The 72,089-nt window shown below is 43.7% G+C and overlaps 2 protein-coding genes across 3 annotated transcripts in view; one reads left to right on the forward strand and one right to left on the reverse strand.

Moving 5' to 3' along the window:
* The first annotated feature begins 8,048 nt into the window (after positions 1 to 8,048).
* Positions 8,049 to 51,013, forward strand: tnmd (tenomodulin). Its single transcript, XM_083651624.1, has 7 exons — positions 8,049 to 8,129; positions 12,333 to 12,467; positions 35,416 to 35,556; positions 38,191 to 38,298; positions 44,160 to 44,319; positions 45,031 to 45,137; positions 49,872 to 51,013. Exons 1-7 carry the CDS (start codon positions 8,079 to 8,081, stop codon positions 50,079 to 50,081), a joined length of 912 nt encoding a protein of 303 aa, XP_083507750.1. The 5' UTR covers positions 8,049 to 8,078; the 3' UTR covers positions 50,082 to 51,013.
* A 14,252-nt stretch (positions 51,014 to 65,265) lies between these two features.
* Positions 65,266 to 72,089, reverse strand: part of elf1 (E74-like ETS transcription factor 1) — a 38,640-nt gene continuing 31,816 nt past the window's right edge. Inside the window, exons 4-9 of one of the 2 annotated variants that reach the window (XM_083652033.1) lie at positions 71,707 to 71,811; positions 71,375 to 71,536; positions 71,112 to 71,195; positions 69,848 to 70,040; positions 69,179 to 69,529; positions 65,266 to 68,408 (exon numbers count right to left, since the gene is read on the reverse strand). In XM_083652033.1, the coding sequence (XP_083508159.1) occupies positions 67,628 to 68,408; positions 69,179 to 69,529; positions 69,848 to 70,040; positions 71,112 to 71,195; positions 71,375 to 71,536; positions 71,707 to 71,811 (1,676 nt within the window). In that variant the 3' untranslated portion in view covers positions 65,266 to 67,627. Of the gene's footprint in view, positions 68,409 to 69,178; positions 69,530 to 69,847; positions 70,041 to 71,111; positions 71,196 to 71,374; positions 71,537 to 71,706; positions 71,815 to 72,089 lie in introns of both variants that reach the window. The other variant, XM_083652032.1, reaches the window with a different exon arrangement.

The raw sequence follows: 72,089 nt of genomic DNA on the forward strand, positions 1-72,089 counted from the left end.
TGGTTTGTTGACTCCTGTTTTGAAGCCTTTTGCCATTTTCACTGTCGCTGACTCCATCTTGGTTATTTGGAGACAGAAGTGATGTAAATTGGTATGAGAAGAGGCGCAGCTCTGTCTGCTATTGGCCTGCGATCGGCAAGTCGCGCGATTACTGGACAGGCGACCTGTCAATCACGCCCCAAAGCATAGTCTACTTTGTCTATTTTATTCAAAATGGGACCACCATTTACTAAATGAAAGTCATGCTGTATTGGAGACTTGAAACTAGCAATTGAGACCACTAGCAATTGAGATCATAAACTCATTAGGAAAGTGTTTACTGAGGTCATAAATCAAGTGAGAAGTACAGTAGGTGTCGCTATCCAATCTGCTCAACTGGCTACAGTGCATGCACGAGCGAGGCTACCATCTTGCACAGCTACGTACGTACGACGACTTCACTGGGACAAACGTCACTGCCCGATTTGGGGCACCGTGCATGCATGGATGTCAGATAGATACTGTAGATAGATAGATCGTTTTATTTGTCCCCGTGGGGAAATTGGTTTCCAGCACAAGGCATTTCATCATGACAACATCACAAAGTGACCAGTACCTGCTAACAGTAATGTCAGCAGCTAGTGTGCTAGTTAGTGTTAGCGATCTGTAGCTAACATTAGCAACTAACTTAGCGATCTAATGATAGCGTTATGTTAACTATGCTTGTCGGTTGTGCATGTGATGATTTGAATAGCGATTGATTGTAGCAAGTGAAAAGCAATGCGCTCGCTCGCCCCCCCCCTTCCCCACACACACACACACACACACACCGCCGCTTACGGTGGGGTGGGGGGATCTTTGAAACGGCAAAGTCTGTCAACTATATACACACATTCGCTAGCTAGCTCATTAGCCAGCAAACAAACATTTTGTTTGCTTTATGTTTCATAGAACTACCACTATGTAAACCAACCAACCGGGATGCAAATCTGGTATCAAACTCAATGCTAATTTTGTTTGTCCAAGTGGGAAAGCCGTACATTGTTATCCAAGATGGCGGACCTGCTCGTGCATGCGCTGTGGCCAGTTGAGTAGATCGGGTAGTCGAGCAGATCTGGTAGTGACAGTAGGGTCATTTTCCCATTGGCTTCTATACAACCAGACTTCTTTTTGCAGCCTGTGGAGTCGCACCCTGCTGGCCATTAGATACAATGCAGGTTTAAGGCACTCCCGCATTGGCTTCACTTTTCACGGAACAGCACCACCCCCTTGGGCTCCACGCAGAAGTTTGCTCTCAACAGAGGAAAATGCAGGAAGTAATCAGAGTCAAGTGACTCCTGGGAAACAGAGTCCTGTTTACTGTACGTTTCCTGTGCTGGACTACACTTCCTTCCTGCTGTCACTGAAGAATGGGGAGAATCCTGAAAGATATTGGGGGGGAGGGGGGGGGATCTTTCCTCCAGACCAAGTCAGTTTCCATGACTGCCTCTTCACAAGGAAACAAATCCCCGGCCCCTTCCGCCCCACCTCTGTAATGACAGACTGAGGTTGTTTAGCCACATCAAGGCAGGAGGCGGATCATTCACAACACACAAGATAATACATGTATACCACATGTGGCTTGATCCAGCCTGTCTCAAAAGTTTGATTCTATCCATGAGGAGATCTGTGTGTGTTTACGAAAGAAAGAGAAAGAGTTTAATTTAATTTAATTTATTCCCCATCTTTCTGTCCATTGGTCTCTCTGCATCTTTCTCTCGTTGTTTCTCAGCGACAGCCTTCCTTTCATGTGGGAAGGGACTGGGGAGATGTGTGGGTTTCCTCCGGAGCCCTTGTTTCTGAGTGACAGGAACTTGACGAGGCATTAGAGGCTTGCTTACGAGTTAAAGAAACAATTAAACAAGGATGGCTTTTTCCAGATGGTACGGCCACTGCAAAAATATGACCAAATAATGCTCAGCAGGTTTGTGGAGTGGAGGCAACGAATGCCTGGAGAAGCACACGTTGCTTTGAACGCCGTTATTGCGGCCTGCTGGAAAAACGCTTCATTCATTAGAAAAACAACAGTTGCAGCATGACGCCTGTAACTCTTGGTATGTTGGCTTTGTAATGGGCCTCACTCTGGGTTATAGCACTCCATTTGTAAAGGTGCTAAATACAAAATCCTACCAATGCTATCGGGCCTGAAGCTTGAAGAGGATAGAGTAAATGTTTATTTTCTGATTCTACCTGGTTTGCTTGGGCTGCTCCCATCACCCTTTGCTGTAATCGGTGAGTATCTGGTATGCACTCCAAACTAAATTGCTGTTTATTCTATTCTGTGGGTGTCAAAGCCCCAGCCTGGCTCTGAATGCTATCGGGGGAATGAGGGTCCCGGGATGCTCAAGTCGGGTGCTGACACAACACTATTCCTGAAAGACCTGCTGCTTGATTTAGCCAAGCAAAATGTCAGAGTAATTGTCAAGATTGATATCAATGGGAAACAGCTGACGAGGTCCCACAGCTATCAGATCTGACAGGCTTAATATGTGCTCAAATGTTGCCTGCCACACTAAAGGCTTGCAGCTTGACCAATTTCACCCAGAATGCTCCTCCTCAGATGGTATTGACCCAGGCTTCATTTTTCCTTCTGTAAATCAAGTGCGATGTGGAACTTTTAGGTTGTTGCATTTTGCGTATAATAAACTGGAATGAGTTCAGATCGGTTTATCAGTATTTAGCTTTTCCTATGTACTGCCAAAAAAGCAAGAGAGAGAGAGAGAGCTGGGAGATGAGTGGATTGCATGTTTATGATTGACAGCTACAGTTGGATTTGTACATACTTGATGTGTTTTCTTATATCCTTCACCCCCCCCCCCCCCCCCCCCCCCCGTCACAAGATGTTAAAGCAGGACTAAACCCCAAAACACTTTTTTTTCCAGCTTTTAACCAATAGCTTTTGGGGTGGTATGTGAAGGATTCTGGTCAAAATCTTCACATTTTGAGACCAATCTGTTACAATTTTACAAACCCCTATCATTTCAGCAGCATAAGTTCCCTCTATGGGTTCAAACCTGCTTTTTTTGTGTCCTCAAATGAATGAGCGATTTGGTACATCGTGACGTCACGGTGGTATTTGCGCGTGCCCCACTCATGTGAAAAAAGATTTTTTCCCCCATGTGATTATTACTGTAGTTCACGCGGCGCAAGCCCTTTAAGAGCAATGCATCATGTGTAATGCCTACTGTGGCTAATGTTAGCAGCTAGCTAGTTATGTTACTGTACATGGCAGTAAAACGCAACTGAATGACCAAATTGATATAACTTTTAACCATTTCGAGTAACACTGTTTCCATACGGATCACCAGCATTAGTTTGTTGTTTATAACGTGGCTATATTCATAACGTTCAAAGCAGACTAGCTGGGGAGCTATCAGCTAGCACACTCACCAGATAAAAAAGTTTTAGGTGCAAGGCACAGGAGTTTCAATGGAGTAGAGAGAAAGAGCCAGCACTCAAAAATGTCCTTTGAAGCTTTATTCCGTTTCACCAGTACAACGTACGCGTTTCAGCAAGAAGCCTTCGTCAGCGCGTTCTCTATGATATCTATCTCTGATACACTGAAAATACTGGGAGGCGGGCCATAGCGTCTCTGTCGATGATTTGATTGGACAGTTCTGGGCACTGGCGTTGGCGTTGGCCAATCCTGGCGTGTTCCACCCCCAAATCGATTGTGTTCTAGTGCAAAGCGAGTGGGTTCCAGGACGAAACAGCCTCGAGCCAACTACGTTATTTTAGAGCAGCGCAGTAAATACAATATTCCTGGAATGCGAGTTTAACTAAATAGTTACATGCCCTCTGCATTCTACAACAAATAAAGACATTACAATTTGTTTTATTTTGTATCTTACATACTTATTGGCCAAGTTATGATAGTTTATGAGATAGGAATTCTGCAAGGGTACAGAAGGGAGTATATCTCCATCTTGCCTGCAGAGTTTTCAAATCAAGTAGAATACCCTTTTGACAGAAATCTGGGGGGTTTAGTCCTGCTTTAAGATACAATTCACTGTGTATTCTTTTTTGTATCTTTCATGTCAAGAAAGGCTAGCAGACAAAAATGTCATACAGTAAAGATATGCTGTCAATAAAATTTTTCGTCTCAACTATTATTTATTTATTTTATTATTATCACTAGAAATTTTGCGCACTTCACGTGCTAATTTGTAGGGTGGGGACTCTGGAGACGATGCGCCATGGGCACACTTTTATTTTCCAAAGCTTGCCTTCTTTCTTTTCTTGCAGCAGCGTGTTCCTTGAGGTGGTCTGGAAGTAGCCTGGGTAAACCCATCCCCCACGTGACCTGCTCTCAGACCTGTTCTCAGTCACTGATAGTGACTGGGAACTGAGAGAGCAGGTCACGTGGTGGCTGGGTTTACCTAGGCTAGTCTGGAAGTGGCTCCAGAGTGCAGTTTTCTCTCCCAATGGGTGCTGGTCCAGGTCTTCCGTCGTCTGGTCGTCTGGAAGTGGCTCGAGCTGGTCCATGCTGTTGTCACAGGTTTAGGCTTGATTGGCTGGGCTGTGAGCAAGATTTGGCTCCAAAATCGTGACTGACAGACAGACAGACAGTCACCGCCCAGTGCGTCCACCCACCTAGGCGTCATCGTGCAACTGTGTGCCATCGGCTCATACTACATCACAGTTGCTCGAGTGACATCACAATTGCTTGAGTGATCACTGATGACATCATCACAATCGTGAAACAACACCATTCACAGACACCACCCAGCACCCACATAGCCAATTTTAACTTAAGATAAGATCACAGTTGCTCAAATGGCATCACTGACATCACAACTGCCCAAGTGACATCACAGGTGAGCAATTCACAGTAGCAACTTTTTCCCCGTGTAACTGTGCCTATCCTGTAACTGTGTGCTAACTATTGATAGTATTGTTACATCACCACATGGCCATGTTGGTAGGCAAATAACAGGTGATTGTAATCAATTAGCAGGTGATTACAATCAAATGACAATAACAGCCAATGAGTAGCGTCATATTGGTAGGAAGATGCTTGTGACATCATGGGAATACAACTGCGCTACCAGATCTCCAATATTATTATTATTATTATGACATTGTTATTGTGACCTTTTGGGATGGTATGCAGGGTATGGTGAAGCACTGGTTGATAAAACGACTCAAAACGCAATATTCTATGCGTATAAGGAGACGGATGTTGACATCTGGTACAACTGGTAGCCAGCAGACATCAACAAAATAAAGTGAAGTGGACCTGCAGCCTTGACTGATGTTCATATTCAGCTATTTCTTCATGTGCTCTAGCAGGTATGAACAGCAGTGAAGGTAAATTACAGAAAAGGTCACAGATTACTGCCTCATGCTTAGCTAAAATTGACAGGGACTGGAGTTGCAAGCTACATGTGAGTCCATGTGACTTCTGCTTACGAGCCCTGATTTGCTTATATTTGGACACGACAAAACTAAATGCATAAAGTGCAACGAAATAAACTTTTCAACTAAGGTTGAGAGCAGAAAAAGAGAGAAAACTGTAGGTTATGATGGCACCCTGAGTCAGAAGGTTTCAAAGTACTCTGCACTATATGGATGAAAAAGAATTTGGATCTCATTGGATGACATTAGTAAGCATGCCCGGAGCTGTATACATTTTTACACAGCAGCCTCTAAGGGTGTCAGTGTAAAAGGAGCTTCAGTTGCTGGCTGTTATTTAAGCCCTCCCTTGTGGGCCCCTAAAACTGGTTCAGTGCTAATTGCATTCAAACAAAACAACCGAGAGGCTTCCTGCAATGAAGTCTCAACTTGCACAACTCAAAACATAAACAATGACAAACATGTATAGCAGAGTATGACTTTGTCTCTAACATTTGAGTTCCTTAATGAGCAACTTAAAATAAAGTCTTGTTTTCCCCTTGAAAATGCCTTTACTGCAGAGACGATAGTATTATCAAACCATTTTAGAGCAGCAGCATGTGATAGGCGACAGCTCCTCAGACTACCACTAGATGCATCTTTAAATCCTGTCCTCCGGCTATAAAAGAAGACAACAGATTACAGTCTTTGCTTCATTCCTATTTTACTTACTTATGGTATGTGCACAACTGCTAATTTTGTGCTATAATGTTAGCTTTCCCTTAATGGTGCTATACGAGGAATCTGCGTGATGTCACGACACCGCAAATCCCCCAGAACCGCGGCAGTTAACTAGTATGAGTTGTGCCAAACAAACGTTAATATCTCAAAAACTATACATGACATTACTTATATTTTGACTTTTTTGAGTGAGAGCAGAAGTAGCCCAAGAGTCTGATGTATAATATATGCATGTCGTGTTAAGGTTGTGTGAACTCTCACAGTTTTTAAAATGTAAAACAGCACAGTCGGAGCTAGCGTGAGCACTCAAGCCTGGCTCCATAAGGCCCCATTGCCGTTTTCCCCCAGTGACGCCGTTTGTTTACCAAAATGCTGCTCCCCTGATCCCTCATATTCAGTCACCACGCATCACCTATCATCCCATTTTGTGTTAAAGAATGCACCCAGAGATTATTGTACCTCTGCTGCTGTTTTTTGTTAGTTTTTGTTCTATATTTTTCCCCATTTTCTCCCCAATTATACTTAGCCAATTTACAGTACCCCTATGCTGCTCCACCCTCTGTCGACCTGGGGAGAGCCGAGAGCACCATGCTTCCTCCAACACATGTGCAGTAGCCAGCCGCTTCTTTACACCTGACAGTGGGAGCTTCACCGGTAGGACATAGCACGTGGGAGGATCACGCTATTCCCACCAGTTCCCTTCCAACCCGACCAGGTGCCCCGACCGACCAGAAGAGGCGCTAGTGCAGCGATCAGGACACATACCCCCAATCCAGCTTCCCAACCACAGGCACAGCCAATCATGCCTGTATGGACGCCCAACCAAGCCAGAGGTAACACATGGATACGAACCTGCGACCCTCGTGTTGGTAGGCAGGGAATCTACCCTTACGCTACCCGGACGCCCACCTACTGCTGCTGTTGAACATGTGGAGTGAGGAACAAACGCAGATAAGTGTATAATATATGTATTATTATGTATAAAATATTTTTATTTATTTATATATACTTCATAAAATATGACATATACATACATATACAGTAGTCTATGTATGTAGGAATATAGACAGTCAAAAGTTAGGAAACACCTGATTGAATGCACTGTTTTCCATGATCTTAAAGCCATTTGATCTAAACGCTTGAAATGTGTTTTTTAGATGAATATAAATAGTGAAGTTGAACTATGTGTAACCCGCGTTGTGCAGTCCCGCAGCAACTGGGGATAGAACCGGGAACCTCAGGTGTGGGAGGGAGGTGGAGGTTATAGCAAGGAGACTGTAAGCCTTTGAGCGCTAGCATCTCTTGAGGTGTCAGAGAGTGAGGTTTACTCACTGCACAGCACGACCTGCTGGCCACCGTTACATACTGTATGTAATATGTATGAATTTATTTCCAAAGCTTTAGCCTTTCCATCAAGGCAAAGGGTAGCCCCTTTAAAGAATCTAAAGCATAGTTTTGATTTGTTTAACACTTTTCTGGTCGCAGCACAATTCCATTTGTGTTATTTTATACTTTTGATGTCTTTATTATTCTAAAAAGTGGAAAATAGTACAAACAAAGAGAGATGTGGTGTGTCTAAACTTTTTGACTGCAGTATATGTATTTTTCCCCATGCTTTCTTTCATACTCAAAACTCAGTTTCAAGTTGGAATATTTTGAAAGTCGTGAACCAATATTTTCATTCAAGTACAGTGTTTGTTATTGTTTGTTTGTTTTTTCTTTTCAACAGAAAGTTTGTCTTTCAGCCTGAATCCAAAATATGGTTTTCCACCTTTGAAATGAGAGCAGGCTAGTGCGGGAGACATCTGCCTGGCTTATTATGGGTATCTCAAATGTTTCGGTAATTCCACTCCATCTGAAACTTCCCTCCCCTTCAGTGCACTCCCAAATTACCAATGGAAAGAAGTGGGACTCTCTGCCTCGTGCGGGGTTAGTATTTTCCCCAGCTGAGAAGAGTGGAGAGGATCCTTCTGTGGGCTTGCATCATGGAAGCCATCAGCTCTCAGTCCAGCAGCCAGCAGGTCCTGTGGAAAGATGTGAGTCAACAATGGTTTTTGTGGCTTTCTTTTCCATTGCTGTTCTTTTAATGTGTTTATATTTGTTTTACTGGCACTTAACATACTAATTTGACACACGGCATTGTCATTTAAGATCAATTCCATCATCAGTTGTCATACTGTGTTGGATTTTACTTTAGTTCAATAAAGCGAACACTTAATTGCCGTTTAAATTATATTGTGGTTGGAGGCAGTTGGCAGTAGTGGTTTAAAATAGAAAAAAGACAAATAGGCTTATTATGTCTTTCTTTTCTTATTGTGGCACATTTTCATTCCTGTGGTATTTGAATCTAAGCTTTGAATAAAATCAGATATCTGCATGGTTAATCATAAAGGAATGGGGCTTGGTCTCTTGCTGAGTGATCCTGCTATAGTATTTAGCTAAGCTAAGTGTTCTCAGTCATTTTTCCATCTGATCCCTTGTGGCTTTTCTCCTTGGCCCCCTTTCTCTTTCTTTTTTCTTTCTTACTTTTCCCTCTCTTATATTCAACTCCACCTGTGCCACTGCATTTACTTTATTCTACAATACCCCCACTTCTCACATGCAACCAGCTCTCAAATATACCTCGACCTTTCTTTATTTCTCACACTTCATTATTAAGTAGGAGAGGGGCAAATCTTTCCCTCTGAGATCTTTATTTTTCCCCTCATATTTCATTCGTTGCAGATCTGGTGGGCAATAGGGACTTGCCAGAACCTTTCCAGCACAGGAGTATTATTTCTTATGATAAAGTAGACTCTTTAACTGTCCATTACATTCCTCTCGCAAAGCAATGCCAATTGCTCCAGTGAAGGAGGAAAAAAAAAGTGGATTCAGAAATCGTCTGAGGCTTCATATTTCAGAATACCTTTCAAAGGATTATCAGATGCATTCCAGTGAATTTCACATTGACCGTCCTAATTATCATGCAGACCAAACCAGCAGACCATATCCATAGCTTGATTATCCTGCTCTCACACAAGTGGGCTGATATGCGACAGGGAGTGCGATGCTCATCCACTTTGCATCAACCTGCCCCACTGTGTTAAATAACTGCCTCTGCATGTTGGTTATGTAGGCTAGTGCTTCTTTTCTGTTGTTTTTCTTGAGGATCCTTCTTTCCACGATAACAGCAGGGGGCTCCAGGCACTCTTCATCCCAAAGGCTACAGAGCAATTGCCTGGCTGATTTTGAACTCCTGAACCCTTAAACACTAGTTGGCTAGCGCTCCACACTCTGACTCTCCATCTCTGCGCCTCTCTTTCTCTCTCTCTCTCTCTCTCACTCTCTCCATCCCACCTTCCTCTGTGATCATTCTCACAGCACAGGCAGAGGTTTGTCCTTAAGTTTCCACTGCTCATGCAACGTGCCAAGGGAGTGCAGAAGATCTCAGCCAGTTTTTTTTCCCCTCCTCTCGCCGGGGGAAATTCTTTATGTAAGGAATTTCTGGCTGTCTGATTATAGCCTTCTGTTTCTCATCATACCTTGAGGAACTTTGATGTGCCTCACTTTTTATGACTACTGTCAGACTAACATGTCAAAATGGAGAATAGCAATAACTAAGTAGCAATTAATAAATGAACAATTTGAAGGCATAGTTTTTAAGAGGACTATCTTGTAAATAATATGCAAACATAAAATATCTTATCCATTTGCCAGTGAGAACTTGGCAGCAGAATATTGACAATTGATGCTAATGTTGTGTTGCCAGCTCAAGTTGCGGCCAGCCCAAAATAATTTAAAGATTTGTTGCTCCAGTTTACATGCAACACACATTATTGTTTGGCACATTAATAAATCTGGATCTACAAAATTCTACACCTTTCCTTCTGAAATGGCATTAGTCGCCATCCCTGTTTGCAGTAGTACTATATACAGTTGGCTTTAGTATACTTCTACAGCACTGCAGTATACTTCTACAGCAAGTTAAATGTTTTATGGTCACTCATGATTCAGTAGGTGGCTGAATTCTCTGATGGAATGGGAGCTGAGAAAAAGTGGGCGGGCACTGTTGGCTGTTTTACCTGCTCAAACTAGTCTGACTCACCTGGTCAAACCTAGTTTGACTCACATATGAGTCCGACTAGGTTTATGAGTCACACGAAGTGTAAACACAATCAGAACCTTCGATTGTGTTTACACTTCCTGTTAGTCTCTCAAGCCAGACTGTCTCTTCTACATACAAGGTGTAAGGTGTAAGGTGAATAACAAGTATGAAATTTGATTTGATCAAGGACTATTTTGAATCACTCTTTTAATAGTGTACAAGTCAACAAGACAAAACAAATCAAAACAAAACACACAATGCCATTATTCTAAAAACATTCCTACACACACAAAGAAGTCAATATTTTAAAGTGTTATCCAATCTACTGCAGCCAAACTACGGTAACAACCTCAGCCACAATAGAAAACCAAGGCTGCTTATCATCGTGCAGATAAGCAACACCAATTTTGCTAATTGACGTTGGTTCAGCTTTTACATTATCTGCTTTTTTGTTGTCCTCCGAGACCTTCAAAAGTGGTCCGGTGTGAATGAGAAGCTTTCATTTTCTCCTGTTGGAACTCTGGGGGAACAAAAGACCATCTTTATTAATTTGTGCCCTTACAGTAGCTTGGGGAATTGACTAGAGCAGGGAGAGTTTTAATTTGAAGAAAACTTTCATAAATGTAACCTTTTTGCGGCACTGCAGCAGTTGGTTTTGCTTCATGTAATATGGAAACTGTTATAGCTTTGTCATCAATGGCATGCAGTAATTGAAGCAGAATGTTTGCAGAGTGCCACAAGTTGTGTAGAAAAGTTGTGTTATGTTAATGTTTTGAACGTCCATTCTTGTAGTCTTTTGCAACTCATCTGAAAATACTTAATGGGATGGCACCTCTTGAAGTGTTGAATACTGATTAAATAGAAAACTGAAAGGAAAGAAATGTAAAATCAAACATTAAACATGGAAATCAGCCTTGGTCAAATGACATAGGGTTTAATTAGCAATCAAATAAATGTCTTTCCAGTGCCATACTAGCTACTAACATCAAAAAACAACACGATCTCACAAATATTTGTGAAGTAGCAACATTGGTACACAGCGCAAAACATTCTAGTTTCACAATAACGGCTCTAAAATAGTTGAATGTTCAAGATTGAAGATTATTTTATTTGTCCAGAGGGAAATTTGTCTTGGACATACAGGCTACCACATGATGCATACAGTACAACAGTTAGTGCGATGACAAGAGAAAAACAAGTGCATAGCTCACAGTGCAAACATGTGCAAGCATACAGTTTAAAGTGCCTTCATTCATTCAAGTACATTCAACTTTGCTTATGACCTGAGTTTAGGAGACTAATGATAAGGGGATAAAGTAGTTTTTGTATCTGTTGAGGTATCTTTTCTTGTTTTTAATTGCAACTCTAATGTCTGCCAGATTGGAGCAGCTCATATTCTGAATAAAAGTCATGGGAGGGGTAGCCAATGATTTTCCTAGCTTGTTTTATTACAGTTTTCTAAAAAAGCATTTGGAGGGTGCGGTGCTCTCTCACCCCCATCACTTTCATTGCAGTATGAACCATTCTATTAATTTGTGATTTTAACTTCACTGATAAGTTGCCAAACCAAACAGAAAATCCATAATGTAAAATGCTCTCTATCACAGCATGATAAAATAACATCAGTACCCTCTGTCCGACCCCAAACACCCTGAGTCTTCGCAGGAAGTGAAGTTGCTGCTGGATCCTAGTGCACACAGACTTCACATGCACAAACATCACATGCTTTCGTACTGCTCAACTGGCATAATCCAAGTCTCCACAAGCCCTGAGATGCCGAGTTGACTGGCTGCAGCTTGATTGGCTTCCCGTTTGAATTTCGAACTTGTCCTGTGAATCAGTCACATCCAGTACACAATGAATTTTGATGGCAATAAGATCTCTATAGTGGGCATTGGCCATAACAACACATCACGCATCGCTGTGGGGCGCCCTCTAGTGGTCACCTCTAGTGGCCAAACAAGCGTTACTTTCTAACCATTTTAAAGCCGTTTTTGTGAAACTACATCTTTGGGCTGTGGACCAAGGTTACTATGTCACCATTTGTTTGTGAGACTGGCTTGCAAAAACATTCCTGCTAAGAAACAGCTATTTATTGTTTATCACTATCTAGGGATGCAATCTCCATCATATTTTGATACAATGTTTTCCACAGGTTGAGGTGGGAAAAGAGAAGAAGGCCAAGTACCGCACGTACCAGCGAGGGGCTCTGATTCTGGGTCTGGTCTTCCTTGTTTTGGCCCTAGGTGTTTTCAGCCTGAGATACCTCTGGAGTCCCAGTCTAGGCAAGGTAAGGCTAAATAATATCACTCAATGTTTGCTAGACATCAGCTGTATTGCGCCTGTCTGCGGGTAAGTGTAGTCTTGATGAAAGACAGATGAAAGGCACAGTGAGTTTCCACATCAACAAATCATTCAGGTTACATCAAAGATAAAGTACCAGTAAGAAAGATGGACAGCCAGACAAAGAGCTGAAGACGGTCTGGGCAGTATGCAGTGAATCCTGCTAGATTAAAAGATACAGTATGTGGGCTACATGTATGGAAAAGACAGCTGTGTTTTGCTCTGCTGATGTTTTGGCTGTCAGCTCTATAATTTTGTGAAATCTTCGACCAAACCACTGGCTTTTTTGCAGTTGCAAATGTTGCCATCATTTATCATTGAGTCTATTATCTACTCTCCATTCACATTGTAAACACCTCACAACGCCAGATTCTGATGCCTCAATGCTGAGCTTAATTGCTGTTGACCAGAGTGGCTGCACTAGGACTCGAGCCTCTTGGCGATATAATTGGAGTAAACTCTTGTCCAGGCAATTCATCTTGTAAAATCCAATTCAATCACTTTTGATGGAGAACATTTTCACTCTGCTCCTTTCCCCAGATTTTCCCAAGGGGGGAGGAAAAAAAGCCAATTTACTCAAGCACATAGAAAAAGATACATCAGTCATTTCACATCCAGAAATTGGTTGCTCTATATGTTCTGCAATTTCGAGAAAAGATCTCCAAACTACATATTTCTTAATTACAATAAGATGAGAGTAAAATATGCGATTAACTGGGCACATACTGCATCTTCCACTGCTGACTGCAAATAGATCTGCTTTATATATACAAATGCCTGGGAGTGAATAGGGGTCAATGGTAAATGTACCATGCAGAATATAGCTTGCTGTTACATCAATATACTGTGTTATGGATAATAAACATCAATTCAGCGACCTTCTGCCACTATTCTTCAGTTTCTCTTTGCATGAAGATACGAATTTCAATTGTTGACAGGCTATCCAACGCTTAGGTTAAACATGGTTCATCTGCACGGCCTGTGTAGACGCCATGGTATCGTCCACGTCCCCTCCCTTCAACATAGATATAAATCACCTTCGAGCCATCTCCTTTGTCCTTGTTAAATATTTCATGCCGGCGGTAGAGCAGTCATTATTTCCACTTTAATAAGCTGTGATCATTCTCACGTGGCACAAGAATGTGTTGATGGCAGAGGTTGCCCAGGCAATGAACATCAAACCTGCGGACCCTGGCTTTTGCTTTAATGGGGTCTTGAGGGGGAGGCTCATCCTCTGGCCTCCATCAGCGAGGACGATGGAGCCGCTTCAAAAGAGAATCACCTGTCCGTCAGATGGGAAGCTCCCTCCTCCGACGCAGTAAAGCACGAAATCTGGGGACTAATCTGAAGCGGATGCATGTAATATGTGCATGCAGGCAGATAGATAGATAGATAGATGGATGGATAGATAGATAGATAGATAGATAGATAGATAGATAGATATATACTCAAACTTCAAGGAAGAATACCTCACAGTACTAGAGACATAGCAAAGAGATCTCAAAAACACCACAGCAACGGCCGCTTATGATCAAAGATCTCACTACAACCAATAAACCACGAAAATCACGTGTTATCCCTTTAACTTTAGTATTCTAATAGCGTTAAAACCACAACACGAGAGCCACAAACTCGTCAGTGTCGGTCTGTTGTCGCAGTTCACCACGGCAACGTGACCGCTCCCGCGCCCGGCTTTGTATAAATAACCATGGAAAGGTAATTTGCTTTGTGCATTGTATTTCAATATGACATGAGAACCACTTGGGAACTTCTTTTAATTACCTCCAAACATATGTTGTTAGAGAGGCCCGGGGAAGATGCCGCTGCCATCATTTCCTCTGCCAGTGTGTTTGAGTGTGCATGTATGCATGTGTTTGTGTGTGCATTGGCATGTATTGCATGTATTAGGGTGTAGATTAGAGCTGCCTGCATCCTCCTTTGGCTTATGGCAAATCTCTGTCTCAGTGTTTACTATGTGCTCATTATTGTTCTGGGCCACAAGGCTCACTTGGGGATTTTGCCTCCTTGTAAATTAATCCTGTGTTATTACCAGTTTACATCTGCAACTGCATGGAAATGGAATTTGGCCAGTGAATCCAAATAAGAGAGTAGTATGCAGCATAGTTTTTCCTAGATAATATTACTTAAAAAAACACACGATATTGTCTCAGGGGGGTTGGGGTTTGGGGGTATTTTTGAACATGTTTTTGAAAATGCAATCAAAATACTTTAATACAAAAAAACTCATCAATGTCACTATTGCACAACAACACCACACATCAAAACTGTCCATGTTATTGGTGCTGATATGTTTATTCTTAGCCGTGTTTTGTTAATTCATGAACCACTTTGAGTAAGATTATCTTGCCAGACGCAGAGTAATTATGAACCTGTGGACGTCGTAAACCAGTTTTTTTTTTTTACCTGCGGAACCTTGAATAGCTCACAGGTGCTGTTGGAGAGGGTATGGGCGAAAATTGCCTGAGAAATACATGAATGTCAGACCTAAGGGAAGTGCTCCATTATTCAAGCTGAAATTGCATTGCTCACCTTGATGCCTTTCCCTCTGCGGTCCCATGGTAGCCGTTGAGTTGTCGCTCCTGATGGCCTCTTAAAGGCTTCACTGTCAGGCCCGGTGTCTTTAATGAACAGCGCTGCACCTGCTGGCTTTGCACTGGTCACCGGTGTATGGCTTTCCAAGGCCTGGATCCCCCCCTTGTTTATTTATTGCTCGTGCCCCGTGTCCACCCGAGAGTCCCCTCCGTGTCCCGCTGTCCCTGTGCTACAGGGGACGGAGATACAAGATTTCATCATCATTCTATTTTCCCGTCATGCTCTGCAGCTATTTTTTTTTTTTTGTATTCTTACTTTGTCTCCAGGAATAAAACCAGGCAGTCTTTTTACACCCCGTTTGTTTACTCAGTCTCATGTGGAGGAATTATTATTCTGGGGAAGCAACAGGGGCTTATCTAAACAGCTGGTTTGGCAGGAGCTTCTGGGAGTCCCGTCCCTCACTCAGTAATCTTTTCTGATTTGACACGTCAAGCTCGTTCATTCATTATTAGCAGGCCAGCGTCCGCTGCTGTTTCTCCCTAGCTGTTAAATGAGGCCGCGACGGGCTCCCTCCTAAGATGATGCATTATGCCTTCTACTCAGGGAACACAGGAAAGAGGGAGGGGATGGAGACCGGGAGGAACAAAAGAGAGTTGTTTTAAATTGTTGCCAGTCGAGTGCCCGAGGTAGGGAGGGTTCATGTGGCACATTGCCTTCGTCTGGGATGGCGACTGCTTATACGTGCGACAGCACTGCGAAGCCCCTCGGGGAGTATTTATCGTGCCATACAGCATTTTAGTGTGTTTGTGGGTTTTCTTTTTAGAAGCTAGAATAAAGGGGCTGAAGCGAAAATCAGCATTTTAATTGCTATCTGTTCTTCTTGCCAATCCGCTAGCACCTCGTGTGCGGCATGTTGTATGTACAGCTGGTAACGCACACAAATGCCCCCTATCTTTCCAGACTGTTTCTCACTAGTCTCTGTCTCACCGCTGTGACTGCCAAGTAGACTCCTCTGCTCTGTTGTACAATTTAAAATGTGATTGAGCTTTCACATCCAGTTTCACTCTCCCAGTATGTCCGCTCCCCTCAACATGCAATTCACAGCCACAACTCTCTCAGCAGACTGCAGAGCCTATACAGTGTGTCTGCAGTGTGTGCTGTCATTTTTTTCCTTCATCATCTGCCCCTTTTCAACGTGAGATCAGAAATTCGAGTTATTCTTTTCAATATGCTGTGATGGATCATAATGAATTTAGGAAAGCAATGAGGGAAACCTGTATTCTGATACTGACAGAGATGCTCTTCTATACATCTGTCACCACTTAAACGAGTACGCCCCCACACATGTTGGGAGTTTATTAGGCCTTTGGTTAACGTATCCAATATGTGTTGAAAGGCTTGGCGCCAAACTCATCTCTGTGTCTCTCTGTCCAGTGTGCATTCTTCTAACACCAGAGACGATAGAGACAGTGCAACTTCCAATCACTTCCTGTGTCTGTGTCACATAGGTTTCGCCACTGCCACGCCCCCTTAGGAGACTAGCCCCCTTAGGAGACTAGCAGCAGGTCCTGAGTCTATTGGAGTTAATGGGAGAAGTGAATCTCAGGTTATGACAGATTATTTTGCCCCATAATCATCAAAGTAAATATTGGGCCCATTCTCCACAAGTCACATACATATAATTTACTTTGTCTGAGACCTGTCATCAACACATTCTCGCAGATGTACTGTAGTAGCTAAATCTGTGGTTGGAAAAAAAAATCTGCAAATATCTTAGTTACAGTTATCAATGGCCAGTTTTGTGTTTATATGTGTGGTGTGTGTGGAGTTTTGGGAACTCACGATCTCTAGCTCAAGTTAGCTTAGTACGTCAGCACAACACTTCAAGGGGAGAGGTGACCACGCCCATTTAGGAGATTGATAGAGTACCATTTCATACTATTGGCAGAGCCTGGAATCAGGTATCTATCTATTCCATCATCTATGCTAACACTTTAGTGGGCCCTATCATCGTACAGGCGCTATTGCTTACGCACCGGTTTGCGCCTTAATCCGTGCCTTATGCTATTGTCCCTGCCTCTTAAGGCAGGGACAATAGCAGTCAGCCTCGCGCAAGTGTCAATTTGCGTTCCAGGTGTTCCTGCCGCCAAACGCATCCCCACCTTACGGGAGCATATTGTAATGATTTATACACACATATCTAAACCAGCAGGCTTGTTTAAGGGATTGATCAAATAGACACAAAATTAGACAAAAAGATGCACTTTCGATGTCAGAGGATCTCTCTCCCTGCAGGACTTTAAGCAGAACCTGTGCTGTTTAAAAAGGAAGTGAGTAAAGTTATCCAAACAGCAACACTTTCTGTGCTATTGATTCATAATGGACTACTAATGAATATAGGCCATAGCATAAAAAGACCTGTGTTGTCATACTTTGAAACAGTGCGTAGACATGATGTTAGCAGCCTACACAGAGATGATTTAGGTGCCAGACAGACAGTGTTGGATAAGGTGACCAATGGGCCGAACTCCCAGAAAAGTCAATGGAGTCCTCTAAGACCCAATTTCACTATAGAGTTACTTAAAACTATGTTCAACTATTTCACAATACAAAACACTGTCCCAAAAATGGAATTCCCTCAAATTATACTTTTTTAACACTTGAAATGCATTCTCTCTCAACACTTTTGAACACATGTATAATTGTGCAAACGTATGCCACTCAAAACATATTACAATACATTTTAACCCATTTCCGATTGTATTGGCTATATTTTGAAACATCAAACACGTTTTGAAATTTGCCGTAATGTGATTTTTGTTTTTGTTTTTCTCATGGGCTGTGTGTAGTTATTCAGAACTCGCCACCTCTTATATGATGGATGTCTGTTGCTGCTCTACTGATCTGATCTGAGCTGGATACTCAAAGGTCCAATTTGCCCAGCAAATGTTCTTGTCTTTGTCAGTTGATGAAGATAAAGCTGGTGAAGATCCTGTTCGTAGGAAGATGCTTGTTTGGATTTACAGAAAGGCTTCATTGTGTTCTTCTCACCTGTTTAATCAAGAGAGACCTATGCTATGTTTTGGGAAATATAACTTTCTTCTAACCAATATCATTAAAAGAATGTCACCAAAAATGCAAGAAAGTGTAATCTGAGTCTCAGGGGTTGCAAGGCCAGGAAATAATTTCCAGTCCAAGAACCACTTAAAACCCATCCAATAAGCTCCCAAACCAACCCAGAATATACTTGCCAGCATAATTCTTTGTATTTAGAGTACTAGCGTGCTCGATTCCTAGGTTGGAGACTCTGGAGATGATGCGCCATGGCTGCAGTTATCTGCAGGCTCCCCAAATCATGACTGACAGACAGACACCGCCCACCCACCTAGGCGCCATCGTGCAACTTTGCGCCATCTGCTCATACCCACAGATCTAAAAAATATGGACAGAGCTATCCCATTGATTTTGGTCTCCCGTTTGGAGTTGATTCGTTGGCCATCGCCAGCTTGCTTTTTTGTCAGCAGAGTGGGAGGGAATGGGTTGAGTCCTTGCGCAGCTCACTTGAGATGGGTTACCACATCACAGTTACTCCAGTGACATCACTGATGACATCACAACTGCCTGAGTGACATCACAGTTGCCCGAGTGACATCGCTGATGACATCACAGTTGCTTGAGTGAAATCACCGATGACATCACAATTGAAGTGACATCACTGATGACATCATTTCCGTCACAAATTGTGACCGACACCACCACAGACACCATTTGGCCTTTTAACTAAGATGAAGTCATGAACAAAGTTATGTTAAAGTTAAAGAGAGAGGATAAATCAATCAGCAGTTCTCTTCAAAAAGATTATTTATTGTGATGTTGCCTTGGGATCTAAACCTCCTCAAATAATCTATATCATCTAATCTCTCAAGTAGCAAATTCGGTGGATTTACCTGGAGGAAAACTGATGTAAACTTGTAAAGTCGCCTAACTGAAGGGAGAAAGAAAAAAAAACAGACCTGGCAACCATGAACTCAGCTCAAAGGATGACACTTTTAAAGCACAAAGTAAACATCCTAAAACGCATGCCATAGATCTTTAATAGGACAACACAATGTTGGCTGTGAGCTACAATGGCATTAAATTGATCACAGGGTAATTTAATTGCACGGTGTGTGATGTACTGTAGATGGCAAGTTATCGTTTCAATCAGCTCTATAAATGAAAGGATTCTGAATCATGTAAGTGCTGCATCAGAAACAATGAAATGAAACAACTTTCTTTTTCAGTATTATTTCGTCATCTGTACACAGGGATGCAGAGTTGTGGGCAGTAACTAATTGGGACTCAGGTCCTTTAGGAATCATCTCTCATTCAAGTCACACATCGCTGAAGTTATAACCCCCTTCTCCTCTTTTCACCCCCAAGGTATTTTCACTAATTTTCACCTCTACCCACCTAAGCCATGGTCTTTCACCTAAAGCACTATGCCTAAATTGCAACTGTATTATACTCCCATGGGCTACTACTGTGGTATTGTGGCCAAGAAATTTGTTGTTCTTTTGTTGTTTGTTGTTGTTTTTACGGTTCTTTGCTTGATTTTGTTTTGTTTTTACCATTACCCTTGAGCCTTTTTTAGCACATTTTTCTGCAGCAAAATTATTCACAAATACATTTGTAGAAATGTTAAGGTATGAAATTCAAATGACACAGCAATGATCTTTACAACTATTCAACCCTTTGCTTTGTTTGGGCTGCCTCAGGGGCAAATGAATTCAACATTTCACATCATATATTATTCAGACTTCAACTTCATGTTGTAATTAGGAATTGAAAATGCCATTTTCCTGTGATGGTTCAAATTGTTCCTAAAGCTATCTGGCATTTTAAGGTGACTGCTGTGGTCTGCCTTCAGTGTGCAACTTCACTCTTCCAAAATATAATGTGTCAGCTTGGTTTGCCATCCGTCACCGGCCAGACATTCCTGGAATCAATCGCAGCTCTCTCTGCATGCTGCAGCACAATACATGAGCTTTTTCATCAAATGATAGAAGAGTTAATTAATTATGATTATGTGAATCTATTGTTTAAAAACCATGCAAGCATTGTCAACAAGGCACATATCCTCGTGTATTCTCCTTCCCAGACTAGACGGGAGACTACAATATCTGTCCCTGTGTGCTTTATCTGTCTGACTAGTGAATTAATTTACTGTTTGCCTGAATACCACTGCATGCCAGCATAGCTACGTCTATATCTGGACTATTTCCTGCACATATAATTCGTTGCAAAAGCCCGCTCTACGTTCCACCCCGAGGCTCTGGGTAGTTTATAGCATCAAGCTGTCAACCCTGATGATCGCAGAAACTGCTTAATTTGGACGATCAATAAGGCACAAACAAGTTGTAATAGAAGTTAAATGATAGTCACAGTGCAGTAATGATCTTTGTAAGATGAGGTGTTTTATAAGTTTATTCTTTGGACAAGTAAGCCAAAGTGACATTCTTACACCACTTGAGAACCTGCAAGCTGCCTTGCTCAAAAGTGAAATAAAAAAAGAGTGAGATGATACAACAAATCTGACGCGATGTGGTCTTTGATTTATTATTTTGTCCTAACAGCAGAAAACATTGAAAACCATTAATTTGCTCTTTAAGTGTTAAAACTGCACATTCATCTTAAGTTGATCATCGTAATGTTCCTGCCTACTTTGTTGATAAATTTTGTTGATAAATGGAATCAAATGTGATGCTCATGTAACTGAGTGAATCAGCTCCGATTCCTGAGTCCCGTCAGGTAGCGAGTAGGTTGGTTAAACTCACTCCACCAGTATAAAGGCATGTTAATCAGCTCTGCCAAGGGAGCTGCCTCTCTTGGTGCAGTGGTTAGCGTGTCTGCCTTGCAAGCCGAAAGTCAGCAGTTCGAATCCACTCCTGGGCAAGCCTTTAACATGGGTTGTGCAGTGGCGCTGGAAGTACTTTTAGGTAGGGGGTGCTGTAAGGAAGGGACTCTCGGTGCAAGGGCAGCACCGAAGAAAATTTGACGTTTTTTGGACTTTTAGCCATATTTAGAGGAATATTTAATTTTAAATTAACATTAGGATTAGGATTATACTGTTATATGTCATTATTCAGTATCTTCTCCTTTTCTCACTCACTTTCATGTAACCACCTGCTCTCCCTTTAGTCGTTTTACACTACACCAGACACCAACACGGGCATAAACACTGAACTTATTATTATTATTATGGAAAACCAGATTATGATGAAAATCAAACACTTTTGAAGAGAGAGCGTATGAAATAAGATTAGAGCTGGGAAGCACAAACTGTTTTTTAATGCATTTTGTTGCTGTTATAAACACAAGACAGCCAAATCCAACAATTTCGAAAATCCCATCTCTTGCCACCAGGGGGTGCTGCAGCACCCTCAGCACCCACCTTCCAGCTCCCTTGGGTTGCTGCAATTACCATCAAACACAAACCTACTAATGCTACATGCTACTTATTCCTTCTTGAACTACTTCCTACATGGTGCTACAGTACTCTAGTCTATCAAAATGTCTTAGCTGTCATTGATTGTGTTGCATAGTTGTTTTCTCACTGTACTGTTGACAAAATGTGATATTGTAAGTCGCTTTGGACAAAAGTGTCTGCTAAATGACGTAATGACATTTTTTTAAATCATTTATTTGATTGTATTTATTTATTTATTTATTTATTTATTTTTCAATAGCACGAGACAATATTTAGCTGTAAAATCACAGACCACTTGACCATTGGGAGCATGGTGTTCCTCCGGAGGGTCTTATTAAAACGAAGGGCAGACTAGCACCGACTTGCAACCCGCACAGGGGCCAAGGGCCATGGCAACAGACCAAGAGTTTCTCATCTGTACATCGTCCCAGTGAGATAGCTCAAAATGTCTCTGCATCGGACTCACACACTGCGCCTTTTATTGTCTCTTCAAGGCAGGAGCAAGGTGTACACAATGCTGGAACAATTACGAGTCTGTAAATCTCCCAGCAGATCTCTGAGGGACCATCCTAACTGTCTGCCTTGTTACAGGCATACTGCAGCTAGCTTGTTGTATGTGTAATAAGGCAATGATGAAATGGTGGTGGGGGGGATTTGCTGCTCTGATGTTAGCAGATGTGTTGCGATCAGAAGACAGACTGTGACGTTCTTGTCGCACTGATTCCAACAAATCCGGACTAATCCGTAAAAGTCTACTGAAGCTGCTGTTAGTGGGGTTTGTAAAGGAAACAGTATTTTTATATTTTTTGCCGTAAACTGAATGTACGGTGGACTGTGCTGTTTTAGATGCAAAATTGCAAAGCTGACAGTCTAAGACTGATACTCCACACACTAACTGATAAACACCAGAGTCACTTTATTGGCATCTGTAGGTTATTTGTGAGTTTAGATGTGGCATATATCCGATATTGAGTGAACCTGGGCGCTAGTAAATGGAAAGCATTTTGCCCTTCTGAACCTTGTGAAGTTCAGTCTTCATTGACTTTTCACAAAATGCTATTTAGACATAATTTTTTTTATTGGCTTAAGAACTTTCGAGTTCCCATTTGCCACTAATGCCGTTCATCTGGCCAAATTATTACCATGCATCTACATTAAATGATCCGAAATGCAGCCTTACAGCTCGCACAAGCTGTTTCTTAAATGCCACTTAGCTGCAGGATCCCAGAGTGTCCTCTTGTTGATTTATTAGGAGGTAGTATGGCTGGAAACCAGCAGAGCGACAAGGAGACGTATCCGCCATAGAGGTCACTCCCCATGGTGACTGTCTGCCTCATAGTTGAGAGGCTCGCACACATTGCCTGCAATGTTTGGTCTGTTGAAGTCTGTTTCTCATTCATAGATATGCATCTGAGTGTGTCAGAGTCTTCAGGGGATGTCTTTGTTGAATATTTCATAATACAACAACTGCCCTTTTATCACGGAAGATTGGTCGTACTCAAATAATGGAAATGTGTTCACCTCAACAATAAGCAACAGGATTCATTCAGCGCTCTAGACGAGGAGCAGGTTGTTCCTCAGCTCAGCATGTGGTTACTCAGCAGGGGAAGGGGTGAAGGCAAATGCAATGAGGGACTTCTTCTTCTTTCATGTATCATCAGATGGCCAACTCGTGCAGCCACGCCCTCGTCTCCGGTCCTAAGTCGAAGAGGCCGGCTTCTGAGGGTGGGCTGTATAGGGGGCAGCCGGTGATTATGTGCTCGGCAGTCTGTTCAGGCTCGCCACACCCGCATGCCGCACTGACCGATAGGCCCCACTTCTTCAGGGATGACTTGAAGCGGCCGACCCCAGTGCGTAGGCGATTCAGCGAGGTCCATAGATGGCGTGGTAGGTCTTCTCCTTTTACACCGCCTCCTGGGTCCTGGATGTACCGGTGGATGCGGGAGGGCCCAACCATCTCCCAGGTCTGTTTCCAGGATGCTGCCAGCCAGGCGTCAATGAGGGACAATGACGGGACAGAAGGAAAAGACAATGAGGGACAATGACGGGACAGAAGAAATGAGGGACAATGACGGGACAGAAGGAAAAGACACATAGCAAGACATAGTGAACAGCTAGGACCATGGCCGTTGAGTCTTTGAATATTTCATTTTTACACTATTTCTGGTTATTGCCGATTCTTACGGAAACCATATCCATTACACAGGCTAGTGGAATTTGTGGATGTGACATCATTTGTCATGTCCTGAAAAGGTGCTTTTGTACCATCTTGAAGAAGACCTTATGAAGTCGCCTCTGGGATGAGAAGTTACAGACAGCATTTCCTCTCTCTCCTTTTAGCTACTAGGGTTAAGGTAGGCTAGCTTAGCAGATGTCGGCTGCTTGGATAATCCTCCCACTGGCTGCGTCAATTTTTGTCCGGCGGCTCACTCTGCACTGTGTGTTACCTCTTTCAAAATCCACGTGCAACTGCAACAACAATGAAGCTAGCCATCCAGCTAGCAGCAGAACAGTAGCATGTTTATTATGGAAAAGTAGTGCTAATGGTGTAGTTCCACATCATTTCCCCCCTAGACAACAAGCTCAATTGTCTTTTCTTATTTATTTTTACTATCCGAGCTCAAAAATAGGTTTTGCCAGACCAATCTTCCATGCTTCAGCAAAAACAACATAATGTATGTGGAGGTCTAAGTGACACGATTCGCCTGATACTTTAAAAAGACGACCAGAAATTAGTTAATTGTTTTCTCATATGCAAATTTCAACTTTCAACATTTCAACTTATAAAATATAGCATATTATACAACTTTGTGTTGTGTATTTTCGAGAAGTCGGCAGTGGAGATATCCGCACACCAATATCTCTGGGTTATAAAAGCCTCAATAACCAGTCCACATGCTGAGATCCAAAAAATAAAATAAACACCTCTTCAACAGACATCTGTGAGGTCAAGTGCTCAAAGTGCAAAAAATAATAGGTGAATTTAAAAAGCTCTCAAGTTTGTCTTCTCCTCCCAGGACAACTTTTTGATGTCCCTTTTTTGTAAATAAAAAGTCCAGGCAAATATATTCCCCAAGCTGTTGTGGAAAGACAATAAAACCCTTTGTAGTTTTCCCTTTGATTCCTGTTGGCGTCACAGAGACAAACAGCACATCGGACAACAATATGTCCCCGTGCCTGACTTTGTTTCACAATAGTGTTTTGACCATGAGCAGACAGCATCGCTCCCAAGTTCCCTCACCCTCCTCCCTCCTGAATGCAACTCTATTACGGGGCCCAGTAGCAGTATCAAGCAGTATCAAGGTGATTTATTGCCAGAGAGAGCTCAAGTTGTTTAAAATGGCTGGTGTGATTAGTCATATATGCTTGGGCGCTGAAAGAGGGGCGCACAGAGCTGCTGTAAATTAACAGCAGCTGCAGACTGTAGTCGACCACAGCAAGGTGGTCAAACGTGGCAAGCGGCGGAGAGTCGCTGGGGGACCAGGAGAGAAAGTGGGTCATTACACTCCTTTCAGGTATGAGTAGGTTGACAGTATAGAGAGAGGTAGACTATGTTCAAGATTCAGAGGCTCCGCAATGATTTGATATCGGCAATAAAACAGCACAAGCATCATATTTTCTGAATTGTGCCAAAACTCCCCACTGAGCTACCACACAAATATGTACCTGCTATTCCAATCAGGTTAGCTCTAAGCTCTATTAAATCCTGAAAAATGTGACTCCTGGAACTGTTTCATTTTTTGGTCTATTTCAACAAGTTTTGTTTCTGAAGGGTTCTACATGATTTTTTTTTTATAAAACCTGCAACTTTTTTCTCATTGACCCAACAGAGAAAAAGACAAAGCAAGAATCATTCACGTCATGATGCAATGATGAAACAGAGGAATGTCTCTCTTTTGAACCTTGTTAAAATGATTCTTTACATAACCAGTTCTGCAGAGAACCTACTGTACATGCATCAGTTCGTGGCGCTTCACCTGACCAACAGCCATCTGTGTTACCCGACACCTATCTGATATCAATCTGATTTGGAGCAGAAGACTCAAACCAATTACCGTGTCAACCTCAAGCAAACTACCGCTGTGCCATAGGAACACCTTTCTTTGAGGGGTTTGGCAGTGGACTTAATAAGGTTTTCCGGTCTGTTGTACATTAAAGGAAAATCTACCCCAGGATACTCCTACACTGTAGGACTCATCAATGTGTTATGTTCAATGCATTCCAGGAGTTAATTTGTGATGAAGGGTTATAATTTTCTTCGCATGTCCACTTTCCACTAACATGCTTCCTCATCTACTTCTACTTCCGTCAATGATGTCCTACATTTCCCAGAATGCCTTTCAACAACCCCTAGAGAAGTAGTGTGAAATTGTTCATGCTTTCAATCAAATGTGGGCTCATGGGCACTTTCAATATAGCTGCTAGCTGGCCAAAGAGATGGTGAACATTGGGGCGCGTCCATGATCTCACACGCACGCCTTACTTAAAACATATTGAGGCCATTTACACCTGGCACAAACATGCATTTTCTGTGATCAGATTGCGATTAGATTGTGCTTGACCACTTGAAAGTACAGGTGTAGGACACATTGAGGACGGATTGCAATCTGATCACCCAAAAGGCATGTTAACGCCAGGTGTAAATGGCCTCATTGTGGCTGCATTGCATCATGCTCTATTGAGGCTACCATTGGTTGAGAAATTGGTCTCTGAGCCTCCCTGTATGATTGTCAAACATAGTTTCAAAATGATGAGTTTAGAAAGAAGCCCTTTCGCTTTGATTCTGTGTCTTTGGCACCAAAACCGGTTGATATTTTATTTAAATAGCTGACCACCCTCATGCCAAACCCCATTGAAAATATCTTGATATGACATCACGTAGTCTATTTGGCTTTTTTATCTGCACATAATATTACAGAAATTGGAGAAGGAGAAAAAAAGAGATACAGTACAGGTCAGAAGTCATAGGGCATATGAGGAGGAACCTCTCAGGGAATTAAAACAACATACAAAACACAAGTCTACAAGAGCAGAAGCATAATGATAAATAAAGTAAATACATAACAAAACAAACATGAAATTATTCAAACAACACAAGTATAATTTGTTATTATAGTGAATCTTATTTTTTAACAGTCTTAAAGTACTTTGCATCTTGACACCTCGCCTCTTCTTTGAAAGGCAGTGACCCGCACGCTTCCCTTAGCTTGGAATGCTCTGGACATACTGAGAGCCCTTGAACTGCCCTTTAGTGTTTGCAGCTGTAAAACATTTGAACATTAAACCGATGCTTTAACGAATGGCTTGGGTGACTTCCTAAAAGCACTCTAACCTCACACCACCTCAGTTCTAACTCTCCATTTAATGCTGCATACCCCCTATTCACATTTTTGTATGAATTCCAAAATCCTTTTAAGCTACCACAAATTTGCAAGAACTCAAACTCAAGTAAGCAACACCATTATCTACTTACCATCATATCATTTTCCCACTAAGATAAGTTAAAATTAGATTGGATTTGTTTGCCAAGTTTTTATATGTTGGTTTTCTGTCAGCACAGTGCATCTTCAAAGTCCAGTAGAGTTCGTCTTACAGTCAAAGCATCCATTGGCCTTTGATGTTGCTATTGATAGAACTTATGTCCTAAAGCTAAACGGAAGGGCTAACTTGAGCGCTGTTTCTTAATTGCTAGAATCCAGCTATACCTCCACAATTAACAAAACCACAGAAAAGAGCGGTTCTAATTACAATGCACAAGTGTTTCAATGCCTCTCAACTGTTTATATTTAGAGGCTGCCTCTGATTTTGTGTCCTTTCATTACATTGGACTGGCACATGTTGTCTACAGTCTCCAGTTAAAGTTCAGGATTAAATTCCTTGCCGTTATATTTGGAAGATTGTTCAGCAGTTACTTGCAAAAAGGGCCCAGTGTGGTTGTTGATTTGAGTGTCACTCACATTTCAGTGACTCAAAAAAATAGGATAGATAGGTGAAAGGGCACGACAATAGCCACGTGCAATTGCCATTATGTCGGATATAGCCCTTGTGATATTTTGGGTGACCACCCACTTAAATACCCAGCTTGGATGTTAGAGGACGGGGGGTGCACGGTGGGGGGTGGTGGGTGGATGTGGGTTGACACACATATGTCATTAGGGTTTAATAAGTGGGCACCTCCTGTCACAGATGTTTTTGGTGACTTATACATTGAACAGCAACTTCTGACACCTTTCTCTTGGCAAAGGAGCATTGACCATGAATAAATTGATCTTCACCCACCAATACTCCTGATTACTGGGAGTGATTAGCATAAGACAACATTTCAATTACAATGTTCACATGGTTCAAAATAATGCGATTTCTCTAATAATCAACTCGTTTACATGGATTAATTAACAATCGATCTATGGGTCTAAAAGGATCAGAAAAGAAACAACTTTCCCAGCACTTCGCTCACCATTCTAATGTACTGTACTCTCCACAATGTTGTTTGCTTTATAAACATCCAGGTTACTGTGTCTGGTGCACAGTTTAAAAAAAGAAACGCCACAATAAATCGAAAGACGTAGCAGGTATGTTAATTGGGTTATGCTTACTCTGATTGTCTTTAAGATGATCAGATGGCATTTGCATAATCATTTTAAGAGCTGGAGTATTGCCTCAGTCGGGTTATGATTGACTTATTAGTGTACACATATTCATTGACAATGCCTATGAATCAAACAGCTCATTGGCTATGAAATCAAGCACAACAAAAAAGATAGATGCAGTGTTTCTGTGTGGTTGATTTGTTACCGACACGTCATAAAATGGGTGTGCAGCCACCCATTTTCCCGCCATTGTTTATACGTGGCGCTGTGTTGTGCTCCGTTTGCTGTCAAAGTGGTCTTCAGTGAGATGGATATCACGCACTGCCGATGGGCTCATTTTCCCCTGTACCAGCTAAGTTGATGATGCATTAGTGACTGACCACTATTTTCTAAATTGAATTTTCCAAGCTGGCGCCTGTCCAAGAACAGCTGCCTGTCTTCAGAAGGCATCACCAAACAGCAGCCTGCATGCGCTTGGCAGCCCGAGAGCATTCCCACTCCCATTTATCCATATTCTTCAGACCTTGGGAGTTGACAGGCTTGGTAATCAATGTCCACAAGCATAATCCCCATGTCTCAAGACACTACGCAATCAGAACCCTCTCTCTCGCTCGCTCGCTCACTTTCTCTCGCACGCGCGTGTGTGCACACTCATTCTCTCTCTCACTCACACACCTCTCACAATGCCTGCAGTTTCACAGAGACACATGGTTACCTCCATTATATATATATATATATATATATATATATATATATATATATATATATATATATATATATATATATATAATATTGATTTACATGATAAATATATCAATCTGTTGAAATTACATTGCAAGAGAAAATATGCCCACAGACAGGCATACAAACACAATGTGTGAGACACTGAATTTATTGGACATGTGTTCACATGTGTGAAGGCCATCTGCACCGCTGGCTCTGGCAAATCTATATACTGGCTCAACTTATTTCCCCTGTGGATCTTCATTTTCCAGCAATATCTTCACAGGAGCCTGCTCTTTTCTCTGCTTTAACGTCTTATAATTCTGAGAATCCTCCCAGGTTTGTTTTCATTACCTCTCATATTCTCCCCTTTCTGCTGGAACTTTAGTCTCTTTAATTGTCACCAATCTAGGGGAGGATTAATTACGGCGCTAGTAATTGTGTTCACGTTCATTTGCAGAGGTTATGGCTTTGCAGTGGCAATTTTCAATGCGTCTAACAGAGACGTTTTCCTTTTGAGAGAGAGAGAGAAAAAAAACGAGGCGCTCTAATAAAATAACATTGCAAACCAGAGTGTAACCCTGGGGAGACATTAGCAGTGCAAGTTCTCATGTGACCGCCCATGTGAGGAGACTTTGGCTCTGTGAAGCCCAGCCTGGTGCAGCCTGCTACTGGAGGACAAGGAGCCCACGGTGTTGCGTCTCTGAGAGACGAGGAAAAGAGAGCAGAGAGAGAGAGAGAAAGCTTCCGATGCGTCGCTGGGAATGTTCAGATGATCAGACAGGCTCCTGTTTTCCACGCCGCAGCTGTTTTGCGTTTAAGGTTTGCAAAAAACAAAACCAAAAAAAAGTCAGATGATTTCTCGATACCTGGGAGACGACCAAAGTAACTGAGGCCCTTTTCTCATTTGGGCAGCTGTAATTCATTTAACAAGATGCTTGAAAACAATACGCACCGCAACAAATTTGCTCAAACTAAATCCAATAGTCTCGTTGTAAAAGCGGAGAGGACTTTAGAAGGGCTAAAACCAAAATAGGGCTCATTGTCAGGGCTGCTGCCCGCCTCAATCTATTGCAGGGCTGCCTATGGCCCCCAGGAGGCCCGGTGCTGTGTGCAGGTCCCACCCATCATCCACCCCCATCCCATCTCCACGCCCCACCCTCATGCCCCATTTCCCCCCCTCTGTGAGTGACAGACAGGCATCCAGTTCCGCCTGACTGGAGCCTCTATCTCCCCACCCTCAAGGACAACTAAGAGGACACGTTGCCAACTCACCCCTCCCACCGCCACAAACACCTACATACATACATGCACATATGCACACGCACACACACACACACACAGTCCCAACCGCGACCCACTCACCTGTAACAGCATCAGCGTCGACCTTTGCTTAATGTCCTCCGGTGCCACAGCGGAGCCCGTTCGCACAAACAACCCACCGCTCCGGTCGTGCCCGCCGCTCCTCATTCAGCTCCTCTCACCGGGAGTCGACGTTTGAAACCATCTGGGTGGAGGTTGTTAAAGGACCACCTCAGAGAGAAACCTTGAAGAGAGGGAAATAAACAAGGCATTGTCTGGGAACGGCTTCCAGACAGTTTGCACTCGCACTCCTGAGCGCGACTGTCTTCCTGGCTGTGGAGCGCTGAATTCTTTATACTGTACAACAGTGAGAGACATCGCGATGTGAGAAAAGACTAAGCATTCCCGACGGACACCGCGGAAGGCCGTTTTTCAAATGAACAACAAGCTTTGGCTCGCAGTAATGTTTCTTTGGCAATACGTAAATGTGCATTTCAGGTTGGCGCCAGGTTGTTTGGAATGTAACCTTGAAGTGTTCAAATACACTTTTCAGCTTTTAAAGAAAAACAATAACATTCACAGAAGGCACTGGATTGTTGTAGCCGCTTTGCTGTCTCAAAACTAACTGCCGTTATTCTCGTAGGCTATGTCCTCTCTGTATACTTCAATGTATTCTCAGAAGTTCTATCGCTGGGGAAAGTACCGGGAGTCAGCATTGAACTTGAGATTTGAGATTATTTGAGGTTGCTTGTGGCTGCACTAAAACCTAGAAATCATGCAACGTGGCGTCTGTAAACTGCAGATATTAATTTCTGCTTCTTAACAATAATATTAATAACAGTAATAATTTGGGCAAATAGGACATACTGTATATACAGCACCTCATCTTTGGGATGGGACACCAGACAATTTCTTTGTTGAAGCCCCATGTTGTGATTTGAACTGATGAGACTGGTGTATTTTTCCATAAGCATCTTGCCTAGTGCAGCTTTAGTATCACAGGGGTATAATTGTTTGAGACTTTCAGAAGTATTCAAAGTCTTTGGTGCCAAAGTCATCCTTACGGAGAACTTGTACATGGAATATGGCATAAATTGAAGCCTGTTTCTGCCCATTCAATGTCATATGGAAAAGCTAATTAACTTTCACGCTAGTTCTTTTTTGGCAAAGCCATGGCTTTTGCTATCATGCAAGAGCTTTCGTAGTGCAGTTTACTGGAGAGGGTTGCTGTTTAGAAACTGACTGAGACGAGTCAATTCTTAGGAATAAAGTCTTCCTGGAACCTCCCATCACAGTTTCAAGCCTGAAATATGTACTGTGATGAATTGTACCCACGCTTGTGTGTGTAACTGTGATGAGGATAGTATCAACACCAAAACAATAATGATCATCGTCATTACGATGAGGCAAAAATACTGCATTTTTGTGCGAAAACCTTAACCCTTTAGAGTCCACCTGAACGTTCCAAAATTCTACCACTAGGAGGTGCTGGTGTATATAGGTGTATATAACTGCTTGCTGTGTGCTCAGCCAATGTCGTACAATAAAAGTTTATACATCAGGGCACCGTGTACTGGTAGAGCCCGTACCACCAAGGCTTAGCCCTTCGCGCAGCTGACCCTGGTTCGAATCCAACCCGTGGATCTTTGCGACATGTCATCTCATCTCTCTCTTCCCACCTTTCCTGTCTGCCTATACTGTCCTATCCATTAAAGGCGATATGCCCCCCCCCCCCCCCAAATAAAAAAAAAAATTATACATCATGTTAAAGAGGAGAATGTGTACTTGCAGATAGTAAATCATCTTATAATTACTTGTAGTCACTCTTTCGAATTAACCGAAAACCAAAAGATACAAATACTTTTATGAAGGGTGGAAGAAATTGTAGCCTATGCTATGCCTATGAAATGCTATGCTGAACAGCGCTTGCTATGGCTAAATGGGGCTTGCATTCCCTCTTATATTACAAGAAGTCCATACACACCATACACCATACACACATCATATATCTGTATAGCTTATTTTGTTAGCTTTCATTGGATCTTTTTAGGGAACAAAACGGTGGTTGTACGCCGGAGATATTAAGCCTTAAACCGTGGTAATTTAAATTACCATTTTCTGAATGGGCGCATAAATCACACTGCAAGTTTCCCAACATACTGATGCGTCTACCTAAAAGTATCCAAGGAGGACGTACAGAGGCGATTCATTTCTATTTTCAGAATGCCAATTACGGTGCACAGCAGCAGCTTTGGATATTGAACCAGTTGAAGTCAAACTGTTGTAATACATTATTATCTATTTCAGCCTGGTGAGGTGGGGAGATTCTCACTGCTGGATTTTCATCAAAAGTGATAGCCTGCTGAAAATGTAATTCACTGTTTTAGTATAAATCAATAAGTCTCCAGAATCTATTCCCCCATTCCACCTTGATGTTAATATAAAAGAAAATGCTCAAATAGAACTTTAATTTGCCACACCGACTTTCAGACTGTTTAATCGCCCCAATTTTGCCCATAACGGCTCAATTGACACTTAAATATCAGGCCCATCTTAATTTGGCTTCCCCTTACGATTTTTAAGTTCTACTTCCCTTTTGAGCCAAGGCTATTGTGAGCCATGTTAATGGGGATTTATAGTCCAGTGCCATTCTCACAGTGATCTTCTATTAAGAATTATATTCTGTTCGAGCATTATTACTCTGCTCTCCCATTAAAAAAAAGAAAAAAGTGCATCATGTTAAATGTGATGCAGGATATTTAAATGTCCTGGAAAATGCAGGTTTAAGTGGACACATGACATGTTAAATACATATCTTGGACTGTAAAGTGAAACCTAATTTTACATTACAGCGTTTGAGGACATTCCGATGTTTTTGATGGGGGATATAAATCCTGATGGACTCCCATCTGAGTATATTCATTAATCACTTGTCTCATTGGCGAGGCTCTGATTTGCCGCTGAGACAGATGCAGATGAACTCAGCAATATATTTCTCATCATAACACAACCCTCACATAAATATTAATAGCATATTTTCAGCTGGTGGGCATGAATCATTTTATAGACACAGAATTTTAAGAGCCATCCATGCATATCCACGAACGGTACAAAAGCAAGCGGTTGTGATAAACAACAGAGCTCTAAGGGAACAGTGGAGAGAAAGTTCCAAAAGGGTCTTTATTCCATTACTTCAAACACACTTCTACTGATGCATTTCAATTTAGAGCTTGTCAAAATGCATATTTTCAATTTAGAGCTTGTCAAAATGCATATTTTCACAGCTCTAATGATTGTTAGCCCTAACTTAGTTGATGAATATGTCAATTCACAGATTGGATATCTGAAACTCCTTCACTGTGTATTGATTGTATATCAGTTAGAGGTGTTTGAGACAGAAACTGTATTCAAGCCTGTGAATACTGTAGTGTTAGTAGTGTTATCCAGATGTAGCTAGCTATCCCCCCTTAGATACTTACACTGGATATGATCAATCTGTAGTATTCAATGTATTCCAGCGTTCAGGAGTTGCTTTGTGATGAAGTGTTGCAATTTACTGTTTTGATAGGCCTACTTACTTTTGCTCAATTTGTCATTGTCTCTCATTGTCTTCTATTTCTTCTATTTGTGGTCTTTGAACGTTCATCTGATCTATTAGCAAACTGCTTTGACTATATTTTAGTCTAAGGCAGTGGTTCTCAAAGTACCCCCTTTCCCTGATTTCTGAATCCAAGTACCCCCTTTACCCGACTACAACATGTTGCTTAGAAAACTGCAAGACAAAACTCAGATGATGCAATGAATGAATGATAACCCACCTTTTGAAGAACATAACATCACAAAATAAGAAATGTAGTGAAAGAGTTGCAATTACTGCCTCCTGAGCAGATTTATTTTAACATTTCATTTATTTTCATGATTTATTCATACATTTTTCCATCTTCCCCTTTCTCTCAAGTACCCCCTGTAGTAGCTACCTCCACATATACCCAGTTTGGGACCCACTGGTCTATGGCAATATTCAGTTGTGCTTTTAACTTCCTTTAACACAAACAAAGACCTTCACCATAAACTGAAATGTACATTAGGTTTGGGCTGAGGTTAGCATTGATGACCATAGTAGTAGTGAAGGCTTTCTTTGGCCCTACCTTGAAGTAGCTTTGCCCGCAGCGTACGCTACACTGAACCACGTCACCTCCCGGTGTCGAATCACGGGCACCTTGGCTCCCCGCCAGCTCCGTCGGCGTATCCAATCGGTGGTTGTGTTGGGCCAATGCCACAACGTGCAGAGAGGACCCTTGATAAGGTCCAGGCATACAGCTACACATCAACTACTGGGTTCAGGTCAATGTCAAAACAGTCAATATCGTCAGTTCATGGTTTCAGTCAGCAATGTCTCTTCAGAGACCAAACTTGACTCCTCATGCCACATGGGCAAATTAATCCATTAATCCATCCATCCAATTGACAAATATTTCCTAATGAGCTCATATGGAGCTCTCCTCAATCCACCACCTCCCGTGTGCAGGCCAGACTGCCGTGAAGTGGCGTCCGCATGCTTGGCCAGATCAACCAATCAACAGCCCAAACCCCCTGACTTGTGTGAAATAATTAGCCAATCACTCAAAATGGTGGCTATGAATGACAGTTAACCTAACCAATGACTGCTCCTGAATTGACGTGATGGATCTGACGGATCCTAGCACTCTGCTTCTTAATCAGCAGTTAAGTAACCAATGACAGCTCACGGATCGCACCGTAACATTAGTCATTTCCAGTGGGCTAGCTCCATTTGTGAAGTAACTTAAACCTCCATTCTTACCAATGGCCTGCAGGGCTGGCTCCACTGCCTGCAAAAGACATCCGATTGCATGGAAGTGAATGGGAAAATGGCCGTACTTCTCACTTGATCTATGGCCCCATGTAAACACTTTCCAAAATGAGCCAAATGAGTCATAGTATAGATGACCCCTAAACTGACACAAATTAGACCACGGACCACCATTTGATAAGATTTTGTCCCAGGGTCCCCCATCTGATAAGATGTTTGCTTTGAGATGTTTTATTACAGAAAGTGTATGAAACCCATGAGCAAAATAGTCATACATTCTGTCATTGTGTTACTTATGGATGTAATTATAGGGAAAATAAATTATTCCCCTTTTTGCTGCGCTCCCCCTGGTACCCCCTCAAGGACCCCAGGGGGTCCCCGGACCCCATTTTGAGAACCACTGATCTAATTAGTCCCGTCTATGCAGGTGTATGACCATCAGTACAAAGCTGTGTTGGACGGTATGGAGACGGACAGCGTCATGGAGATCGACCCAGGTCAGCACATTGAGATCTTCAGAATGGGGAACGGCAGCGACGAGGTGCTTGAGGTGCACGACTTCAAAAATGTAAGTACAAGTTAAACGAGGGCGTGTGCGCTGTTCTTCCCTCGGTGAAAAATTGATAGCCCACTGTTATTTTGTCTCTTCATCATAGTTCCTCTACAGGGGAGTGATATTCACATCCTACCCTTTTCCAAATGTTGGAACAGGCACTTGAAACATTTGTCTCCTGCTAAAACCATATTTTCCTTGCACATTGTGTGGTCTCCCCTTTTTTGCCCCCCCCCCCCTTTGAAAAATCTACAGCAATATGTCACATCACATGTTACACTGAACACCCAATAACACAATCAATCTCTCTTGCTCTCTCTCTCTTCTCTCTCTAATACACACACACACACACACACACACACACACACACACACACACACACACACACACACACACGCACACATGCAAACACACATGTTGTTCATTCCACTTCCTGTTAGTGAAGCATATCCCAGAGGAGATTTGTTTGATTCCATGCTTTGCTACGGAAGACTGGCAAACAAGTGAGTGAGCAGAGTAATTCAAACCTCATTGTGATCAAATAAAAAATAAAAGAAATGGCCACCCAAGCCCACACAAAACGTAAAATAGGTTATAGCAAGTGTTAGCTTGGTGAGCTGAAGTTAGAATTGATTTTTGTCATATAAAAAAGGGGATTTTGCAGGTTATTACACAGACGAAAGCCACCTCTAAAACAATCTCCATCAAGCCTGAGGCTGTGTGAGGAATGGAAAATAGGGGGATTATGCCACCAGGACCATGGACCATGGGCAAAATACCCTCATTATTGTTTCAGGCTAATACCAGACTCATTCTAAAGGGAAGAAGAACTGGGGATAAGAAAAAATCCTGGCAGAGAACCAGAGTCGTAAAACAAACTTGTAAGAAATATTCTTAACGATCGAACAAGAGCTTCATAACAGCTACATACATTCAGGTAAATTGACTCGATCCATATTTTTTAAATGTTAACTCAATAGAGAGACTAGAGAATAGATAGTAAAAAGAAAATGAGTGTTTTGTGAGTATTGCAAGTATTACACGAACACCAAGTGAAAGCAAAGCTGGTACAGTCTCATAAATGTGTTGTAGACATGAATTATGTGAATAGAATGCCTCGATAGAATAGAATAGCAAATGAATGATATGTTTTAGTGATAAAATACAGTATAAACCAAGTTAATACCTGCATGGTGACATGACTCCAGTTCTTCATTCACAGGAGCTGAGAACATGCAGTTAATGTCGCTCTGTGCTGCCTGATTCATCTCTTGAATAAAGGTGGATGAGCATCTTGCATCTAAACGTCACCTTCGCTATCAGTCACTCATAAACATAGGCCCCGCCCACACGCCGCTTAATATGCTCACCTCCCCTAATCTGTCAGCGAGATCGCAATGCACCAAGCCTCCAATCAAAATATTGCTCAGACATGGATATGCCAAGTGGCTATTTTAACATTGTCTCTTCAAAAACTACATGATTTTTCCATTTCTCATCCCTGTAATAATGTGTCTTTTTTCATTTTCTGCTTGACCAACTTCAGTAATCATTGTATCTCATCACAAGATAGTCCTCAAATTAAACAGCGACTCATCACAATAAAGTCAGGCATCAACATTATGCTTTTGTGTTTCAGACCATTATGGCCCCATCCTTTTCCGCACAGATGAAATTACACGGGGTAGATTATGACAGGCATCACTTTGTGTCATGTCTTGTGCGGCCGGCAACTGCTCTTCAGAGTGACAGCAGCACAGGAAGTGGAGAAACAGCGCACACACATGGCCAAGTTAACCGATTCAAAGGAGATGTCATAGAATCACCATGTCGGTGTAATTAAATTTAGATTGAATCAAGTCCATTTTCATGGTAGCGCTTATACAATTTTCACTTGATACCATTTTAAAGTAAGCGTGGCAGATGTAGATCCGGCAGTCTATTCTAATACAGTTTGCTGAATGAGCGGCTCCACTCTGCAGAGGATAAATTGGATACGATCTGATCTGCCGAAAGTCTTTCAGAATTATTCCAGTTGAATATCTTAGATTAACATAGAATGGCACGGAGAGAGAATTAACAGATCTTTCTTGCCTATATTGAGGCTCTCTGTGTCAGACTGAAGAGAGCTAGCTACGGTCCACGTGCTGCAGGATCATCATTGGAGCTGTAGAGAGACTCCACACTTGACTGCGCAGATCAAGAGAGTGACAGGGACCTATGACTGGCTAATTCAATGGGGGAACTCTCCATAGAAAACACTTCATTCTCAACAATGTCACTTGGCTCTCCAGTGTCATATATCACGCAATGAAGTATTGTGGAGGCACGGTGCAACACCCCCGCACCAACAACCCACCCCCCCCTCTATTTTTCTCCCATTCAGTTTGAAAGCCGGAGCTGTGTTACAGAGGCCGAGAGCAGTGATCAGTTTTAAACCATATAAAAAGATCAAAACACACCTCTGCTCACTCTTTAGGTTTTAACGTCTCTGACTTGTTAAGAGCTTTGATTATCGGCAAAAAAAAAACTGAACATTTTAAAATGATTGCCCCTGTGCTTATGGGAAATCCACATCACAGAAGGTTAATGAATGATACATATATCTGAATTTCTGATTATTCCTTCATTTCTTATTTCTTTTCAAAGGGATTCACCGGGATTCGGTTTGCGAAACATCAGAGGTGCTACATCAAGACCCAAACGAGGAAACTTCCCACAGTGGCGGAGGTGGAGGCAGAGGACACCCAGTTACTGGTACGCCTCCTCCCTTGGCTGTCTTTAACTCACACACTCTCTCTCTCTCTCTCTCTCTCTCTCTCTCTCTCTCCAGTGCTACAGAAGCTGTCATGCATATTGTAGGGAGATAACCAGAAGAGAATAGTGTAAGCGCCACACAAATCCTCAGCCTGTCCATCTTATCCTATCTGCTGCACCCTTCTCTGACTGAAGTATATAAACTAGGGTTTGTAGGGCCTCTGAAAGCATCAGAAAGCTGCCCACAAACCCATAGCCCCTTTGTGGCTCACATCAAATAGTGTTTTGCTGTCAATCATCCGCCAATATTCATTTTTAATCATCCTCCTCCAAAGGCTTTACCCAAAATAGCCTAAAGGGGGAAGGGGTGCGAGAGGGGTCTGAGAGAGAGGTAAGCCATTAAAATGATATTTTTTAAAGATGTTTTCTTTGTAAATCTCACCACCAGGCTCCACTCCAAACTCGGAGCGATTCATCTCGCAATCAATCAATCAAAATACCCAATTTTTCAGTGTCACAGTGCAATTCACTGAGTGGGCCGTGTGTTCAAAGAGAAGATCCTTCTCTCAAATGTCTCTACTGCTAGCATGCACTCATTTACATTTCACATTGTAGCTGGCAAGAGGTATGCTGGCAAGTATCTGACGCTCTCTGTCTGCTCTCTGCTTCATTTTAAAAACAGAATAACCCCATTGTCAGTCCAAGCAAAACCAAGTCTGGCGTTTGACTTTAAGAACACACGCCCCCGTGATACCTCCGGCTTGGTCGGGCGTCCATACAGGCACGATTGGCTGTGTCTGCGGGTGGGAAGCCGGAATGTGGGTTTGTGTCCTGGTCGCTGCACTAGCGCCTCCTCTGGTCGGTCGGGGCGCCTGTTTGGGGCAGAAGGGAACTGGTGGCAATAGCGTCAGGTGAAAAGAAGCGGCTGGCAACTGCACATCGGAGGAACCATGTGTGTGTCTACGGCTCTCCCCAGATCGGCAGAGGAGGTGGGGCAGCAGGGGGGATTGGCCAACTACAATTGGGGAGAAAATGGCGGGAAATCAGAAAAAAATGATAATAAAAGAACACATGCTGTTGTACCAGACGACAAAAAACAAAACAAAAACTCCATCCCCCTTTCTATCGTCTTCTTGATGTCTGATAGACGTACACCGATACTAATTGCCCAGGCAGCACCATATGTCTCTGCCATTTCTGTCTCCTTTTGAGCATTGTCTAATTGGCTTAATTCACAGGTTTTAAATGAGTCGTCTATGGCCAGGAAAGTGAAGTGAAGTGGGACTATTTTAGAGGTTAAGGACACCTTTATTACGAGTACTATGATTAAAACAACTGATCCATGCACTATGGATAAGAATCCAGGCATTGTTAAATTGCATGTTTCTACAATATACTTCCAGCCAAGCAATATGAATGGTCACACAGTCATTATAACCTTGCTTTATGAAATTGCTAAGTTCCCCATCTCTCAAACTTTCTGCTGTTTTTTATTGTTCTTATTATATCATATATTTACACTACAATAGAGACAGCTTTGTCTGTACTACTTGTAAGTATTGTCGATGATGATCTTTACCATGATTAACTCATTGAGTGCCATGGACGTCTTTCGACGTCCAATTAAATAGTGACGTAGAGTGCCACGGACGTCTTTCGACGTCCAATGCGTTTTTTGACGGTGGGACGTCGATCAAAGCCTTCCGCATTTCCTGTACAACTATTGTAGCTATTGGAGGTCTATAACCTATTTTACAGAACCCTTAGGTGGCGACAGTGCTCTCCAGATTACAGAAATGTCAGGAATACACAGCCTGAAATAGCCGTGATCAAAGTGAACCCGCTCATGCTGCAGCCCAGAGCCATGTAGATTGTTCTGGCTGCAACTGACGGGGGCTGCGAACACAGTCAATCCGCGCACACAACTGAGCCCTTCTGCCTCTGTCTATCTGTCAGCATAGTTTCTCCACACGATTAGCCGCTAGAAAAGCAGCAGCCGACAATGAAAAGCCAAACCTTTTACTGCAGTCCGCGTGTGGCTTCTCCATGTTGCGCTGCCTGGGAGGCGGCGCACCAAAAGCACTCCGAAAATAGACGCTGCGTGCGTGAGGCTGTGTGTTACTAGTGTGGGGAGGAGTTTTCAGCTGAGGGGGGGGGAGGGGGTTGGGGCACGCAGGGCAGGACACAACTACACCACATCACTACATCAGAAAATATTACCTAGAGTCAGTGAATGTGCTTGAAATGCTGCATTTCACAAAAGGCTGAATATATCAGCTTATAATTTGAAATGCCTGAAAACGCTGAAAACAACCTATCTTCTCCGGCTCATAACTAAAGAACGGAAAATGGTATCAATAAACTTTTTTTTGCTGATGATACAATAGAGTCTCCTTGTTCTTTTTGCGTGTTCTGTGTTTACATAGTAATATCACACAATATTCTGTGGGCCTCGAGAAATCACTGAAAACGCTCTGAAAACTCTGGCACTGGGAGCGTCCGTTCTCCAAAAGTGGCTGGCACTCAATGAGTTAAACTTCAGCGATTTTGATGCTACGAGGATCTGCAACACCATCATAGCACGAATCAAAGCAGGAAAATCTCACAGGTTTTATATTACACGCCCACCTATTTGTTCTGAAAAAAGGTTAGACTTATTTTGTCATCTTTCCTTCTGCCGCTCACTGCTGCAGAAGATTTCTTCCCCCACCTCCCCCCCACAACAAGGCCGGATTACATGAGAGAAATAGGCAGCCAGTGGAGGCACTTTTAGGTAATAAACCGTGGCCTTGACATGACCTCCCCTCACATTAGACAGTAGCTGTGTGAGAATCATCCCACGCGTAGCTCTGGAGAGGATCAGCACGGGTCTCTCCTCAGGTGGCGACCACATGAAGCTCACAGGGGTTAAAGCCAAGCACTAATGGCTCCTGGCTCAGCCCGGCCGCGGGCTTGTAGGGAAGTGGGCTCAGAGCAAGCCAGGCAGGCTTTAGAGCCCAGCACAAAACAATGGGAAAATTTGTGGAAAAACTGCAAGCAGCTGATAAGGAAATTCAACCCCTGCGAGGGAGAACCAGGTGACAAACATGAATTGTTTGCCAGGATTTTTTTTTTCTCTCTCCTTTTTCAATTTGTTTCCTCTATGAAACGTCTGAGGGACTAATCCCTGGGCTGCATTCCAGTTCCTCCAGTCGGGAGATGAAAATCGCTGTCCGCCTCCCTCACACCCCATAACGTTGTCAATGGATGCCACTTGCTCCATTAAACACTCACTTAATATGGATGACCAACGCTCACTCCACAACCCAAAACCTCCCACTCAGACAGCCACCGCAAAGCAGAAAAACAATGCATTGACAAACAACACAGACTAGAACAGCCATTCGCAACCTGTAGGCCGGGGGCCCACTGGTGGGCCGCAAAGGTATTGCAAGTGGGCTGCCAAATCATTTGCAAAACATGATGATAATAGTGGGGGGGGATTATTATTATTATTATTATTATTAGGAGAATGCATTTCTCCATTGTTGAATCATACCATTATTTAATTTGTAATTGATTATTTGTTACGGTAATTAGCCTATTGCAGACAGCCCCTCACTTTTAGATCCTGACTTCTGTGTGGTGCTGATGGACAGCTCCTTTTATCGTTGAAACAAAAAGTGCTCTGAGAACACATTATTTGGCTTCTGTACAGTATAGAGGTCCGATGTGGGCCACAAACATTTTTGAGATTTTCAAGTGGGCCTTGAGTTGAAGAAGGTTTGGAATCGCTGAACTAGAATGTGTGTATGCCAAAGTCCTACATCCACATAGTGCTGAATTTAGTTGCATAATTGTCTGCATGAATATATGAGATCAATGGATGCCATAGTTATTAGCAACCCAAAGGTCACAAGTTCAATCACAAGTTCAATCCCCCCCCCCCCACATTCTATTCTAGATCTAGGATGACTGGGTGATATGCAGTGATGGTATATGTGGAAGGTATTGGATGTCATAAGAAAATCCATTGGTCTATAGCAAAGATAGCACCAGTAAACTGTCATGTTGCCAGATCTTCTCACCTTGGGACACCTTGGCAGGAGAGGATAAATTCATTAACTACAGTGCACAACTGGGGGGTAATTAAGTTAGGTACTGCAGGTGCAATGCATGAATACCCCAGGAACCGGCCCGCAAAGCAATTTTCCATCATTCACCGAGGTCCAATAGTTGATAAAAAGCTGCTTGTGTCTCAACAATGTATGGTCTGTCGATAGCACAAAGAAAAAGCCCTTCAAAAGTGTATATAAACTGGAGGGCTGTAATCATGTTGTCTGTGTGCTTGTCAACTGGCATTTAGAAACCTCTGCTCCATGCTAAAATACTGACCTTTCCCACTTCCCTCCAGGCGTTCTCTCCTGCAACTTATTGGAGTGGTTTCTCAGCTGTCAAGTCAAAGTCATGTTGCGAGCCCCGCGCCGTGACCTCCTCTTACTTTTCACACCAGATCCACTCGGCTTCAGTGGTTAAGAGGTCCAATTAGAGAGACGCTGTTTGTTCCACGACTTTGATTTTAATTCCTGAGACTGGCGAGCTCACTGGCTATAATGCCAGGGAGCGCCCCACCACCGCCATATATACCACCGCCCGCTGCACCCGTCCTCCGAGTCATCATTAGCTTAGCGTGATCTGCCCAGTGCTGAAAAGTCAGAGAGAAACTGTGTCAAAAGCTTGGCTAGTCTCAACCACCACCCGCACCCCCTAAACACAGCCTTTGATCTGTCGGAACGTGCGCGAGTCCCCCCCCCCCTCTTCCTCCCCGTCCGCAGGTCACGACTGCGTGACTTCACAACAAACAAGAATCGGCGTCGGAAAGCGAATTCTAATTCAACAGAGTGGGTGAGCAGGAGGGAGGGGCCGCGACCTCATACAAGTGATTCCCGCTCCTACTATAGCCCCAGGATTCCACATCCAGCTTAACTAATGTAGCAATGTAGCAATTACGCTTTAGAGCGGGAGAAAATCACCTTGTAAAAACATTGTTCAAGTGAACTGTTTTTCTGTTCTGCCTTGCTAATTAACAAGGGACTGGGAAAAGGGGGTTTGTTTGTATTTACATATACACGAAGAAAATAAATATCTGCACTGTTGGGGGAGAGCATTACCAAAAGCCTTCATATATCTCTATTAGACAACGCAGACATTAAGACATTAAGCAGTAATAGTTTACTTTACAGCTCATGAACTACTAGCCTGGGTGAACCCAGCCTCCACGTGACCTGCTCTCAGACCTGTTCTCAGTCAATACACCTAGTGACTGGGAACAATGAGAGCAGATCACGTGGGGGCTGGGTTTACCTAGGCTAATGAACTACAGTATCAACAAATTAAGCCCATTGATAGTGCTGGGTGCATTGTGGTCCGGGGGGGGGGGGGGGGAGGAAAAGGCAAGGCTTTTACTGTGTCTGACTGTCATATGAAACCATATTGCCGTAATAAAGAGCACTTCTAAAGTCATTTTAAAAGTCAAATCATCAGTGTCTGTGAATTTCAATGATGTACAGTAGAACAGAGAGAGCAGCCCAGAGGCATGAGGACAGAGGGGGGGGGGGGGGGGGGGAGAGAAAAAGCAAGAGAAAGAAAGGGAAGGCGATGCATTGGAAGTGAAGAGTCAAGAAGTTGCCACCCTCCCAGTGGACACACAAAGAGGTGATAGATAAAAGCAGGAGACTGGCGCGTTCTCTGTGGCTCCGGGGAGGAGAGTGCAAATGCAGGCCACAGGAGCAGACTGTGTGTGGGCTCCAACATTTGTGTCGGCTCCGACATGTGTGAGTGTACCACCACCACCAGTGTGCTGTGTGTGTGTTCCCTGGCAGGTGGATGAGACGGAGGCCATGGATGTGAAGGTGGAGGACTCCCAAGTGTGGGTTCCTGCCGAGGAGCCCATCGTGAACCGAGCCTTCCTCCTCAACTCCAAGATCTGGGAGATTTGCCAAGAGCTGCCCATCCACTGGATCCACCCCTCCCCCCTGAGAGGTGAGAGCATGGGGGCATCTCTGCCTCTAAACGCAGACTATTAACTCTCTCGCCGGAGGCCATCCCCATAGGTCCGGAGAGGCAGCGTGATTTGCTAAGCAGATGCGCAGCTTGACTGGGCTATTCTCCTCGTGTTTTGAAAGTTAAGATGGTCATCTGGAGAATAGGCAAGTTTTACTCATTAGCATCTGAGGGAAATTATCTGTGTTTTGCACAGTATCACAACAGCAACAGCATTGTTCAGGGCGGCAAGAAAAAAGCTTGGAATGAATTCCAGCTTATTTTCTCCTGAATGTTAGTAATTAACATCAAGCCACTGGGAAAAGAAAGACTAGAAGCCAGAATTCAGTCTCAGAGCTTTTTCATTTTAGCTCAATGGAAATACTGTTGCAACACAAGTGAATCAACATCTGCACTGTTGGGGTGTCAGAGGTAAAAGCACTCGCCTCGCACCGCAGAGACCCGGGTTCAATTCCTGTTAGCCGTTACTTCCGGCTTGGTCAGACTTTCCTACAGACACAATTGGCAGCGTCTGTTGGTGGTGAGCCGGTGGGGTATGACAACTGCACATGTATCTGAGGAAGCATGTGCTAGTCTACAGCTCTACAGTCTACAGCAATGACAGGGGGAATTGGCCAAATACAAATAGGGAGAAAACAGGAATTTGGGGAAAAAAACATCTGCATTTGCTTGCTCTTCCTATTGGTTTAGATGCCGAGCTCCAGGAGATGGAGGATCTGGAGGACACACCTGACGCAGAGGTCACGGGTCAGCGCTTCGCTCGCGATGTCCTGGATCACGTTGCTGTAAATGACTATGTAAGTACTTCACCACGCCCGGCCAGGGACCGCACCGTGAGATACAGTAAAGCCACTGCAATGAGTCCTAGCTGTGCTTAGACTCTTTCCGCATATAAATTGCTCACTAATTGATGTTAAAATGGACGTTGTGCACCAGAGGGCATAGCAATTGCTCTATATATCTGTTTAAGTAAGGCCAGTTCATTGCAGACTCCCTTAATGTCTCTCCGTTAATTGAGAGGAATATCCAGCCTTTCGAAGGCAGCATCTTCTGCCTACAGTCCTCGATCACTCCTCTTCTCACTCTGCTTTCTGATGCAGGACAAAGGAGCACTCCCAAGGTCACACATCGCTGAATAGATAGGCTATATTTATTAATAGCACCTTAATTATCAAAGCATTATCAAATTAATGTAAAAGCCAAGTGCCATATTTTTGGTGTACTGCAGCTACAGGTTAATTATCCTCGACATCCTTGACATCACATATTCAAATATGTTACACTCAGAGAAAATTATGCACTCACAACCATGCAGACACACATAGACAAGCAATTACCCATGCAAAGACAACACACACACACACACACACACACACACACAGACACACACACACACCCACGCATGCATACTACAGACATACACACACATACTCCCTCAACACCGGCAGTTGTCTAAGTAGCCACTAAAGCTAAATTCAAGGATAATGAGATGGGCTGTGTCTCCTCCACTGAGCCGTGAGGAACTGTGAGAGACACGCAGAGAAATGAGACGCGCCCGATAATATTAACATTTATCAGGCAGGTCCGAGGAACCCCCTTCCATGCTCAACTCCTCCATTTCTCCCGGCTGCTCTGTCGTCTTCCTGGTCGTCTGCGGCTGGAGATGCGGCGCTATGCAATTAGAACATACCAGGGGATGAAAAACTCTGCTCTCCCTTTGAAATGTTCTGCCTCTATCAGCCGAGTAATGCATACCGCCGCAAACCATTCCAAGACCTCATCCAGCGTTTGTGGCTCCAGCGATAACAAAGGCCTTTGTGGCCAAGCAGAGGGCAGGCAGCAGGCAGCAGGCAGTAATTGGGAGGCTGCACCCCCCCGTCCACGCCAGTGGGATGCCACATGTGTTATTCCAACCATTGCCCCCCCCCCCCCCCCCCCCAGAGCCACAACTTATGTAAATGTATACACCTTCACCACACCACCAAGCACACACACACACACCTTTTATCTACTTCTTTCTTACAACAAACACACACACCGATACACATACACACACCGACACACACAGATACACACAAATGCCCTCCCCCTCACGTGTTCATCTGCGTTTCACACGTCCGAATCCTATTTCAGTGCAGCCGCAGCGTCCCCCCCCCCCCCCCCCAGCGCAGAATAATCACGGGAGTCCTTGTGACAGAGGCTGGCAGATATATGGGGACGACCTTTAGCCATGGCTGCCACGTTAGAGCGTAGCGTGGAGCAGAGGCGGCCCTGGAAATCTCCAACTGAATAACTATCATCTGACAGCGCTGAAGGAATGCTACCACTGTCCTTGACCCACATAGCAAGGATGAGCCTCCAATATGAATTGACCTCGCTGTGGAATAGGCTCTCTCACACGCACACGCATGTAAACACGGTGGTCAGGGGTGGTATGACCCCTGCGCCCAGGCCCCTAACAGGCAGGGCCAGGCTAAGACTATGGCTGTTAGAGGTGTACAAGCGGATGGAGGTCAAATCTGTCAATCCAAGCGCTGCTTTAGCCTGCGGTAGCATCTCGACACTGAGGCGAACTTGAGCCCCGCATCACTTAAACCAGCAGTTACTTTTTACGGAAGTAAAGAAAAATAATAATAAAAAAAGATGGGAGATAGTCGCTCACTTTTTATCACCGGTTTCGCAATTATTGGTAAACTTACTTTCTTTGTTCCATCGGCATAACTTTCCGGCAACCAGATTCCTATGTTATGCTTGTTAAAACTGAAAGGAATGAAAGCGATTCACTTAACCACAATTCAGCAGCATGACTCGTCTTTTTATATATTGTCAGAATCCGCTTTGTTCGCATTCATTCATTTCTGCATTTGAAGTGGAATTTTCACACCTGTCCCTCCATACAATAGCAGTGAATGGAGAGTGAGGGGGGAAAAAAGAAAAATTCTTCAATCGTTTCTACCGGACACAGCTAAGAGAGAATCGACAATTTCGGGGTTATATCACGGCCAGACCGCCACAAACCGTTTTCATGGGGTCCTATGTGTAAGTATGCATGCGTGAGATCAGGATGTAGTTCATGCGTCAGGGTCAAAGCATTTCACACGTTAGTTACACTGTCCAAATAAAAAACCTTTGTACACACAGGAGGGTATGAAGCAGACATGTTATCTGGGCTGTTTTGATCCCAGGATGAATATGATGAGCTGGTCTATGAGATTTAATCACACAGCCAGGCCCATGAAGAGTGGTGATCAGTGTGTGTGAAATGACGGCAACAGTGTGGAAACGAAGGAGGCGCTGATTTGATTTGTTACATCTTATTGAATGACTGACAAAGTTTTCTACTCTGCAGACTCATTCATATCCTAGGCCTCATAATACGCATGGACGTGTGTGTGCGCCTGTGCGTGCGTGTGTGTTGCTTGTGTATGGTATGTGTGTGCGTGTGTGTTCATGTCTCCGTGCGTGTGTGTGTGTGTGTGCGCACGTGTGTGTGTGTGCGCACGTGTGCGTGTGTGTTTGTGCGTGTGTGTTCATGTCTCCGTGCGTGTGTGTGTGTGTGTGTTCATGTCTCCGTGTGCATGTGTGTGTGTGATGAAATCAAATGCAGAAAGGGGGTAATGACTTTTACTCTTCATTACTGCTGCTTGTTTGTGAGTGACTGACTGATTTCCCAAGGTGCACCATTCTTATCACCACAGCATCCCACTAGAGACGGGAACTCAAAGCCACAGTGATTAATATGTACCCTCCGTTTTAAAAGGATAGCGCCGGGTAATTGTCTTTAACAATGTTACCTATTGGCTGTTTGTTTTGGTAAACGCAACGTTATTTGAATGAAATATTTTCCTCATTTTCCGAGCCGGAGCGCTCCAGAATTCCTAACATCACAGTTTTTGGGCTGTGAGGAGCAGATAAGATTATCGTTGGTCCATAGACAGCTTTTGTGTTGCTTCCGTAACAGATTGTTGCCGGGAAGCTGATGACCTGAAACTTGACTGAAACAATAAATCATTAATAGCCTACCTGCGTTTGTCACAGTCATAAATCAAACAGTCCTTACATAGCACATCCCTCTCCTTTCCTATGTGTTTTAAGTATGTCTTTACGGGCATGTAATTGTACTCAATTTATCATCACTCACTCAGAACAGATGCGATTCAGGATTTGTGCGCGCACGTGTGTGTGTGTGTGTGTGTGTGTGTGTGTGTGTGTGTGTGTGTGTGTGTGTTATGCAGCTTATTAAATACATTTTACAAAAAAAGATCCAACATCTGACATGATCTAAACAACAACAAAATATCTGTAAACTGTGGTGATGGACTACCCACTGCCTTCACCTAAAGCTGCAACAAAGCTCCTTATTCCCATAGTCAATGTAATGGAGGACTATGTGTTCCTATGGGTCCTGTCCTCTTACAACACCAGGCTGGAACAATTCCCCCACATCTCCTCTCCCTACAGAGGACTTGTGTTTTGTTCCAGACTATTGGAACTAGCTGACTCATAGTATGCACTGTAGAGAATAATGCCAGTTCGTTCTGGATGTTAGGTCCGCGGAGGCCATCGACTCTCGCATCCAAGCTGTTTAACGAGACAGTGGCGGATCGTCTCTATGGATTCATTTACTACCGGAGATTGAAACGTGGTCAAATGCATATCGAGGGCGGCCTCCGCCTCGGCTAGTGGGGTGAGGTAAGTGGCACTTCTCCGAACCCCATTTGGAGTTGCTCTTGATCAAAGGCACGACACTCAGCCCCGACGAGTCTAGAGAGGGCATGAACCATGCAGCACCAATGGAAAAATCCAAGGGCCATTAATTCTAGCCAATTTACCTTTGGTTTGGGTTTCATTTGGCCCCTCTATAAATTCAGAGGCAGCCAGTGAGAGCAAATGAAAGGATCCTTGTTAGACGATCATTACTCCGCTAATTGCTTTAGGAATGTGCCATGCACTTAAATTCAAGGTCAGGGGGAGGGCGCCAAGACAGGGGAGAGATCTCATTTGAATGCACTAATGGAGGAGGGGCAGCCATTTTCGGTGCGGCGTGTGGGCTGCGGCCGAGGGAGTACGAGGTCAGAGATGAAAGAAATCATGTAATTATGCCGGTAAGCAACAATGCCAGAGTCCCTCTGATTGAAGACGGGCCTGGCTGGTAGAGGAGCTGCGAATGGCCGGGATCAGAGATGGAGCAGGAGTACCAGCTACCTCTGGCATAACGGAAAGGTCAAGGGTATTATATCATGTTTTATGCTCCCGGAGCTTAAATCAAGGCAGCCCACTTTCAGAGCTATCTTGATCTCTTTGTCACCGGCGTCAGGCACGGCACATCTTTGCCACCGCATTTCCACAGACATCAATTCTGATCATTTCGCCGTCTGTTTGGTTTTTTCATATATTTCTCCTGACCTACAGCCAAAGCAGGCTCATCAATTCACACCATCAAATCCTCTGTGTCTGCCCTTGCCTTGGGAGAAGTGGCATTTGTCATGTGTGTGTGATTGTGACCGAGCCCTATCCCGTGTCCTTTGCAGAGAGACGTCGGAATTGAACTGGATAACCGCCTGGACGACCGGGGCTATTGCTGCCAGCACTGTCGCCGTGGTTACCGCTACTGCCGGCGCTACCACGAGCCCCTGGGAGGCTTCAACCCTTGGCCGTACTACTACCAAGGGGGCCGGGTCATCTGTCAAGTTGTCATGCCCTGCAACTGGTGGATCGCCCGTATGCTGGGGAGGATCTGAATGGGATGCACGCTGTCTGGGTGCAATACTGTTTGCCATTGTTGGTGCAGTTCTCCTCCGATAAATATTCCAGACCACTGGTGAAACCCGTTACACAATTAATATCCAATCTGAAAATGGGTGCATTGACTGTCAGTCTGTCTTCACAGTCTGGTGTTTGGGGCGTTTTGATTATTTTTCTTAAACAGAATTGTTTGTGTAGGTTCAGTCTCATTTTAACTGCTTATCCAGCCATTTAATCCAGTATGTATCCTTGCCATGTCATCCTGTGCACTTCTTGCAATTTAGTTTCAAACATGTCATCATTAACAATCTTTTTTTTTACAAAGAAATATATCAGAACTGTCGGTCCGGATTCTGTTATGCATTCATGCTTTACTTTGTCAGCTCAAAAGTGAAGCTTACTGTACCATATGAAAATGTGTATATGTACTATATAGCAATTGTACATCTATAGATGTCATACTCATTTAATTGCATATATATTCTCTCTTTTTCTGGCATCATGTTGAGTCAAGATTTATAATTATACGTGTAGACATCCACCTCTTCACTCTGACTTAAAGGAATACATGTAGTTCACCAAAAATGAAAATTCTGTCATCTGCTTTTGGGTGAATTTTTGCTGTTGTCTTATCCTGCATTGTTTTCACTATAATTGCAATGTGCAAAAGTCTTCAATGGTGTGACAGTTCACCTTTGCTTGTATCAGGACTAGAATTAATGTGGTGAAAGTGATATCTGTAACACCACATCTCAAGCTGCCAGGTTGAACTAATTCTATTCAAGTGACAGATAAGAAACAGGAATGGATGTTCTGTTGTGGATAGATATTCAAGATTCTAGACATATTCAGAGGTCAAACAAGAAAGACAAAAATGTCGAGCATTCTTTCACAATGCAGTCCTCCATACTGTACATTTGAATATGTTTTATACCAATTAAAATTTCATAGTTTGAATAATCTCAGCTGCCTTCTTTTTTAAGATGTACAGGTCATGGCTTATTTCTATGAATAGATGGTACAGTGTGTTTTTCTTGAATGAAATCTAATTCCCTGGTACATTTGTCAGAAAGCTGTTTGATAGACATATCTCCAGTGTTGGGGAGTAGTGAACTACATGTAGTTCATGTAGTGAACTCATGTACTAGACGGTCTGGTAGAACGAAATGAAATGCGAGTTCACGTGACCGGCTGATTTACCAGGCTAATTTTTGTGTAGTTTAACTACTCAAACTACAAACTACAATTTTGGGCAATAAAATGAAAGGAACAGGCACGGCTCCAGGATTTTTTCTAAGGGGGGGCTTGGGGGAGGCTAGTAGTTGATTTGATCAATAGTTGATTTTCATGACTTCAAAATTACTTAATAATGAAGTCCTCCCGCCCCCAAATAAAACCAGATATGGCACACAACACATTAACATATTCAAAATCTTGTTTTTAAATTAATTTGGCCAAAGAATATAAAAAATATATAGCTAGCCTATAATACTATAGCTATATAAGTGACAAGGCAATGGCAAACACTTTCACATGCAAATGTTTAGGCATGAGGAGTGATTGGTTAGGTTTAGGCATGCAGAGTGAGGATTGGTTGGGTTTAGGCATGAGGAGTGATTGGTTAGGTTTAGGCATGAGGAGCGATGATTGGTTAGGTTAATATCGGGGTAAGAAAAAGTCCACAATGGAAATAAGCCTTTTGATTGATTGGTTGATTGATTGAATTTATTTGATAATTCATAAAAAGATACTATATACCTGCCCAGCAGGAATACATACAGTACATTTAAAAAACCATCGAGGTTGAGAACACAAGAGAACACAATAAAACATCAGGGACCATGTTGGAAATAAGTGTTTACACTTTTACATACTATCCCTTGGATCTTTTATTGTCTCTATATCCATGAATAAAGTCAATCAAAAGGTTTATTTTCATTGTGGACTTTTTCTTACCCTGATATTAACCTAACCAATCATCACTCATCATGCCTAAACCCAGAGATGGGAAGTAACTAAGTACAAATACTTTGTTACTGTACTTGAGTAGGATTTTCAGGTATCTGAGTATTTATTTTTCTGAAAACTTTTTCCTTTTATTCCCTACAATTCAACACAACTATCTGTACTTTCTACTCCTTACATTTTCAGCCTACTTTAATTTTGATGCATGACAGACAAATATGATGTAAGGTTGTTTGTTTGTCTCTCTCATCTCGCACTCCCCCAGCTTTTATGCATTATCTGCACCTTTTTCATGGAAAAACCATGTCACAAACTGACAACTACTACCAATCACAGTATAATGCCTGAAGCTCTAACAGAAACTGGAATTGCTGAACTAGAAAGTTTACCACAAAGGGACTAAAACCCTCAGTCTTCTGATCCAAAATCATACACCTTGTCCATTAGGCCAGGTGATTTGACTGCTGGGCCAGGGTAACTTCTTATTTATTTTTATATATTTTTATTTTATTTTATAAAACCGTTGTCATCATTTGCCATTCAATCATCTGTTGATGAACACTAGTGGCAGCTCTCTTATGCCTGAATGGTTTAGTAGCACAGCCCGCTTCTCCACACAGTATAGCCTGGCTTCTAGTGTTGGAGTGTCTCATCTCGGTCTCGGGATTTTATTTCAAGACCAGCCAAGACCACAACTGCAGTGACATCATTCCTTGCCTGTATATATATATTTTTTTACTGTGATTGGGTGTAAAAATCCCTCCTTCAATCGCAAAAAATAACCTTGCAGTTTCAAAGTTTATAATGCTGTAGCCACTCCCCTCACGTTCATGCACAAAGGAAGACAACACAGGTCAACAAGGTGGCTGGAGACAAACCACAAAGGGTTCTGGTCTTGGTCTTGGTCTCGCCCGCCCTCGGTCTTGGTCTTGTCTCGGTCTCGCTCTGCCTCGGTCTTGGTCTTGTCTCGGTCTCGGGTTAGGTGGTTAGGTGGTATTATAGAAAGATTCAGTTAGAGATTTGTGCCATGCTTGCTTGTGGCTGTTCTATGTAGTAGACATCAAGACACAATAGAGACATTTTACAGCACAAGACGACAGGGGGGGGGGACGATCAATTTGTTGGACTTCCATGGATGCAACTATGACAACACCATGATTAATTGTGAGATGGATGTTGTACAGTAAAGTTTCACTTTCACCATTTCTTTTTTTTGGGGTGGGGGTGGGGGGGTGGACTTTTGTCCCAACAGGCACACACAGCTCCCTGGGAGTCAACTGTAATCTGTATCAGCCTCTCCAGTCAGGGTGAGCAGACCCATTCAAAATGACTCTGAAGGCTCCCATGGCAATTTATTCTCACGACTACAAAAGCCTGCAGAGTGTCCTCAGAGACCTTGCCACATGGACTCTAACAACTAACAGCATCTTATAAACTAACAGTTTATACCACTTCCCTGCCTTACTAGTAGGCTCCAAGCACTCTACAGCAAGAGCTGCCTGGCTGTATCCATTTGAATACACACTGCACGACTTGATGTGATGAGTGGAGAAGGAAGAGAAATGAAGTATATCCATCCTTTGATTTTTATGAACTTTTCTGAACCGCCTCAGGGGCTTGGCAGCACCCTTGTCAGTTTATTTGAAGTATGTTTGCAATTATTGCATTCGTTAACTCATGCCACTATTTTTTACTTGACATGTTGCTTAAGGCCATTGACATTATTGATTCAAAAATACAACATGGGTTGCAGTCTGAGCACCATCATTTATGAACATACCCATAAAACATTTACATACAATAATACGTTTTGCCCTCATTTCCGCAAAATCCACTTCATTGGCAGACATTATTGATACCACTGACATTATTATCTTATTGAGCCATAAGTCGCAGCATGTCAACATCAATATTTTCTTAAATGGTGAGAAACATCACGAGTTAAGCTTCAAACCACATGACTTGATATTTTGCATGCTATCTCTTATACAGTGCTTTTACAGGTAACACTTTACAATAACGTACACAAATAATGCAGTAGTTACTAGTAAACTAATCATTAACTAATAATTAATGAGTAGTTAATGAATAATTTGTCATTAGTCAATCACTAGTTAATCATAGTTAATGAGTAGGTAGTCATTAGTTAATGATTAGTATCTAAGTTCCTGAGTAGAGTAGTTAATCATTACTTAATGATTACTAAATGTCAGCTCGTGAATATAGTAGTTAATCATTAGTTACTGATTAGTCGGTCAGTTCCATGAGTAGAGTAGTTAATCGTTCGTTAATGATGAATAAATGTCAGTTCGTGAATATATTAATTAATTAATCATTAGTTAATCATTAGTTAAGGTCACATTGTGAGTATAGTAGTTAATCATTAGTTAATCATTAGTTAAGGTCACATTGTGAGTATAGTAGTTAATCATTAGTTCATGAACTAAGGTTCTTTAGTAGAGTAATTACTCATTAGTTAATGGTTAGTCAATGGTCAGCGAATATAGTAGTTAATTGTTAGTTACTCATTACTTAATTATTACCTGTCCATTAGTTACTCTTTGTGTGTACCCTATTGTAAAGTGGTGCATCATACTCAGTAGTTTATGAGTACTGAATCATTCCTTAATTATTACCTGTACAAAGTTACTCGTTTGTGTACCCTATTGTAAAGTGGTGCATCATACTGAGTAGTTTATGAGTACTTAATCATTACCTGATCATTAGTTACTCCTTTTGTGTACCCTAATATAAAGTGAAACATGATATACATATACGCGAAACAAATTCAAGACTTGTTCCAGGTGAGATTTGAACCCTCAGTCCAGTTCTCTACCAACTGAGCTAACACAGCTTAGTCGGTAGAGCCATAGTATGGATCTGTAGAGCCGGAGACCAAGTATTATAGTTTTGAAGGTATATTCCACCCAAATACTACTTTCTGTCCAAGTACTAGTTTTGAAGGTATTGTAGCATTGTCAGGAAGCAGGCGAGAGTCAGGATCTAGTTACCGCACTTTATTCTTTGAACACAGGTCCGGGGCTACTGTCAGCCGTAGCCCACGCCAACACAAACCCCACAACACACACCGAAACCCCGCTATCTCTCCTAGCTTCTCCGCTCTCCCCAAACACAGCCGTCTCCCTCAGGCTCCACACACCAACTCCCCGAGCTGTCCCCCGCTCTCACAGCTCCCCTCCCCCCAGCCAATCACAGGTGAACCCCCCTCTCACCCCACCCACTGGCCACATGTCGCCTTCACAGACCCCCCGCAAATCCCCACAGACACGTCAAACCCACAGTTAACCCCCCATGCACAGAACAGTACAACACACCACAGTAGCACACAAACCCAACCCGTTACACTTCCCCCTCACATCAAAGCTTCTGGCCCACCAGAAGCACACAAGTCCCTCTCCCCCCCCCAGTGGGGTCACTCCTCCGCCGGGTGACTCTCCTCAGCCCCCCCCCTGTGTCCCACAGTCATCACACGCACTGCAGTAGTTCCGCACATCCCCCTCGTACTGGTTCCAATAGAACCGTGCTCGAACACCGCGGACCGCCTCCTCAGTCCCCTGATGACCGGGTCCCGGGCCCCTGTGTGCCCACCGTAATACCAACTCCTGCAGGTAGCTGGGTACCTCCGCCCGGAACCCTCTCTTCCCCTGTTCCCCCCTCCCCAACACTCCGTCTTCATCCAGATGCAGGTCGGTAAACATCTCCCACAGTTCCTTTGTGACACCGGAACACCTGTGAATCTCCTCCACAGGGGGCCGGCGTCCGGCCACCACCCACGTATACGCGGGACCGATATCCGCGTCCTCCGCCTGCCTGTATTGCCACTCATCCGCGTCGACATCCATGATGGTCATGTTGTCGTCCTCCAGGTCCACATCTGAACAGAACTCCTCTTCATCTGAACAGTACTCCTCTTCCTCCGCCTCTTGCACTCGCCCGTCCTCCCGTCCCCCTCCCCCAGGGGGCGGCGTGCCCAGGACAGCAGGGAGAACACAAACGGCCGCGACCACCACCTCGGCTTCCCGTACAGCAACCGTGGGGGGCGTAGCGCAGCTCGGCTGTGCCAGTCCCTCCGGCGTTAGTAGCGACACCTGCTCACCTGGAAATATGAGCGTCGCTCTCCCGATCCTAACGACATTCTCTTCCCCCCGGCTTTCCACACTCTCCCCAACCCGTGTCTCTTCCCTGACCTCCACTGTCTCAGTGCAGTCTCTGGCCAAATGTCCAGGCCTCTTACACGACCAGCAGAGTCTCACCTGCCAGCCGCCTGCACGTCTCTCCTCTCCCGCCGTCTTCTGCTCCCCGACAGCCTCCGGACACCCCCTGGCGAGATGCCCGGAGGCTCCGCACGACCAGCAGACACCTGGCCGTCCCCAGTATCGTTGCTCCGCGTACCCCGTCTGTCCCCCGGGACCGCTTCGGCACCACCTCGCCACGTGGCCCGGTTCTCCACAGGTCCAACACACTCTTTGCGGCTCCTCCGTCCGCTTCTCTCCGCGCCGCGCGACTTCCCGTAGCAGCTCCATAAGCCCCTCTGCCCAGGCAGGCGTCGCCTCCAACAGCCGTCTGATCTCCTGCATCAAGCGGGCCTCCACGCCGGCAAGTACCGCGCTGAGCTCCTGCTTCAGGCGGCCCTCCATGCTAGCAAGCACCGAGCCAAACTCCGGGGTCGGCAGCTCCTTTTCCCCCCCGTCCACCGACAGGCGTTCCTCGCGCACCATTCCACGTGGTCCTTGTAGCAGCTAGCACACAAACAGCTAACAGCTAACGCCAGGTCGCGCTCGAGTCTTCCAGTCTTAGTTTTTCTTCTGACACCACTGTAGCATTGTCAGGAAGCAGGCGAGAGTCAGGATCTAGTTACCGCACTTTATTCTTTGAACACAGGTCCGGGGCTACTGTCAGCCGTAGCCCACGCCAACACAAACCCCACAACACACACCGAAACCCCGCTATCTCTCCTAGCTTCTCCGCTCTCCCCAAACACAGCCGTCTCCCTCAGGCTCCACACACCAACTCCCCGAGCTGTCCCCCGCTCTCACAGCTCCCCTCCCCCCAGCCAATCACAGGTGAACCCCCCTCTCACCCCACCCACTGGCCACATGTCGCCTTCACAGACCCCCCGCAAATCCCCACAGACACGTCAAACCCACAGTTAACCCCCATGCACAGAACAGTACAACACACCACAGTAGCACACAAACCCAACCCGTTACAGTATATTCTGTGCTTTAAAACACAAGTACTTAGACAGAAGTAGTATTTGACTGAAAAATACCTAAGTACTTGGACACGAGGTAGTATTTGGATGGAATATACCTTTAAAACTATAAAGTACTTGAACAGAAAATAGTATGTGGATAGAACATAATACTTCTCCAGCTTTACAGATGCATAGTATGGCTGTGCCAACTAACAGGCTGGTTAGCGCACATGGTAGAGAACCAGACTTACAATTTAACAGTCCTGGGGCTGAGGGTTCAAATCTCACCTGGTGTGAGTGTTTAATTAATTAATGATATGATCTTTCACTATCACTAACAAATGGACAGGTAATAATTAAGTAATGATTCAGTACTCATAAACTACTGAGTATGATGCACCACTTTACAATAGGGTACACAAAAAGACTAACTAATAGACAGGTAATAATTAAGTGATGAAGGGGTAAGAAACGTAGACATATTCGAAAAGGAGTGAGAACAAGTATAACTTATTAACTCCCACCCCTTTTCACTGGTTCACTGTGTATGTCAGCTGCCTTCAGAGAGGTTGTGACTTCAAACCTGTGCACAGATTGAACTTTCATCCGTCCTTTTTGAGGCAGCAAAGTTATTTGTATTTGAAGGAAAGTGGAAATAGGCATAATAGGCATACCTAATCATAGTTTTTTTTAAATAACACTAAATAATAAATTAAGTTAAATTATATTTACACTAAAGTCAGGTGCTTTCATCACATTCTTTATGTTATCTTGTGCTTTTTTTTTCTTCCATCCATAATTTATAAAAGATATTTTCAGCCATTGTATACTTTTTTGACAGATGTATGTTGCTTTACAGCTGAAATTGGGTAAGAGAGCTGAAATTGGGAGGTTTTGCTAAATAGCCCACTGTAAAAAGGGTAGAACTTTTCATAGTGCACTGTGAAAAGTTCCACCAGCCACACCTGAACAATCACACCCAGGTGGTGCTAATTAAGTCTTAAAGTGGTAATCCACAACAGCTGCGCTGGATTAGGTAATGGAATTGATGAGGGAAAGAAGTCTCCCCTCAGGAAACCTGGGTTACATCATAACCATCCGTTCATCTCTATGCAATCTAAATCCCATAGAGATAGGCACAGTGCTTATCTCTATACCGTCTATATCCCATAGAGATAAACAGTGTTATTCTATAAGGTGTGGCCCACTGACTTAAAGATGGATGCAGTCTGATTATTTAAACAACCTTTGAGCAACAGTTGTACCAAAACTTTGTGTTTGTGTATTGTTGTGGAGGAATCTTACACATTGGACCTTGATGGTATGCAAACACGTGGAAAAATGCCCATGGATTCTCTTACCATTCGCCTACATAAAACAATGTAAGATAAATCAAGGTCCAAATGATTGCAGTAGCTTTGAATTTAGAAACTGAGAATCATGCAGTCTTATTGAGATTGTTTTAGACTAGGGTTCCAGCCCCGAGCGCAGCCTCACCCGCAGCTCAGCTGCTGCGTGGCCTCGCCTGCTCTATTGGCATGTGCAGCACACAATTTGCCCAACTTCACAACACTGATGACATCACACAATGTGGGACCAAAAACGTGACCAGACAGACAGACAGACAGACAGACAGACAGACGCTACTTTGTCAATTTTATGTAAGATTACTTCATTCAACAGCCAATCAGAAACAATTCTCCAACAACAGACAGGTAGGTTTGTGGGTTTGTCTGTATGGTCAGTGCAGCGTCTGTGTTCTGGTAGACCAGGGGTCAAAACCTGCTGTGCATGGGAGCTCTACTTTGCAGTATAGTTTATTGAAGAACATTTATTTTAACATGTGACAAACAGCGGTGGAAAAAGCCCTGAGAAAACCTGTCTTAAGAAGTCTGGCCTGGTGGTACAGAGAGTTGGCTTGAGGTCTGGTAGTATTGAAGCCTCAGTCATGTTTGAGGTCGTGGGTTTGAGCCTAGCACGTCCTAATATCGCTGTGTTGTTATTGCTCCTGGACCACAATTTTTTCCTAATATGGGCCGAGATGACCACGCCCTGAACTCACTTGATTGGTCGCCGCAACTGCTTCTTCCTGAAAACGTGGCACATGGCACAAGTTAGTCCTGAAGCCTTTCTGTAAGAAAGCCACAGCCTGAACTCATTTGATTGGTCACTGCAACTACTTCTTCCTGAAAACGAGCAGCAAGTAAAAAGAAATTGGTTAAGATTAGTGTTAAGGTGTGAAAATAGTGCAGTTGAGGGTGTCAATGGTCTTGTGGCTTAATGGCAAAAGTGGTTGCCTTCCAATCTGTGGTCTGGGGTTTGATTCCCAGTCAAACCAAATACATTTTTATAAAACATTAGGGTTAGACATTAGGTTAAGGCAAGTACAACAACTTGGTTTGGGTTGTACTAGTAAAAAATGATGGTCCTGGAACTATACCATCACGGTGATATCAGGACGTCCTTCGAGCCTCAGTCAGTTTTGAATGGCGACAGCCAGAGGAAAGAGTGAAAAGCCCTGAGAAAGCTTCTTAAGAAGTCTGACCTGGTGGCGCAGACAGGTGGCATCCTGCCCTGCAGTATTGAGGCCTCGGTCACTTTTGAGGTTGCGGGTTCGGGCCTAGTAACTAACTGTACGTCTACTTAAAGGAGAATTTCGTTTTTTTTGAACCTGGAGCCATTTCCTGGCATTAATTAAGATTTGGCCACTCACCTAGCGATGTCTGCGGCGTTTCTGGGCGTCCTAGCGTTGTTTTGAGATCAATATCGTCCAAGTCGGTCGTAAAATGGAGTTGATTTGGGGCCAAGTGGAAGCCTGTATTTCCTGCATCTAAATAGCTATTTTTCTTCCCGTTTTCACCAAATATCGCCGTAATCTGATCAGTCTACATCCAGCAGAGTAATATTTCACCCCAGGCTGTTTCCTGGAGTGCACAGGGATCCACTACAGGGATCAAATTACCTCAAACGTGATCTAGGTCACCAAGTCTCGTGAAGTCCCGCGATACTTTCCTGTCGACTGGCCAAATACAGGCAGGACGCTTTGCGGTCGTGGTTTTAGCGTAACCTATGTGGGGTTTGGCATAACCTTCGTTCTTTCGAATCCCACATAGGTTACGCCAAACCCCACATAGGTTACGCTAAAACCACGACCGCAAAGCGTCCTGCCTGTATTTGGCCAGTCGACAGGAAAGTATCGCGGGACTTCACGAGACTTGGTGACCTAGATCACGTTTGAGGTAATTTGATCCCTGTAGTGGATCCCTGTGCACTCCAGGAAACAGCCTGGGGTGAAATATTACTCTGCTGGATGTAGACTGATCAGATTACGGCGATATTTGGTGAAAACGGGAAGAAAAATAGCTATTTAGATGCAGGAAATACAGGCTTCCACTTGGCCCCAAATCAACTCCATTTTACGACCGACTTGGACGATATTGATCTCAAAACAACGCTAGGACGCCCAGAAACGCCGCAGACATCGCTAGGTGAGTGGCCAAATCTTAATTAATGCCAGGAAATGGCTCCAGGTTCAAAAAAACCGAAATTCTCCTTTAAGTAAAAAGAATGTGTGTGCTTTTCCCATCTGTTTATCGATACCGTGTAAAATTTGTTCAAATGCATGTTGACAGATTACATGTGGTTAGAAACTTACAACCACTAGCAATCACAGTTATCATGCCTGCTGCTCTAAAAGAAACTTCTGGAATTGCTGAACTAGAACGTTTACCACAAAGGGACTCAAAGCCTCAGTCTTCTGATCCAAAATCAGACACCTTGTCCATTAGGCCAGGTGGTTTGACTACCGGAACAGGGTAACTTCTTATTTATTTGCCACTAGAAAAAGGTTTTTGTTAAGTGTCTAAGAGCCCTTAGCCTCAGTCAAACCAGCCACACCCGAACAATCACATCCAGGTGGTGCTAATTAAGTGTCTTAAAGTGGTAATCCACAACAGCTGCACTGGATTAGATAATGGAATTGATGAGGGAGAGAAGTCTTCCTCAGGAAACCTGGGTTACATCGTAACCATCCGTTCATCTCTATGCAATCTAAATCCCATAGAGATAGGTACAGTGCTTATCTCTATGCAATCTAAATCCCATAGAGATAAACACAATGTTATTCTATAAAGTCTGGCCCGCTGACTTAAAGATGGATGCAGTCAGATTATTCAAACAATCTTTGAGCAGCAGTTGTACCAAAGGTTTGTGGCTTTGTGTTGTTATTATTGTGGAATAATCTTACAAATTGGACCTTGATGGTATGCAAACACATGGAAAAATGCCCATGGATTCTGTTACCATTCGCCTACATGAAACAATGTAAGATAAATCAAGGTCCAAATGATTGCAGTAGCTTTGAATTTAGAAACTGAGAATCATGCAGTCTTATTGAAATTGTTTTCTCAGGGCTTTAAATGACTCTTTCCTCTGGCTGTTGACATTCAAAACTGACTGAGGATCGAACCCACGCCCTCAAACGTGACTGAGGCCTCAATAATACAAGGCAGCAAGCCAATTCTCTGTGCTACCAGGCCAGACTTCTTAAGGTAGGTTTTCTGTCGCCGTTCAAAACTGACAGAGGCTCGAACCCACAACTTCAAAATTGACTCAGCTTTCACGCATTATGTGCACCTGTGCACCCCCCAAAAAAATCATCATTCAGCAATGCTATCTGTTACCCGAAACAAACATGGCAGCTCCCAGTCCCAGCTTTCCGCCCCACCACAGCTGACCTCCGGCAAACAACGCAACTCTCTAAGACTTGAGCGAGACTTGGATCAAGCAGAATGTAAATTCTATCGCTATATAATAATGTCATTATGGAATAATCTGATCCAGTCAGTGGTAAAAACAAGCTTGTTTAGTGCAGTAGGGGTATGTGGGAAAAGCAGCTGCCAACTGAAGTGATCTTGGTGCATACTGCTGCACCAATCTCAAAGATTTCTGTTATACATAAACAGATGAAAATAGGGTCCAGGTTGAAAAATACATACGTACATTCTCCTTTAAGAAGAACTTCAGACCATTGTTTGTTTAATCATCTTTGATCATGGATAGGCTACAAATAGAGGAAATTTAGCCTTTCTATAATACAAAAAATAACAGGTTCAACACCGGCTGCATTACATATAAAGCAAATCTGTAAGCCTCCTTTTTAAACTGAATGAACGGATAAGCAAACAAGAAATTCTCCCTTCAAAGCGGTCCTCCCCAAGCTTCTAATGCATTTTATGCACCGTCTAGAAAAGCCCCCTAGTGCACTTGTTTATCATTGTTTTGATGAGGAGGGGAGCAGAGGAAAGATTGCTCTGCAGTATAAACAGATACTGTGCATCTTCCAGGTTGGCACAGTTCAAAGGATTCGCCTACACTGGCCTTAGGAATGGCCACTATCATTTAAGTTCACAAGTGAATTAAATCATTTTGTTACTTGTCAAAAATGCAGGGAAACTTAACTTCCAGCTGTTTTTATTCCCATTTCAAGTATTGCTCATCCATTTAGATCTATGGGTTGCTATTCTGGGGAGACGGAGAGAGAAAACCAATGTATGAGGAGTGTCTGTATTTAGATTAGTGACCTGAAGGAACAATTCTCTGCATGTCAGACTGAGGCGCAGGCGCCGCTTGGTAGACATGTATCACCAGTGCCATCTTGTGGAGTGAGAGGTGTATTGCTTCTGAAGACGCACTTCCCAACCAAGATGCCAATGTCTTGTTTTTCTTCTTGAAGCGTCCCAATTGAAACCATGCCACACCTACTGCCCTTAAATATATTTACTGTTGCTTCTTTGAGGAAACCTTTGCATTTTAAGAGTTGAGCGGTCTATTTTAAGCTAACCTTGGGTGCAGGTTGTCAAGTTAAACAGATGGCATGGCTGCAGTAGCCACGAGACCACAGGCGTCAACTCGTTTTCCCTGTAATGTTCCAGTCAGTCCGGTGACCTGATGGTTAAATAATCTCTCCCTGCACCGTTCCTGCAACGGGCTGCAGGCACAATAATGTCAGCCGTCATCCTTCAACTGCTCCCATTGTGAGAGGCAGCATGGCACAGCAGTAAACACTTGCGCTGTGTCAGTCAGTGGCTGCAGGCAACACAGAAATAGTCCTCCACACAGGGCCCAGCAGCCCTCGCTCTCTCTTCAGGGTCTCTGACTCACGAACCAAGGAATAGCACAGACTTTGCAACTCTGCGAGTAGCCTTTCATTAGGTCCGTAATCCGTTACAATCTCCCCTTCCCATATGGCCGATGAGCCGCTGAACAGTGAAGGCGGCCTTACAGCAAAGTGTCTGCTGAGATGCTCTCTGTGTATTATTTCCTACAGTACGCTGATATCATGTTGGCTCTGCTGCAAAGCTGAGGAGTCTGTGTGGAGAAGGTTGTAGTGGCTGTGGTTGTCACTGAACGTCTGGTCTTGTATTCTCTGTGCAGGTGTGTGTGTGTGGTGGAGAGAGAGAGGGAGAGAGAGAAAGTGTGTGTGTGTGTGTGTGTGTGTGTGTGTGTGTGTGTGTGTGTGTGTGTGTGTGTTAACCCTATGGCAAGGTTGGATTGTGTGGGACACAGCTGTGCATGTGGGTGTGGAGAGGGAAGGCTAGGCACAGTAGACAAGCCCAGCTGCCAGACAGCTCCCTCAGCAGACCGTATCCTCCCCTCCTCACTCATACACACACACGCGCGCGCACCCACGCACACGCACACACACATGCGCGCGCACACACACACACACACACACACACACACACAGGCTCAGTTCAAGCCAATCTAGCCCCTCCACCTCTCAAACACACACATGCACAGAACACACACACACACACACACACACACACACACACTCAGCAGGCCATGGCGACAGACTGGGCTGTCCTCAGCCCTGGGCATGTCAGATGCTAATGTATTCATCCATCCACAGCAACTGGAGTTAAGTACAGTCCAATCAGTCTCTGGCCTGCTAATGGCTCCATTCCAGTTTCCTACAGCGTTTCCCTTCTCTTTCAAATGGCAGGTTGTCAACTGTCCCCCAACACTGCACAGCCCAACAATATAGCTTTGAATTTGCAAAGCAAAAAGCACTTCAGTTCCATTATCTGAACAGTAAAGGCAAATTGAATCAGTACCCCCATAGAAGCCAGCTTTTTCCAGCATTTACTATAGCACCTGTAAACCAACCGGGTTGATTTGTATTTGTTAGAGTGGACGACAGTGTTATGTGGTTGAAACGATTTGCTTAGTCTTTAGTTCATGGTTGTTGGAATAGTGTTTTATGCAGGCTTCTTGTAGTTCATGTGTGAAATTCATTGTGAGGACTGAGGAGTATTCATTCTCTTACATCCAAAATGTCAATTTTTCATCCTTTGTTTATATAAAAGGGAGCAAGTGGGCAATATCTGTTTCGATTTTTGTCCCACTGATGATGTCACAATGTCTATGACATTATCAGTGATGTAATCTGTGACATCAATATTGACCAAAATCCTCTCATGACATCACTGATGATGTCACAATGCCTATGACATCAGTGATGTCATAGGCATTGTGACATGATCAGTGACAGTGATGTCATCAGTGATGTGAAGTTGAGCAATTGTGCGCTGTGCATGCCAATAGAGCAGGCGGGTAGACTAAAAACAGCCTTGTTTTTTTTAGCTTGACGGCATTTTGAGTGTATCTAATTGGTTTTAAAAGGGTTCCATAAACCCAAGGACTGTAAACAAATCTCAGTCCAAAAAGAAGTGGGCAGCATGATAGCCTTTCTGCTCAAGTTAAAACATGAAATTCACCAAAATTAGATTTACAAGGTTTTCACCCAACAGCAGCGATACGGTTAGGAACAGCCTGTTTCTCCTCTGGACTGCCAGCATTGTGAGATACTGGCTCTTATGTTTCCATTCATTGCTATCAAATTTTAAAGTGTCATGTGACATTCATCTGACAAGTAGGCCTAGCTCACCCTATCACACCACAGCAAAAACAAATAAAGAGGCGTCGCATTTCAGTGAAGATTTTGTTTTAATTATTATTACATTAACTTTGCATAAAAATCTATTCTATATTCAGCATAAGGGAGGCCATTGACATCCCAAGACAATAGAAACAACAAAACATATAAGGCAGAAATAAGCAGTGGACATACCTCAACATCTCACAAACAGTGCTTTAAGGAAAAGGCAGGGTAGACACACAAAATATATACAAAAGGAAGCCTCTGCAAAAAAAAGAAGAGAGAAGGGCAACTCAAATCCCTACCCAAAGACTACCATAGGATATCAATGCAATACAGCAATGCAACCAAGCGTAATTATTGATTGTCACAATTGTGCATAAGCGTGTACTTGTACAGTATGTATACATACATTCAGAGACACAGAACCCTTTGGCTGACACGGGCTTGTAAAGCAGCATTTAACTCCTGTCCTCAGGTTCTAGGGCAGGGGGAGGTCAGCATGTCGGTCTGTCCTCACTCCACAGCCCCGGTGAAAATACAACCAATTTAGCCATGATAGCACTCACGATCAATATGGCTTCAGCACTGGTAGGACTTCGGGGCCAATCAGACGGCTAGCCGGAGAGGCCCTTAACACACTGAGACAGAGAATAAAGAAAGGGCAGACCCAACTGGTCAGAGAGCAGGAGACGAGAGGAGAGCACCAGAATGGCAAGTGCACAATAGAAAAACAGCAGTGGTCAGACATGATACAAATTAAGTAAATAACCAGAGGCAGTTGAGATATGATTTCAAAGAGATGCTGATTGATACTGATTATTACAGTAGCCTACATACATTGTTTTTCACTGCATAGCCCCTACTGCCTGACTGTTGAAAAAGGCCAAGAGGTATGTCCACTGGAAAGGGAGAAAGCACATATAATGTTTGAATCAAACACAAAACAGAGGATATCGACAAAGATAACAATAGGATAATAATGATGCTGCACTGAGCACTTGAGTCCAAAACTGTGAAAACACCTAAGTTGATTATATGGAATGTTTTACAAAAAAAAAAAAAACGGTCTTAAAAAGAAAAAGAAAAAAAGAAAAGAAAGAAAATAAACTACCAAATAAGCTTCCTGGTATCACGTTCGTATTTTCTGTAATATTCCCTCGTGTTTACATTATGTAAATAGAAAAACAAATGTGCCTTTTTTTATACAGAATTTAGAAATTCACAAAATAAATAAATTCATTGCGGCCTTAAAATTGAATCTCAATTGTATATTATATGTATATATATATATTCATATATATATTCCATTTCATATAAACAGGATTTAAACCTTGGAGATAGAAGCCTCTGAAGCAGACATTGATTGAATCTGTTTTATCCTGTGTGTACTGTATTCTCTCGTTCTCTCTCCATTCTTCCTTCCCTATCTTGCTCTGCCTCAGGTCTGCAGCTATATACAAACAGGTCTGATATTGGACTGTCCTTGGTGGACAGAAAATGCCCATTTCCATCGTAACACAGTGTTTTAAGGCTAGGAGTAGTAGAGGTGGAATGCATACCTTCTGTCTAGTATATGAAAATAAAGGGGTAATAAGGTCTAAAAGTCTGAAAAAACCATCCAGTCCATTTTATGCTTTCCCAGACATTTCCAAGAGTCTTGAGCTGTTTGAACATCCTGTAAGGCACTCTTCAGTTACACTCTGTGGTGTGTTTTCATCTGATTGGACAACACGACATTGCATCCGTCCCTCATGCCTAGGAACGGGAACTAGTGTGTGGTTAAAAAAAGAAAAGAAAGAAAGAAAAAAACCACACATGCTTTCTCAAGTCTGATTTCATCGCACCTTTTGGCATTCTTCCATCTCCTGTTTTTGGTTTGTTGCATTGTCCTATTTGGAGCAAAATCCTTGTGAAGCATTGCTACAAGTCCAATGAGATGTACTGAGATGTACAGGTCAGGTACTGTAAAAAATTACTCATCTAACTGGCACATTTGGTATACAGGGATCCCTGGTTCATCCAATGGCTGTTCTCCTAGAGACGAAGGTTAGTCTGTGTGTGTGTGTGTGTGTGTGTGTGTGTGTGTGTGTGTGTGTGTGTGTGTGTGTGTGTGTGTGTGTGCGTGTGCGCACGCGCGCATGCATGCGTGTGTGTGTTGGGGGTCATGTCTACAGAAGATAATCCCAATTCTGATTGATGACATCTTTGAAAAACGAAACACTCCCTTGTGATGTTCAAAATTAGGCACATGGTCACAAAATATGTGAGTAAACAAAAAATCCTGAGGCTAAAATGTCCTCGCTCTGATCTTTGATCAGATCATTGTGGTAGGAAAAGAAAAAAGTCTAGCCTGCCATCAAAATGGATTGAGTTGTTGTTTTTTGTTTGACCGTCCGTGTGGGAGTCCTGCAGGCCTAGGCCTCTGTGGGCTCTGTCTTGATCTGGATAAAGTTTGCCGGGAGTTGCATGGAGAGAGGCAGCTCCTGGAGGCCTTTGAACCCCTGTTCACGCTGCAGCGACATCTCCCCGCGCACTTCCAGCTCCTCCACAGGGGTCAGGCCCTCACTGGGGCTGCTGCTCTGGGAAAAGTATCCATTAACTGCCGCGTCACTTCCAGGCCCGTCCAGCCCCCTTTGACCGGTGCCGATGATCACAGTTCTATAATTAAGCTCCGCTTCCCCAATCTCCATCTCTTCCCTCTCAAAAGTGTTTGCCAGTGAGGGATCACTGTTGACCAGCGACTGGAAGTAGTTGGGGGCGTCGTCCAGCATCTCCTCTTTAACATGCAGGCAGTGGAAGTCGCTGGACTTGAGCACGGTGGCGATGACGGTGCCCGGCTGCTGTGCCACCATGGTCTGCCCGCTGCTCGTGCTGAGGGTGACCAGGCGGGGCAGACCGTTGAGGCTGGAGCCGACGACCCCCGGTGGGGAAGTGCAGGAAGAGGTGGAGGTGGTGCACATGCTCGTGACCAGGAACTGCTGGCGAAGGCTGTCCTGGAGGCTGCTTGTCCCGGTGGCTAGAGATGCTGTCTGGATGGTCAGCACATCCTTACCGCCTGGTGTGGTGGAGGGCACAGTGTGGAGGATGACCCGAGGAGGGGAGGCGTGGCTGGAGTCCCCGTTGGCCAGGACAGTGGTGAGGGGCATGGACTGAAGGGAGCCGGGGGATAAGACCATGGATGCAGGGGTGATGGTCCTTAAAAGAGAAAATGAATTGCTTAGAGAACCACTCAGTTGAATATCTATTCATGGCAGCGGCCTCTTCATCTTCTTTTACAGTGTTGCTGTGCTTGAACTGAACACCAAAAGTATAGATAAAAATGAATCTTGAGTAGAGCTCAAGTGAACTCGACACAAAGTTTATCCAGGAAACAGCTATGATCCTAAACAGCAACACTATGTCCCCCCATTACAGTAATACAACAATCTAGATTGCCAGTTGTGGTCCCGCAGAAATCAGCATCTTTGTTTACTAAATGTAGACAATGTTTGATAGCCCTGACAAAAGCCAGACCATTACTAATGCATTATAACTACATGAAAAGAAACCAGTTTCTCTCCATTCCTGAAAAGCTGACTTTCTGTAGATACAAGGTTTCTATGGTGTGTTGCGTGTGTGCGCGCGTGTATGTTATGTGCTACATGTTTTGTATGTGTGTGAGCCTGCTATTCGACTCAGTTCACGGGTATCGTAAACATATACGTCAAATAGAAATAGTCATCACATACCCCATTAAATGAATAAAGGTGTTGTCCCTATCTGAGATAACAGTGGAGAATATTAAGCCTCTGACCAGAAGTTAAACTTCCACAGCACATTCTCCCACTGTGCTGAATTACATTGAACCAAGTAACAGTGAAATTAAACTATTCCTCTTCTTGCCCCTCTCCAAAGACCTTTGCAGTTCCTCTATGACTGTGTGTATTTATTACCCAACAATTTTGGCCCTGTTGCAAATCTCCTACCTGACAGCGTGTCCTGGCCCAGAAATGGCCACCCCCTGGTTGGGCTGCAACATATGGAGGAGCTCCGCCTGTCGAGCGCTGGCTTCCAGGTACAGGTCTTCATCGTTTGGCTCTTTCTTCATCTGCCTCACCGAGACATGGTGCTGACCATGGGCCCTCCCGTGCCCCCTGGACCCTCCGCGAACCATGGACCGCCCGTGGTTGGCAGATCTCTGGTTCCCGTAGCCAGCATTGGCATCAGAGCCTGCGTCTTCGTCCTCGATCACCACCAGATCATTCGGCATCTCCTTGAACTGGTAGACCAGCCGCTGCCCCTCCACCTTAGCCAGGATGCCTCTCTGGTAGTAATATCTAGACGAGAGAGTATACAGTGCTGTTTAACACATCATGGAAGATAGCATTGTGAAATTGTAACTGCCTACTCTAATGTTCAACAACGTGAATCCTGTTTGCAGGGTTAAGTGCTGAATGGGAACTACGGTGCATGAGAAATACTGTACTACAATGTCCTGGGAAGGGAGTTTTTCAGTTGTCCGCAGGTGAGAACCTCAAGACATTTGCTGGTTTGCAAATTAAAAAAAACAACGGGAGCTCTTTTGGTGTGCGGATCGTTCTTTTTCACTGTAAGAGAACCTCAAGACACACTGCTCCTCGGTAGGTTCCTCGTACCTGAGAGCTCGGCCCATGGTCTCGTAGTTCATGTCGGGCTTGTTCTTGTGTTTGCCCCACAGCTTGGACACCGCCTTGGAGTCCACCAGCTTAAAGATGCCCTTCTCCCGCTGTGTCCACTTAATGTATTTGGGACAGGTGTTTTTATCCTGCAGTAAAGCCAGGAGGAATTCCCATAGGTAGATGGTGGTGCCTGCAATTTGAAGGAGAATAAATTAACTCATGTTTTTAACATGCAAACGTATTAGACCAGGGGTGTCAAACTCAATTTCATCCCGGGCCACATCAGCATTATTGCCCTCAAAGGGCCAGTTGTAAATGTAACATAATATAAATGTATCTAGCGTGCGTGTTATAATATTTCATAATTGCCTCTGATTCGATTATTCTTGTTTTTTGTAATAACTTAACTAGCTCTGAAAGCAGAATTCTAGAGAAAACAATGGCAAACAGACAACTAGTAGCCTACAACTATTATTTAATTTAACAATAACTATTGTAAGCCACATTGTGAAGAATTGTTTTGCGCAAATTGTATTGTTTGCTAGCTCTCGCGGGCCACATAAAATGAGGTGCCGCGCCGGATTTGGCCCGCGGGCCATGAGTTTGACACATATGTATTAAACCTTCATGGTGGGGTTCTCGGAGCTGCGCTGTAGACATCGATAAATCATTTAGCATTTCAGAGGTTTACTTAACAAATGCAAAATGGCAGCGATGCAATTACAGCAGAAACGACTCTTACTCTTCTAAGCGATGGTGTGGCAGTTGTGTGCATGTGTGTAGGTGCGCCTCGGCAGGGAATTAATTATAGAGTAAGTAGATGCAGTAGATGACTCTAATATGCAAGTTGCTATGGCCAGAAGTGGTTAAAAACAGCACCTCTCCCAGCAGTCACTTGAAGCCCCAGACATCATGACAGGGTGATGTATATGTGTGCAGCTGAACCCGCCGTCCCCAGCCCCGCCTCCTCTTTCTGTGTCACACTCTGTATGCTGCAATGAGCCAACGCATCGAGCACAACTACTGTGCTGCTATTGGTCGTGCATCAACGTGCCCTCCAGCCCGCAATCACTTCTCTTTCCCTGTGAAACACAGCACTTTGAGACCACCTCATCAATTAGCTGGCCCCGTTGGTCTGCAGGGGTGGAGGACTGCTGTTTGCCCACTGCACAAGAGGAAACGCAGAGGATACACGAGAGGAGGAGAGACCTTGCTTTTGATTGGCTCATTAAAGAGAAGCATACTGGTTAGTGAGGCTCACCTTTGCCCTCTTTGCTCTTCTTCCTGAGTGGCAGGTTGGGAGTGGTGATAGGGGAGCAGGGACGTACCGCCCGCGGCTTGCGCACTGTGAGAAATCGAGGGATAGTATATTTTAAGGTGAAAGGTCACCGTCAAATCACCCAATTACCTACATCACTGTCAACTGCTGAACACAGATTTTCTTTGGGGGGGGGGGGGGCACAGCAGATGCATTTTTATGCTCTAACAATGTCCCCCCACAGGTGAGAAGGACAACTGCCTTACCTTTGGTTTTTTTCTGGGGTTTGCAGGGAGCCTTCTGGGGAATCTCGTCCATGGATGAGGTGTCCTCGTCCAGGGACATGTCAAGGCCGCTAGTGTCTATCTGGTCAGGCCGCAGCGGGATGTAAGTCAAGTCTGACTCCAGCAGAGCGCCATAGGTGTGAACTAAGTATAAACAAGAGATTTACAAATGAGCTAAACCTTTGAATAGAGCTTTTAAAAAAAGTCTCTCATTGCCCTGCAGTTCTAATGCCCTCTCCAATGTATGCAGAAAAACTGCACTGTTCCTCATTACACAAGAAATAGTGAAAGATTAGCAATGCAAAACAACTTACTCATGCGCTTCTCATCCAAAATGTTGTTTGGAGACTCCATGTTAAGAAGGGCTGCTGCAGCGTCGTTGGTCTCCATGGTGTCCTCTGGGCCTGAGACTGTCGTCTCTACTGACCACACAAAAACAAAGTCATTAACATGAAATCTAAATATGTTTGACCTTAATAAGAGAACATTCACTAAGTAGGCCTTTGAAACTCTCCAGGCTGTGGACATCAGAATGAGTTTTATTTGTCATGCACGTTTGCGCATGCAAGGAATTCAGCTTGGTGTGTTGCTCATGTAAGTCACATTAAACATACTTAGCGCGCTCAATTTCCCTATGGAGTTATGTATGGTTTGAGATTAGCATCTATTGCAGGAGTAAAACAAATTCTGCATGTTT

This window comes from Poromitra crassiceps (assembly GCF_964638095.1).
Source record: "Poromitra crassiceps genome assembly, chromosome: 15".
Taxonomy (NCBI): domain Eukaryota; kingdom Metazoa; phylum Chordata; class Actinopteri; order Beryciformes; family Melamphaidae; genus Poromitra; species Poromitra crassiceps.

What these genes read in the sequence shown, in the direction of transcription:
- tnmd (XM_083651624.1), top strand. Translation starts at nt 8,079, where the DNA reads ATGGAAGCCATCAGCTCTCAGTCCAGCAGCCAGCAGGTCCTGTGGAAA. An exon ending in GGAGTCCCAGTCTAGGCAAG is followed by an intron (nt 12,468 to 35,415) that starts GTAAGGCTAAAT and finishes CCGTCTATGCAG; the next exon opens with GTGTATGACCATCAGTACAA. An exon ending in CAGAGGACACCCAGTTACTG is followed by an intron (nt 38,299 to 44,159) that starts GTACGCCTCCTC and finishes GTTCCCTGGCAG; the next exon opens with GTGGATGAGACGGAGGCCAT.